Here is a 50513-nt window from a genome sequence, read left to right as displayed (position 1 = left end):
CCCATGGAACAGTGCTCTGACCTGCCCCACCTTGCCAGGTCGTGCTGAGACCTTGAAAAGCTCAAGAAGGCTTTTTCCCCAGGGAGCTTCTGGGCTCTGGCACTGGCCCGGGGCCCCTCCTCAGTGTCCCCACAATCGCTCCTGTTCCCTGTGCACAGAGCATCTAGTGCGGGAGTGGCTGAGCGTGGCCATCTGGATCTTTCTTCTTGGGCACACTGGCAGCCGCCGAGGACTAGGGCCTCCCAGAGGATCATCAGGGGTTCAACCGTGGAACCCACAGCATGCTGGACATGAAGAAATTGAAATATAATTCAAGGATTTCAGTTGTGTGAATCAGGATGAAAGGTGGAATTTAATGTTGCTACACAAGAAATTAGGGGAACTGTGCTTCTTCCAAAGCATTTTCTTCTCAGATTCCATGCAGGAAACAGGTCTCCCCATCACGGAATTCCCCATAAACACTGAGAGGGTCAATGATCCCCACAGACTGCACCCTCAGCGCTCAGATGAGAGCTAGGGGCCCGCATGTTGTATTGGAACGGCCAGCCTATCACAGAATTGGAGGGCTGCACAGTCTCCATAGACACCAACAGGAACAGACTTTCTTGAAGCAAGGCATGGACGGCCCAGTTCAGAGAAGATGGTGTTGAACAAGAGTGCTCAGGGCAAGAATTGGCCAACCTGGTTTTGCAAAGGCCCCTGGTATGGACGGGGTGGGAGTAGAGAGTGGGCTGAGCCCACTGCCCATCCTTCAATGTAAGTAAGGTCAATGACAGCCATGGTCCTTACTAGAGAAGGGCCTTGCTCAGTCATTCTCAGGGAATCTTCCGAGGCCCCCAATAAACCCTGAGTAGGGGCCCAGGGCAGATTTACACAAGACAGGTTCAGGGCCTGAGGGCTCAGCCCTGGGTTCCCAAGGCCCTTTTTAAGATCCAATTTCCCTAGTGCTTTGAGGAGGGTGGGGGACATCATAAGGCCCTCTTGCTGGGAAGATCCACTTCCCGTTGGCTCCTCCTTTGACGTCGTGAGCCACAGGCCACCAAGCAGGTTCTGCGGCAGCAACTCAGAAGAGGCCTCTGGAGTAGGAGAGCCGGATCCTGGTGCTCAGGGTGGGCACAGCCTGCAAGCAGCTCTGCTCGAAGTCCCGCTTCCTAGGACTCATTTCAACTGTGCACGTGACACTTTCGAGAGTAGGTCAAGAGCCCCAGGGGTCATTTGAACAGGAAGTTCACAGGTCACATCAAATGTTCCATGTTGCAAACCCTCCATGTAACCCCTTTTCAGGAAGTCATCAGTCTCACTGGCAGGTGGGGGGAGGGCCTGGCTGTGTAACTGTCATGAGTCCCGTCTGCAGTGTCCCTCTGTTCAGTGCATTTGGCTAAACCCCCAGCTGTATGCACTGGGCCCCCAGGGCTGCCTCCCCCCACATCCCCCACAGCAGCCCAGCATGGGGAGAAAACATCCTAAAATCACCAGGGGCTCCAGGGAAAAGCCAAGAGGGGGCACCTGGCTGGTATGAGAGCCAGGAATGCCCGTGTGTTCAGGATGGTGGAGGCAATGAGGAAAGAGTGGCCTGTTCTTCTCTCTGTCCCCTGCCTGTCCATGTTATCCCCACTGGGTTCTAACCCACCCTAGCATGTTCAGAGGTAGCTCGCTGCACCTGGAGACCCCATCAGGCAGATAAACTTCTTTGTCCCACAGACAGAATCCCTCAACCTAGTCCTGCCTTCTTCCCCCTGCTGTCGTCCTCACCCCACTTCCAGCTGTGCCTGGAGAGAATCTGAGGGTCAGAATGGAGGGCGGGGAAGGAGAGGCCAAGCTGCCCCATTGACAGCCTTCAGGACTGTCTCTGAGCCAGGTTTCCTGACTCCTGGAAGCTTCTGGAGTCCTAGACAGGTCCTCCTGGCACTTTAGGAACCAGCTCCGGGCCTGCCTCTTTCTGGAAGCCCTTCCTGTGGGTGCGGATGGTCTTGGAATCAAAGCGCAGCTGCTGAGGAAGTAACTGGGAAAAGCAAAGGCCAGAACTGCAGGATTGAGGAGGAGGAGGAGGAGGAAGAGACGGTGAGGAGAAGCCCACAGTTCATCTCCGGGGCTCCTCCAGGTGGCTGGCTGAGCGCGTGAGTGACCCGAGGACTTCCTTTCCCAGAAGGCTGCCTCACAGACTTGGAGCTGTGGGGTGGGGTGGCAGGTGACAGGGCAGGCTCTCTCCTGGACAGCACAAAGGAAGCGTCCAGGGGGCCCAAGACAGCTGTCTCACTGTGCTGTCTGAGCACCCCCAGCCGGGCATGTGAGCAGAGCTGACTAACTCTTGCAGGAAGTGGCCTCAAGCTGGGAGGGAATGGTGGGAAGGCCGCCTGGGAAGTAGGGCTCAGAGGGTGCTCCCCAGCCTGGCCCCTGACTCATGAGAGCCCACTGTGCCCTTTGAGGGTGGCCTGCTCTAGCCGTCTCTGTGGGTGCTGCAGGGGAACAGGGAAACGGGGAACCAGCATCTGCCCGCAGCCTCCCTTCTCCCACAGAGGCAGGCTCCAGGCCTCAGCTCCCACCCTCCCACCAACTCACTTCCCTGCCTGACCTGGTTTTCCTATTTTTTCTGTTCTCCAGACTTTTCCCATGGGAAAATCCCACCCACCCTTCCAGGCCAGCCAGAAAGCCTTTCCCTGACCCCTGACCAAGCGTTCCCCGCTGGCGCACAGGTAGCCAAGCCCCCGAGGTCTGATATGTGTCTTCCCGGCAGGATGCTGGGATCTCCAAGGGCGAGGTCCCTGGAGGGAGCTGGGGCTGTACAATGTTGGCGCTCAGCGGGGTCTCCAGGCAGGACTGTTTCCTCAGGACAGCCCGTGGTTCCTCCGCTCTGGCTCCCACTCTCCATCCCCCCTGGCTTCAGGGAGCTGACCAGGCCAGAGGCCCCTGAATTCCTGCCCGAGGGCTCACCCCTTGCCCTAGGTTTCACAGACCACCTTTGTGTAGGTCGCTGTTGCTGAGCTCTTTCTAGCCCAGCAAAAACCTGGGGCCCGGTCTTAGTGACTGACCCACCAGAGAGCTCCCAGTAACTCCCAGTAACTTCTCTCTGCCAGGCTGCTGCTCCTGTCCCTTTGAGGAACTAACGACTGTTCTGTGAGTCAGTAACTAGGGGCAGAGGGAGGGGGGACAGACTCATTGCAGATATCAGGTGATCAGTGCAGATATCATGTGATTGCTGCAGCCATGGAGCCAGAGGCGCCCCTGTTTCTGCTTCCCCAAGAGAACATTCTCCTCCCATAGGGAAGGCCCCCACTCACTATACATTTGTGACATCTAACCTAGATGGGCTGGAGAAAGCCACTCCGCACAGCAGAAAGAGCCCTGGCTGGGAGCAAGGGAGTCTGGGCTCCCCATGACTGGCAAGTGACTCCCCTTCTCTGAACCTCAACTTCAAGGGGATGGCCCTCAGAAACCTGAAGAATGCTCACAGCTTTGTGACCTCTTGAAGTCCAAGTACGTGAAGCAACTGCGGGCTCAGCCACATCCGAAGGATCCCATGAGGGATGAGTCCTCGTTAGCCTCTGTCTGTTCTGGCTCCTAGAGGAGCTTGTGATGCTGTGACGAAGCTTTGAAGTCAGGCAGTCCTGGGTTCAAGGACCAGCTCTGCCTCTTACCAGTACATTTTGCACCTTTCTGAACTTGATTTCCAGATGAGGAGATCTGAGGCCCCAGGAGGGAAGGAAAGCACCCAAGATACCAGGCGGGACCCTGGGCCTGCTGGTCTGCAGCTCTGCGCTGCTTCTCCAGAGGCTTGCCCTAGAGGGCCAGTGATCAGAAGAAGGGCCAGGGTGCTGGGAAGGCTGTTCCACGTTCAAGGGCTGAAATGAAGGTGGTTGTGTCTCACAGCCTGGCTGGCAAGGCCAGTTCCTCTACCCTGGAGCATCTGTAGATACACCACAGAAAGAGTGAGGGGAGCAGACAGGCTGGGACCACCTGGCTCTGGAGGGAAGCCCTGGGAAGGCTGGCTGGGCTGCCTCCTGGGTTGCCTCCCGGGGCTGCAGCGGGTCCTGTGCCTTTCCTCTGCAGATACCCGGCCTCGCTCCCCACATGGTGCCCAGAAGGCCTGTGGGGGCTTCCCCTGCTGAGAGCAGCTGTCAGCAGGGGCCACGCCTCCCATAGTCCTTGAAGTGTGAACATTTCTGCTTTCATAGCACACCCACCCCAGGTCCCAGTCCCTCACGTCCCTTTAAGAAATGTCCATTACCTGAAGGATGGGGAATGGAGTGGCCTGTGGGTGGAGGAAGGGCAGATAGGGTGTAGAAGCAACAGTTGTGTTTGTACAAATGGAGCCCTCCCCGCCAGTCACTGGAGGATGAGCTCGAGGGTACAGGTGCGTCTGTGCAGATTGGTCACTGCACCTGTGCTTTGTCTGCTTGAAGCTGTGTCCTCTTTTCTAACTTCAGTAAAGGCCATGCCCACTCACCAAGCCAGGTGCCTGCCCAGAGGGGATCTTCCCCAAGGGAGTGCTGTTTCTAACATGCACAGAGGTGCTCCCTGTGCCCCTGCCTGCCCGTTGACTGTGTCTGGGCAGAATTTAGGTGGGGAGGAGGGCTCGGAAGGTGCACAACAGGTGGGAACTGAGTTCACAAACGAGCATCTCCCCAGGACAGAACATTCTTTTTCTAATCCCAACCCAATTGTTTGATGACCGCTAGCACTTCCAGCCAAGAGCCTGAGTCCGATGCCAGCCAGCACAGCGCCCAGGACCCCCGTGACTGCCTCCAGGCCAGCCCTGAGCCATCTTGAGAAGCCAAAGAGCAATGCTGCCTGGCTAAGGCAGTTCCTGCCTCTTCAGTGCCTCCTTCCAGGGAAGGGTGGGGCAGAGGTCCTGGAGCCCAGCCCCCTCCCACAGCCACCCCAACTCTCCAGGCATCAAAGACTCACAGGTCATTTCTGACCCGGAGGCCAGCCTGGACTAGGCCAAGCCCCAGTGGGCTGTGGATCCGCCAACTCTCTTTTTTGGGATCTCACATGCTCCATCTGCAATATGTCTTGGGCAGGAAGGATGAAGGCTGAGTTCCACCACTCCAGCGGGTGGACCTCAGCCTCCACCCTTCCTGTATTCTCACTAATCAACACCCCCCTCACTACAATCCTGTGTGTGTACTTGTGCGCGCGCGCACACACACACACACACACACACACACACACAGAGAGAGAGAGAGAGAGAGGATTCTGCGGGGAAGACATGGGAGACCCAGGACCTAGCCCAGTTGTGACTCTGATGCACGGTGATCTGTCCTGGAAGCTTCCATAGAGTAAGCATCAGTCCATGAGGCAGGCACCGTGGCTCAGAGATCCCTCTGGCCCCTGTGCAGTGCTTCCATGGCTTCCTTAGCCCCTCTTTCTTCCGCTCCGCCTTCTCCCAGGGCCAGGCACAGGGAGCTGGGTGAAACAAGAGTTCATGAATGAACAAATGAATGGATGGAGCGGGGTCCCTCTCCACCCTCACTTCCGATCCCCTAATCCCCTTCCCATCCCCATCTCTAGGCCTGGCTCGGGGGCAGAGCCCCAGGTGTTTTTCATTAAGGGTTTTACTGGGATTCTCAGGCTCTAGCTGAGGAAGGCTGAAAGAGTCACCTAATCCTCTGCCCCACCCCCAGGCTGAGCCTGACACAGTGGGAGTCAGGTTACACAGCGGGAGGCAGGGGCCTATCCTCTCCCACTACCCAGACCCTTCTTGGGCAGCCTGTGGCCGTCTCCAGGAGGTCACCCAGGGCCCAGCTCCAGTCTCCAAGCCCATTCCCCTCCACCTGTTCTTTATACTGCAACAGTCAGGACACCCTTCTAAGGAACAAAGCTAATTATCCCATGCCCTTACTTTAGAATCCACCCAGGTTGTCCCCCCCCCCTTTTTTTTAACAACTGGCTCTGATTTGTGGCACTTGCCAATGTCCATGGTATAAATATTTCCATCATGGCCAATTTCAAACTACCTTGTGAGGTCACTGAACTCATGAGCACAGTCAGCTCTCAAAAGCCAGTAGAGCCGGCTCCCTCACCATCAGCCACACCCCTGTGCCTTTGACCTAGAAAACCATCCCTCCTTTACGGGCTCCAGTTGTCCCTCCAGCCTCACTTCTCACTGCTTTTCCACCCCCAATACAGATACTGCACACTGGGGCGATCCTGTGGGTCTCTCCTCCTCTTTGCCGGGCCAGCCCCTTGGACAAGACCCCATTCAGATGCCTCCTCTTCCAGGCAGTCTTCTCTAACTCCTCAAGCTGGATGGGGTGTCCTTCATCCGTTTCTACAGCCCTGCCCTTGGACATCTGTATTGTTTAATAAAGCGTGTGTATCCTTGCCACAAAACCGTGGGCTCTTCAAAGGCCAGGGCAGGGCTCCCGATATCTCTGGGTCCCCAGGCCCTGACCCGGAGGAGGCCTCAGTGACTGTGTTGAAGGAGTGAGACACACGTAGGGATGTGCTCAGGGCACAGGGCTCCAAGGGAAGAGCCACTTTGGGGGGCTGGAGCTATTCCCTTGGGCTTCCCCAGCAGAGGCCAGCGCCACCTACGTAGCCAGCTTCCTGGGAGACAGAGGGGCAGTGCCCATGCTCCTCCCACCATGGGAGAAGGGAGTTGCTCCCCAATTTCTGGATCTGACATATTCCAAGTGACATCCCACCACCTGCCCACTGGTTCATAGGGACACAGAGCTGCCCCTGGGGCTGGGCAGAAATGAGCTGCCATCTGCCCCCTAGTTGTTTGTGTACTCATGACCATGGTTCCCTGCAGGGCACATCATTATTAACTGTGGTGCCAGCACCCAGGCGTGTCAGGGAGGCCACCCTTTCCCATGCCTGGGAACCGCTCTGGGGCTTGCTGGGGCAGCTTCAGCCTGGAAGAGCCTCTCCCATGCCTGTCCAGGTGTCCTCTGGGACAGAACAGACGAACAGGAAGCAGCCGCGGCACAGGGGCAGCACAGACCTGGGGCTGCACGTCCGCTTGGCCACTAAGGAGTTGCATGAAGAATCAGTTTGGATCTCAGTTTCCTCATTTGCAAAAAGAGGGTGGTGATTCCTGCCTGTGAGGGATTTTGTGACCATCAGAGTCATAGCCACTATTTATGCAATGCTTGCAAAGTGCCCACACCAAAATGCTAAAGAGTTTACTCCCATTACTTTATTTAATGCCCGTAGGAGATGAGTTCATTTCACAGATGAGGGAGCTGAGGTTCTAAGGAGTTTATGGTCACACAGCCTGTAAAGTGGGGTCTAACCCCAAAGCCCCTGCTCCTGCCACTATATTACTCTGTGTCCCTGATATCGGAGGGTAGGCATGGATAGAGCCTGGCACATTCTAAGCACGTTGGAAATGGTAGTCCTTATTCATAATTAACCAGAATCTTGGTGCCTGACATTTAGTGGCAGCCTGCGTTTTCTTAAATCTCTTTCCAAGTCTCATCTGCATCTGAAGGTGGGCACTGGCCCTCCTGCTTTCCCTATAAGGAAACGGAGGGGTAAGGAGATGCAACAACTTCACGCAGCCCCTCAGCCAGGGCGGGCAGAGCCTGCTGAGCGCCAGCTCTGGGCTCCCAGCCTGGCCTCTGGCTCCTAGGAGAAACTTCCTTTGTCTGGGGTGCAGGCAAGGAGGGAGTTGAACAGACAGGGCTGGGAAGAAGGGCTGCCTGTCAGGTTTGGACGCAGAGTGTCTGAGTAGCAAGACCAGCCTCCTCAAGCAGTCTCCACTCAGTCTCCACCACCAGGGTCCACAAAATCAAGTCCAGCAGGTCCCGAAGATCCAGGCCTGCCACCTTGAGCAAACCCTTATCCTCTCCAGACCTGTTTCCTCGCATGCAAAACAAGAGTGGTAATAATGCCCGCACCACCACACAGCTCCAGAGTTTGTATGAGAATACGATGCGGGAAGGATGGTGATGACCCCGAGCACTGTGGGTGTGAGCGCTCTCTGGGGAGGGGCCGGCCCTGGCTGGTCAGCCTGTGTGGCACTATACCGGAGAGGCACATCTCAGGGACAGCTAAGCTCACCCTGGGGAGCAGGGACTGTGCCCCATTTCATGCACAAAGCATGCTTAAGTTCCCTCTGCGAGAAGCCCTACTGTGGGTCTGGATTCTTAGGCCTGAAAGGCCTTTCACACCAAGCGACCAGTCTTTTCTAATGGGTGCAAGTGGTAGCACATCTGATGGGGCAAAACAGCTTCATTTAAAAAGGGAAAAATAAATAAAAATGTTTTATAGCCTTGAGAATAAGGCCAGACAGTCAGCCCAAGTTCCCCGGAGCAAGACATAGAGAAAAGGAGTTGGTAAGAGTTTTTCTTCTTCTGTGGACTCTGTCCAGGCAGCCACGAGCTGGAACTCAGCCCAGCCCTCGTGCCGTGGGATCTTTTCCACCCTCAGGAGTAGCCGGGCTGGACCCAGAGGGGAGGCCAGGCTGCTCCTGCATTGGGGACCCAGAGGCCCAGGGTGGACCCTCGTCCCTGGTCGTCAGGCTGCAGGGAGCACCTCTCAGGAGGATGGGGCTGGGGCCTGCATCCTTGAGGTCCCCCAGCCTGGTTCTCACTAGACCTGGTCACCCTGGCCTGGCAGAATCCTGGGAAGTACATCTCACCTGGGGCCACATTTGATGGGTGAGGGGACGATGAGGATCAGAAGGAGGCAGCCCTGGTTAAGGGATGTCACCCTGGGGCTCCACACTGTCTCAGTCTGTGGCCCTGTCACTGGTCCAACAACAATATCTATCAGGTGCTGAGAGGCTGCAGTAGCCCACGTGCGGCCACGTCATACTTCTCCCAGGCTTGCAACAGACACCCTGTGCACTAGTCACGAGGCTGGAAAATGGCAGGACCAGGATTTTGAGCCCAGGCATCTGGCTACAGAGTCTTTCTCTGAACCACCATGCCTTCCTGCCTCCTCCATGAGTTCTGAAGGGGTGACCATGTCTCCTGCTCCCCAACAGCCACATTCACTTTAAGGGCTAACACGGGGGTTAAAAACCCCACAGAGGGAAGCCGTTCACCCTTAGAGTAGGTATCCCAGCCGACTGCCTGGGCTCTGTCCTAGAAAGGGCTCTGCAGATTTGGGATTGAAGATGCTGCCCTGTGCTAGGCTCGGTGGCTCTCACCTATAATCCCTATTTGGGAGGCTATTTGGGAGGCTAAGTCAGGACGATTGCTTGAGGCCAGGAGTTTGAGGCCAGCCTGGGCAACATAGAGACCGTTTCTAATTTAAAAAAGAAAGATGCTGCCCTGGAAAGGTCTTTCTGAGGTCCAGATTGCCCACAGGGGGCTCTGAGGCAGCCCAGGGGAACCCCAACAGGCTTCCCCTGAGGCTCTGAGGGCAGCCAGCCCATCTGCTACCTCCTGGGTCTACAGGTCTCAGAACTTTTCAGCCTTAAATCTAGTCCAAACTTAGACTGTCCACGTGACAGCGCAGGCTTTGCCGAGGTCAAGGAGCAAGTGGGGGGCTGAAATCCTGCTGTCCAGGTGCAAGGCTCACGGGCCTGGAGGACAGAGTGACTTTCTCTTACTGGTCAGATGCACCATCTGCTAACTGAGCTGCACCCCACCCGAATGCGGATGCACAGAGTCACCATGTGGACTGGGGCTAGGCCTGCCCAAAAAAAGGCCAGACAGTCAGCCCAAGGTCCCTGGAGCAAGTGTCCTCCTGCCCTCTGGCCCTGGGCCTGTTCACCTCTGCGGTTTCTCCAAGGTTACTTCTCAGCCTCAGGCAAACAGACCATGCTTTCTGGATTCTAAATCAAGATTTGTAGATGGACAAAGGAAGTGTTTTGATATATAAATCTAGAAATAAGGAAATGCTCATAGTTGAAGAGCACTTGCATTTTTCTAGTTTTGAGTGGTTACAAAGTCATCATTTCCACACCATGGAACACTACTCAGCCATGAAAAGGACACACAGCTTGGATGGAGCTCAGATGCAGTCTCCTACATGAAAGCAGCCAGACTCAAAAGGCTTCCTACTGTATGATTCCACTCATAGGACATCTGGAAAAGGCAACACTCACAGAGACAGAAAACAGATGACTGGCTGCCAGGAGCCAGGGGTGGGGAAGGGGTTGACTACAAAGGGCCAGGAAAGTTTTGGGGATGATTAAACTGTGCTAGATCCTAACTGTAGTGGTGGTTATACAATTGCATGCATTTGAAAAAACACTGTATAACAATAAGGGCAAATTTTACTGTGTGTAAAATATACCTTAGTTTTTTTTTTTTTTTTTTAAGAAAGGAAAAAATTACATTTCCTTTTTAACACTACATGCCCCCTTTTTTTCCACTCATTTTGATCATAACATAAATTTGAATTATTAAAAAATTTCAGACCAGGAACAGTGGCTCACACCTGTAATCCCAGTATGTTGGGAGGCCGAGGCAGGTGGATCACCTGAGATCAGGAGTTTGAGATCAGCCTAGCCAACATGGTGAAACCCCATCTCTACTGAAAATACAAAAAACTTAGCTGGGCATAGTGGCACATGCTTGTAATTCTAGCTACTCGGGAGGCTGAGGCAGGAGAATTGCTTGAACCCAGGAGGTGAAGGTTGCAGTGACCTGAGATCGTGCCATTGCACTCCAGCCTGAGCAAAAAGAGCAAAACTCCATCTCACACACACACACACAAAAAAAAAAAAAAAAAAAGAAAGAAAAGAAAAGTATTTCACCTAGTGGATATCTGTGAAGCACTCCCTGTAAATCTATGTGCTCTGCACGGAGCAGGGAGCTGGACCCAGAAAGCCCTCCTCACACCTCCTGACCCTGTGCACTCAGGCCCTGTATGCCCCTGTTTCCCTTCCCGGGGCATCTGTATGGCTTCTTGCCTAATGGTGACCCATGTGGCTCAGCCAGTTACTGTGTGCTAAAATACTGGAATTTCTGAGATGTTTCCATGGCTTGTGGGACCATAATATTTGAAGTGGGAACCTGGGAACCAGCCTCCTCCTTGTCACCCCACCCCTTCTCCAACAGGGAAGAGGAGAAGCAGGAGAGAAGCAGTGCAAGCTGTCAGGCCATGGTCCAGCGGGGACTGTGGCCCACTGTGTGACTTACCGAGAATCCTGTGTCAAGATATCTTAGCTGATGTGCCACTGCCGCGGAAGGGCCATTGGCAATGTCTCGCTTTATTTTTCTTTCATTGAACCAAAGTGCTCTGGACTATTGTGCATAAAATCAACCCACTGGTTGTTCCTTTCAGTCTTCTTTCCTGAGTATCTTCAGAATCAAGTCATGGCTCCCTTCCTGCAGCCACCTCTTGTTCCAGGCCACGGCCCCTCTCACAGGGACCCCTGCACAGGCCTCCCAGCTGACTTGCCCCCAAGCTCCTCCCACAGCAGCCAGCGGGATCATTTGGAGACCAAAGCCTGCCATGCTCCTCCCTCAAAGTCATGAGTACATGAGGAACCCACATCCATGAGCAAGAAAAAGAACAAAAACCCCTAAGGAAGAAGGGCCAGAAAACAGGACAATGCAATTCCTCTAAGAAAAAAGCAATACAAATGGCAAAACCATATGAAATGGGGTGATGCAGTGGCTCATGCCCGTCATCCCAACACGTCAGGTGGATCACCTGACGTCAGGAGTTCGAGACCAGCTTGGCCAACATGGCAAAACCCCACCTCTACTAAAACTACAAAACTAGCCGGGAATGGTGGTGTGCTCCTGTGGTCCCAGCTACTTAGGAGGCTGAGCACGAGTATTGCTTGAACCCATGAGGCGGAGGTTGCAGTGAGCTGAGATCGTGCCACTGCACTCCAGCCTGGGCAACAGAGCAAGACTCTGTCTCAAACCAAAACAAAATAAAACAAAAAAATATGAAATGATTCCTAATCTTATTTGCAATTAAATAAAAGAAAATCAGAACAACTGTGTGATATCATCTCTATCCCCTGCTCCAGTGGAAAGAAGGAAATGGAACCATTTGAAGGGGTGGTCTCTGGGACTCCCACCTGAAATTTGGGCATGGTGACAGGTGTGGCCAATGGGGGAAGTTTTTGGAGGTCAATTGTAAAGAGCACTCCTTTCCATCCAGAGCCCACTGCTAGAAAAGCCTCTGAGGTGTTTGCTGATAATGGTTTACTAAAATATCCGCCCAAGACCTTCAGTTCTGCACTGTGTACAATAGCAGAAGCCTGGAAATAAGGTGCTCACCAACAGGGAAGAACTGGGTCAGTTACAGTCGGTCCGCACAACTGAATGTTCCGCAGTCCTTATACGAATGGGGTAGAACTGTCTGCACGTGCCGAAATGAAACTAGGTCAGAAAAAGGAGCTGTCAGTCCCCGTGGATAGGCCCATCCCTTTGGTGTAACTTTTTAAAAGCATAGACTTATCCTCACAGGTATGTGCACGGAAAAAGTTTCTGGAAACAGCAACCCAAAACCTATTAAATGAAATTGCCTTTGGCAAGAGACAGGTGGGGAGAAGGAGGATTTCACTTTTCATTTTGGACTTTTCTGTTCTGCTTGGATTTCTAATCATGTGCACATGCATATTTTAATTTTTTAAAGGTCATCGGGAAATATCTAGGTGGTGAGATTTGAGGTCAACTTAATTTTCATTTTGTACTTCTCTATTTAAAAAAGAATCAAAATCAATGTGCTTAAATGTTTCAAAACAAATAAAAACCTCCACTGCTCTGGGGATAAAGTCCACAGTCCTGAGCATTACACCCAGGAGGGAGGTTCTTCCGGCATAACCTCCAACCTCCTCGTGCTGAACTCCTGGCACCAACCCCAGCCAACCCCTTCAACTCTCTACACCACAAAGCTCTGTGCTGTCTTACCTCTGGGTCTTTGCCTATGCTGTTCCATCTGCCTGGAATGCTCCTTCCCCTCTGGGTCATCCCTTCATTTGACCTTACGTTTCCTTTGGCTTGACGCTAGGTGCCTGCCAAGTGCTTGGTGGTATCGGCCTGCCTGGTGGCTCCCCCTGGCCTCACCTCCATACCCTCAATGCTCCTGCTATGCTGCCAGCCTCCCTCACTACCTTGCAACAGCCTTGAAGGTAAGGATGGGGCCTGCGTCACTGACAATGTCCAGGGCTCAGCACTGTGCCTGGCACATAATAGGTTTCATAAACATTTGTTGACGACACTGACAGATGACTGACTGAATGAATTAAATAGTGGCACCCCAGGCTTATCCCTAAGCAGGCCTGTTTGTGGGGTGGGGTTCCTGGCCAGGCCCCAGACGCCGGGCCTGGGCACCTGCAGAGGCAACCTGGAGGGGCAGCCACAGCCGCCGGCAGCAGAGCCGCCCGCTCGACTCCAAGGTGGCTTTTATTTCCTCTTATTCGGGTGCCAAGTCCCTGAACAAATATTTTCCTGGAGTGGAAGAACAGCTTAGCTCCCAGCCCTAAGTGCTGGAAACACCGGCTGGGTAGGGCAGGTTCCAGGAACCAGAGGAAGCTGGGGCCTGGCTGGAGCTGGGGGAAGGGGTCCCGAGGGCCACCCTCCAGGCAGTGCCCACCCTCCCGCTGTCTGAAGAGAGGGCCTGCCCCGCCTTCCCCATCAGGCTCAGGGAAGCCGCCACTTACTTGCTCTGCTCAGCACACAGCTGTGAGAGGCTTTTGCCCTGGGCCTCTCTGCCCATAAATCAGAATCCTCTGGGATTCTGAAGAAAACGTACACCATGTGGGCCTCCCTCGTTTTTGCTGAAAAAGCTGCAGTGAGATTTGAAGGAACTAATTAGAAACTCAGAAGCCCTTTTATAAGCATTTTTCTTCCCTTTAACTTTCTTATTGAGGAATAACATACACAGTGTGCACTCATCTAAGTGCATAGCTTGATGATTTATTTACATATATGTTCACCCTTCTAATCACCACCCACATCAATCCAGAAAACATTTCCACATCCCAGGTTTTTTGTGTCCATGCCTCGTCAATATCACACCCTCAGCCCGAGGAACCCACTGGCTTTCTATTATCGTCAATTAGTTTTGCCTGTTCCTGAACTTCCTACAAATGGAATCATGGATTGTTGGCTTCGTCGTGTCTGGCTTCTTGTGCTTCATATATATGCCCATGATGTTCATCTCTGTTATACCTGTGTCCGTAGCTCGTCCTTTTTTGTTGCTGAGTAGTGTTTCACTGTGTGAATATACCACACCACAATTCATTTACCTATTCTCACGGCGAAGGACATTCGGGCAGTTTCTGTGTTTGAGCTCTGATGAATAAAGCTGTTACATGCATTCTTATACACACCATTCAGCAGATATATGCTCTCATTCTCCTTGGATCATAGGGTAGGTAGATGTTTAGTGTTAGTAGGTATTTCCAAGTAAGTTTCCAAAGAGCTCCTATCAATTCTCACTCCCTCCAACAGCCTAGGGACATCTCTCCACAACACGACGTTGCCCATCCCTAAATGCAGCCGTTCTGGTGGTGGGAGGTGTGTGTAGTGGTGACTTGCACCGTTAAAAATCTTCTAAATGTTGCTTGACTTCCAGAGCAGGGTAGCAGTACTAGCCAGCCTCAATGAGCACCCCAAAAGCAGAGTCCTCCTACTTGCAGTGAGCCCCTGAATGCCATGCCTCCTGCCAGACTGCACAAGGAAACATCTGCCCTCCAGGAGCACCCAGGGTGGCAGGAAGCCAGACAGATACCTGCTGTCATGTGGCAGGAGGTGCCCGAGAGGCATGACCTGAAGTTATGAGAACACAACGGACTCAAGTGCCTCCCCCAGCCTTGAAGGAGAGCAGGTGTGGGGTGGACCTGCCGAGGACCTGTACTGGGGCAAATCCATCCTTGCACATGTGCACGCCACGAGTGGGCGTGACTAATGTACTGGGGAGGCGCAGTGGTGTTGGGGGTGGGAGGAAGGGAGAAAGCCAGGTGAGGGCTGGTCCCATGGCCAGGCAGAGTCTGCAGAATGGGAGCCTCCAGCTCCAACAGCTTTAGGGCCTGTGGGCCCAAAGCAGTTTCTAAGCCCCTCTAGGCTCCTCCCTCATTCAGCTCCAGGTGCCAGGGGCTCACCACCTCCTGAGGCAGCCCAGCCTCCGTTCTCTTCTGCCAGGCTGGAGAGAAGGGGCAGAGGATGAGGGTGATAGGGGTGAGGGAGAGGGCGCCTCAGCGGAGGGAGCATGGTCCTGGTCCCGGGGCTCCTCTGTGCGGTCGGTACCTGCAGACCCATTTAAAAAACCCTTTCTCCCAGATGCTGTAGGGCGCCTGTGCACCAGCAGTGCGTGACCTGGGAGGAAGCCTGAGATGGCCCACCTCAAGGCCCAACTCTGGGACTACTGTCCCTTCCGCCGTAGATGGCCCACCCAGAGTACAGCCTCATCCCCAGGCTCCCCTGTAGGAGAGCAAGGTGAGGCAGGGGCATGCCGCCCAGGTGCTGCTAGTTCTGCCTCTTACCAGCCCCTCCTCCCCACCCATCCTACACAGTCATCAACCCTCACCTCTGCTCCATGGTCAGACCTCAGGCCCCCAGCCCTCTGCATCTTCGTCTTTTCTGCAGTCCCTCAGAGGCACCCTCTCCCTTGTGGGCAGCCCTGCCGCTCCGCATTTCAGCCCCTCCCTCCTGCACCTGCTGGCACTTCACATCCTCTACTGACATCCCTTCCCCGCATGAGAGACTGACTTGAATTTGTCCTTCCAGACACAAATCGACCACCCTCCGGCACTTCCATGACCCAGACGCTGCGCAGGTTAGGTGCCGTGTTGCCGCACAGCCCACACAGTTCTCTGTCATTGATACCACTCTGTCATTTGTCTGCTCCCTCTGGCCACAACCTCCCTGAGAGCAGAGAGCAGAATAGAAGTCAGGGTCTTTATTCTGGCTATGAAAACATATCCCAAGCACAACCCCAAGGCAAGCGAGGCAAAAAATGCTATTTAAAACAGAAGCTGGCTGCACATTGAGAGTGCGGCACAATCTGAGAGAAGATGGCTCATACGTTTAGAAAATAACTTGGCAGAGGTCTTAGTAGGAGATGCAGTGAGTCGCGCATGCAATGTACACACACGCTCTCCCCACACCCAGGCCAGACCGTGGGCATGATGTAAAGGAGACGGAAAAAGGAAATAGTGCCCACTGCTCCCCTCCCAGGCAGGGCAAGTGGGAAAGTGAAGAGATGGATATAGGCTTTGCGACACAGGACAGCAGGCTGAGGCCCAAGGGGAGGTGGGCAGTCATTGCTTGAGGAAGGGGTGCCCAAAGACATTTAAACACCTCCACCTTTTTTACTGTTCTTCTCAAATATGCGGTGAAGTCTGTTTGATGGCACATCCCTGTCCTGGGGGTGCCCTGGGGTGGGGGACTCAGAATGGAAGTGCAGAATTGAGAGAGGGCATTAAGAACGAGCAGGGCCAAGAGGTGGGATGGGGTGCAGTTTAATTGATTTGGATATATGAGGACAGGCAGCCCAAGGAGCTGGGGTCTTGGAAACTTGCAGGTCCCATGTGGAGGGTTATTAATACATTATTAATAAAAGTATTACTATCTGATAGCCAGTTCTACAACTCGACCCTCCTTGTCCAGTCCAGGAACTGGCAGGAAACAGGCACTGGTGTTTTCAGTGTTTGTTGAATGAATAAATGACCTAGGGAACTTTATCTCAGCCTCCAAACCCTTTGGAACACAATGTGTCAGGGAAGAATAGAATTCTCCATCCTGCAAAGCCACTTGGAGCCGGCGGTCTCTGCTCCATCAGCAGGTGCAGGGGCGGGGAAGAAATGGTCCCTCCTGCTCTGCACGGCCCAGGCCCTGCCTGGAGTCTAGGGTCAGGGGCTGACCTGCACCAGGGACAGAGGGGACCAGCAGCCTGGACAAGACTGGGAAGCCAGCTATAATAGATGCTCTAGGACACTGAGGACCCCTGCAGTGCACTGTGCTGCCTCAACGTCCAGGTCTTTCACTGTCGTTTTTCCCTACTCTGCACATGATTTGTTCAGACCTCTGGCACTTAAGACTGTTGCTAGTAAGTGTACAGAAATCACAATGAGCAAACAATCAATAGCAAACTTTGAGAATCAGTAGGGAGCCCATCATGTCCTTGAGGAAGGAAATGATCCAGTTGGAGCCTTAAGGAACAAGGAGCGCTGGGCAGGAGGAGGACCGAGAGCCCCAGGAGAAGGAAGGCGGGATACTGAATGCCTGCACAGGGGTTTGGGGAAGGAGGGCAGAGATGGACTCTGTCTTCTGCGACAGGAGGGACCAGCATCAATTCTGCTGTTCTGTACCAAGCCAGAGCATTGCCCAGAACCAGGCTCCCACCCCTAGTAAGTGACACGGCAGGACATCGCCAGGCCAAGAGACTCAACCACCACCACAGCAGCTGTTGCCCGAAATGAGAAGTACCGTTTATTGCTGTTACACAAATGGACCCAGCCTCTGGCTTGGGCACCGTCCCATGGACCAGCAGACGAACATATCAGCTGGCCCCTTTCCCCACCCCCGAGTCGTGTGCAGTCATACACTCCAGGCAGAAAGTCGCAGTATCGAATACTGGGCACAGGTTCCCTTGGCTTAGCGGTGCATCTCTGATACACAGACTGGCCCACCTTTCAGAGTGGCCAACAGAGCCACTGAAATGTTGTCAAATAAGCAAGTGCAGGAGCCCTGGGCTGGAGGCCTCTGGCCTCTGCAACCAGGTGGGAGGAGGACGTCCTAGGTGTCTGCGGGGCAGGCCTCGGCTCCACACGTCCGCCGGGACCACAGCCTCAGGTCAAGCTGTGCTGGGGCCATCCACCTTCCTTTGCCATTTAGAAGATGGGGCTTGGAGCTTGGCAACACAGAAATTGACATCAGCCTTATAAAACCTTGGCTGAACCTACCGACCTCCACAAGAATTTCAGCCAAAACAAAAAAGTAAATACACAGAGGGACCCTGGAACCAGAATCCCTCCCCATGGGAAAGACAAAGGCACAGAGATTTGAGCCAAGTTTCCCAACATGTTGGTATTTGCAGAGAAGTCCGGTCACGTCACACACAGCACAGAGGCAAGAAGCGAAGGCAGTGGCATTCACAGGACTACTTTATATTAAAGTTTATTACATTTGGAAAATCTACTGTACAGGGAAAAACCCATTGGATTAAGTACAGTTTTGCCAAAAGCAAAAGACTATCACTCTTTGGAAAATATTCCTGATTCCAGCCCAGGGCCCAGGGCGGGGCCGCAGGAGCTAACAGAGAACCTGGCCTTGGATGGAGGCACTCAGAGCCAGCTCTGCCCAAGATGCCCCTTGTCAATTTCCAGGAGGAAGATGCCCCTTGTCAATTTCCAGGAGGATGCGCCCCTTGTCAATTTCCAGGAGGATGCCGCCCCTTGTCAATTTCCAGGAGGAAGCAGCTCCCGGAGACTGCGCCACAGGCGGGACAGGCCTGGTCTGCAGGAGGATCTCCAGGCCCCTGCCGCCCTCCCTACAGTCCTCTCTCAGTCTGAAGGCTGAGCCGCCAGCATTCACTTCTCACATGGGCTTCTCCAATGTGGCAGTGGCCCAGGCCTCAGCAAAGCCCTGAGCTCATGGACACAGGCACAACTGCTTGAAAGAGGCGGCGGCCCCACGGCAGCCTGGACTGGCCAGCCCGCCAACAGACCACCAGAAACGGGGCCACCAGACGGATAGTCCATACCCTGTTGCACACATGAGCGACAAACTCAGAGACAACACACAAACTAAGCCTACATTTTGGCTTCCAGATTTGGTTCTCCTAGTTTAAAAAAAAAAAAAAAAAAGGTCTTAACCCTGATGCTGTCTCCTGACCATAGATTAGGGAAGCAAGATGGGGAATACCGAATCAACTTACTTAACTTACCTCAGAAGTAACAAGGTCTACTGGGCTATGAACAAAGAACTAGAGGAAACATGTGCAAAAACAAGTCGATATCTAGATCAGACCTCCCCACGAAACAAAGTGGACCCCTGTCCCCTGCCACTCAGTGGCCACGCCCCCAAGATGCTTGGTCCTACCAGTAAGTGCTATAGATGTGTGAGCCCCAAGCCCCACCCGCATAATCTTCCAGCCACATGAGGCCACTTAGGTCCAAAGCAGTCAGATCCTCTCTCCCCTCCAGAGCTGGGCCTGGGGAGAGGCTGCTTCAGTTTGGAGAAACTGAGTCAGAATGGTATGATGACAGGTGCTGGCTGTGGTGGAAAGGTCCTATTCGAGAAAACCCTGGTGCCCCAAGTCTCCAGGCAGAAGTCAGAGAAGCAGAGTGGAGCTCCCAGCACGCCCCAGGACTCCGTGGGCAGGAGCGGCCAGAGGGGCTGGAGTGCTGGGGAGGTGGCCTGGTGGCAGGGGAGGCCAGGGCCTGCAGTTCTTCAAGGAAGAGGCAAGTGGGGGCCTAGTGAGTGGCAGGGCGGAGGGGGTGCATGGCTCCCGCGTCAGGCGTAGAATTCCTCCTGTTTGGTGGGCTTCTGGTAGGCCCCTCCGTTGGCTTGTTTCGGCTCCTCCAAGGAGTAGCTGCCTTCGTCCTTCTTCTTCATGCGGTACAGCATGAAACCCACCAGGCACACAGCAAAGATGAGCCCCACGAGGCCTCCAGCAATGATCCCTAGGGCAGGTAGACGGGGCCAGCTCAGTTCAGCGGCTCCCTGGGCTCCACTGCAGACCCTCCCCCAAGTGGTGGCCTTGGCTGTGGTCAGCCCCACCCCGACCCCATAGCAGCAGTTCACCCCGAACTACCCCCCTGAGAGAAAACTCACCTCCCAGCACCTCCTTCCTGTCCAGGAGACCCTGCGAGGCCCCTGTGGCCCCCGGATCCACTGGGGACTGGTTCCGGTGGTCAGGCTCCACAGCCACTATAGCTGTGTTCTCCCCAGAGGTTTCAAAGGTGAAGTCCTATGGGAGGGCAGGGGCAGATGGGGTTGGCTAGGTCACCGCCAGCAGCAGCAACCAGCTCCAGAAGCAGCTCCTGCCTCCCTGATCTTTGCCACCACCCACTCGGATGCACCCAAACCAGGATCGCAGGCGGCCCGAAAGCCAGGCCTTCTTGCCACATCAACTCTGGACCCTGGCTGGCCCATGGCATGGATGTCACAAAAAGTGATACAAAGCATACATTTCTGTATGGAAACAAGCAGGCTTATTTTAGTGTAAAGTGTAAAAATCCCACGAAGCTGCAAGATAAAAAATAGGAGGACTTGGTATAACGTTCACTCTTACAGCAGGGGCTGCAAGTTTGGATTGTAAGTTTGGGGAGCCCTCTCTTGGGTGATCTTTAAGGGCGCTTTTGCTCTGATCTCATAATTAGTCTGTCCTGCTCTGGGCGAGGCCCTGGGGGTAGGGGAAGGTGGGTCCCTGTGTCCTGTCCTCCTGGTGAGGAATACGAGACACCCGCAGGGCACAGGTGTAGGGCGTGCCGGGTGCCAGGCATTAGGGCTAACCCACCCAATGTCCCAAGGAATGCAGAGGCCACTCACCTGCTCCCCAGAGCCCTCTGCTGCTGGGAGCTGACTGGAGGCTCCATCCTCAGCAGCCCTCTCGGTGGCAGAAGGACCTCCATCCTCTGTGCGGGGAGTGTGAAGGTCAGCTTGGCCGGGTCCTGCAGGGGCTGAGGTCTCATGGTGGCCAGGCTGCATGTCCCTGTGGGGGTGGGAGGTGGCGGGCTCCTGGGCTGTGGTGGCTCTGGCCGTTGGGGCCTGATGAGTGGTTGGGAGCTGTGTGGTCTCCGTGGGTTGGGGGGTGGCCTCCTGCTCCCGGGCAGTGAGGTCAGGCTCCACTTCTAACAGGACTACAGCCTCTCCCTCCTTGGGCCCCTCTCCAGCCGGCAGGGTGGAGGTGGAGGCAGCTGTAGCCTCCAGGCCAGTGGGTTCCGGAGACGTGGGAGTAGCCGTCAGGAGCCACGTGTCCTTCCAAGTGGAGGGGGTCTGCTGTGACAAGGTGATATCTTGCAAAGCACCTGCAGGACCAGAAGCAGAGTGTGTTGTGGGGGGCGGGGGGAGGACCAGAAGCAGAGTATGTTGGGGGGGGTGGGGGAGAGGACCAGAAGCAGAGTGTGTTGGGGGGGCGCGGGGGAGGACCAGAAGCAGAGTATGTTGTGGGAGGCGGGGGAGGACCAGAAGCAGAGTGTGTTGTGGGAGGCGGGGGAGGACCAGAAGCAGAGTGTGTTGTGGGGGTCGGGGGAAGGACCAGAAGCAGAGTGTGTTGGGGGGGGTGGGGGAGAGGACCAGAAGCAGAGTGTGTTGGGGGGGCGGGGGGGAGGACCAGAAGCAGAGTATGTTGTGGGAGGCGGGGGAGGACCAGAAGCAGAGTGTGTTGTGGGAGGCGGGGGAGGACCAGAAGCAGAGTGTGTTGGGGGAGCGGGGGGGAGGACCAGAAGCAGAGTGTGTTGTGGGGGGTGGGGGGGAGGACCACAAGCAGAGTGTGTTGGGGGGGGTGGGGGAGAGGACCAGAAGCAGAGTGTGTTGGGGGGGCGGGGGAGAGGACCAGAAGCAGAGTGTGTTGTGGGGGGTGGGGGGGAGGACCACCAGCAGAGTGTGTTGTGGGGGGTGGGGGGGAGGACCAGAAGCAGAGTGTGTTGTGGGGGTCGGGGGGAGGACCAGAAGCAGAGTGTGTTGTGGGGGTCGGGGGAAGGACCAGAAGCAGAGTGTGTTGTGGGGGTGGGGGGAAGGACCAGAAGCAGAGTGTGTTGTGGGAAGAGGGGGGGAGGACCAGAAGCAGAGTGTGTTGTGGGAGTGGGGGGAGAGGACCAGAAGCAGAGTGTGTTGTGGGGGTGGGGGGAAGGACCAGAAGCAGAGTGTGTTGGGGGGGGTGGGGGGGAAGGACCAGAAGCAGAGTGTGTTGTGGGAAGAGGGGGGGAGGACCAGAAGCAGAGTGTGTTGTGGGAGTGGGGGGAGGACCAGAAGCAGAGTGTGTTGGGGGGGGTGGGGGGGAAGGACCAGAAGCAGAGTGTGTTGTGGGAAGAGGGGGGGAGGACCAGAAGCAGAGTGTGTTGTGGGAGTGGGGGAAGGACCAGAAGCAGAGTGTGTTGGGGGGGGTGGGGGGGGAAGGACCAGAAGCAGAGTGTGTTGGGGGGTGTGGGGGGGGAGGACCAGAAGCAGAGTGTGTTGTGGGAGTGGGGGGAGAGGACCAGAAGCAGAGTGTGGTGTGGGGGGGGGGAAAGGACCAGAAGCAGAGTGTGTTGTGGGAGGGAGGGGGAGGACCAGAAGCAGAGTGTGTTTTGGGGGGTGGGGGAAGGACCAGAAGCAGAGTGTGTTGGGGGGGGTGGGGGGGAAGGACCAGAAGCAGAGTGTGTTGGGGGGGTGGGGGGGAAGGACCAGAAGCAGAGTGTGTTGGGGGGTGTGGGGGGGGAGGACCAGAAGCAGAGTGTGTTGTGGGAGTGGGGGGAGAGGACCAGAAGCAGAGTGTGGTGTGAGCGGGGGGGAAAGGACCAGAAGCAGAGTGTGTTGTGGGAGGGAGGGGGAGGACCAGAAGCAGAGTGTGTTTTGGGGGGTGGGGGAAGGACCAGAAGCAGAGTGTGTTGGGGGGGGTGGGGGGGAAGGACCAGAAGCAGAGTGTGTTGGGGGGGTGGGGGGGAAGGACCAGAAGCAGAGTGTGTTATGGGGGGGGGGAGGACCAGAAGCAGAGTGTGTTGTGGGGGGCGGGGGGGAGGACCAGAAGCAGAGTGTGTTGTTGGGGGCAGAGGGAGGACCAGAAGCAGAGTGTGTTGGGGGAGCGGGGGGGAGGACCAGAAGCAGAGTGTGTTGGGAGGGGTGGGGGCAGGACCAGAAGCAGAGTGTGTTGGTGGGGGCTGGGGGGAGGACCAGAAGCAGGGTGTGTTGTGGGGGGCAGAGGGAGGGCCAGAAGCAGAGTGTGTTGTGGGGGGTGGGGGGAGGACCAGAAGCAGAGTGTGTTGGTGGGGGCTGGGGGAGGAGAACCAGAGGCAGAGTGTATTGGGGAGGGTGGGGAGGGAGGATCAGAAGCAGAGCGTGCTGGGTTGAGGGGGCAGGACCTGAACCAGTGTGCTGGGTGGGTCGGGGGAGGCCCCAGAGCACCTGGGCCGGCCAAGCTCAGGCTGAGGGAGGCTAGTACCTGGGCAAGGCAGCTGAGGCTAAGCTCCTTGGAAAATGGACAAGGAGAGCTGTCCCTTCTCATTGTGTGTCCAGGGGCAGCCTGGTCTCTGGAGCCACGAGACAGTTGCCTAGGCCACCTTGGAAAGCTTTCCTGTGACCACAGGTGTGGGGTGGGCATCCCTTAGGGACATAACTACTTCAGTTATCCTACCTATCCCAGGGTACACACCTCTGCGGCCCCACCCTCCCTGAAGGCCCCCGCTTCCAACAACAGATACTTCCAACTACAGATACCCGATACCCTACCTTGCAGCTCTCAGGCCTCTGCGGGGTCACTTCCCCAGGGATGACCTCAGCCTCCTTCCTTAGCTCTCACCCCTCTTCTGAGGTCCACTCAAGAGCCACCTCCTCTGAGAAGCCTCCCTGACCACCTCCAGCTCAGGGACTTCTCTCCCCCAGGGAAAGGGGAAGTAGGGAAGGGAGCTTGGATGGAAGAGCTACACCCCAGCAGGCTCTGTGCTGCCTTACAGCTCCACAAGCTTATCAGGTCAAGTTTATTCCCATTTTACAGATGAGAAAACAGAGGCTCAGGGGTCAAATAACCTTCTGAAGGGGGTTCCAGAGGTTTCCTAGTGAGTAAAGGTATTCCCAGTGAATATGAGCTTATGTGCAGCAGGCAGCCCTGCGGCCCTCTGGAGCTCACAGCCTTCACCTCACCTCCGAGCATGAGCTCTCCTTAACCAGGCAGCTCACGGACCCCATTCCTCTGCTCAGCATTGCCCTTTGGAGGCAGCTGGGTGGAGATGGGGCGGGCAGGGTGCACTCAGTACATGCTCAATAAACACAGGAGACTGTCTGACCACTGCCCCCAGGCATGACCTGTTGCTGTCTTGGGTGGGGGGCCCCCATGACAACCTCACCTGCACCCGAGCCGGAGAAGTTGTCAGAGTCATCCCCAGAGCCATCTTGATCTTCAGGGGGCAAATTAGTAGCCACAATTTGCTGGAAAAGGATCAGAACATGGTATGAGTAGAGGCTTGGCCAGGGCTCTGCTGCTCCTGGGTCCTCTCCTAGACAGCTGAGCGGACTCGCCCCACCCTGTGCTGCACAGGTACCCAGGGAGACGCCTCTCATGTGGCTCCAGGCTCCTCAGCTCTGGGCAGCACTTTGGTTCCCATGCCCGAACCCCTGATGCTACAACACAGCCTGGTGCCGGGCACGGGGCACAGGGGCACAAGAGAGTGGGCAGGGCCCTCACCCTGAGAAGCTCAGTCTGGTGAGGGAGCTCCAGACCTCTCAGAAGGGCAGACAGGGAGTTGCTATTGGGAATATAGGCTGTGGCCCCCATGGGACCCCATCAGCCCACCCTACCCTACTCTTGGGGGTCATCAGCCAGGGAGCTTTGGGGCTGAAGATTGCCGACCCAGCCCCACTGGTGGGCTTTCGAAAACCCCCAAGAACAATCTCAGGACAACCTGGATGCAGAGGCAGCCTCCAGGCATGCTGGCCCCCAGGTGTGGACACCGAGGGCGGCACAAGGGGCAGGGGCACCGCTGGGCACAGGGAACTGTCTGTTCTGAGGCAGGTCTGCCCAGGCAGGGCAACCCCAGTCCTGGCCCCGACACACCTTCCCACACTCAGCCCAGTTCCCATCTACAGTAAAGACTGGGTTCAGGCTCTCTGGTCAGAGTATCGTCCTCCTTGGGGAAGGAAGGACAGGGTGCCCATCGGGCTGGGGACATATAAGGCTAATCTGGAAGGGGCCCTGCACGGAGAAGGCTCCTGCTGGCAAAGAGCAGCCCCAGGAATGCTGCCCGCCTGCCCAGCTCCAAAAGGCAAAGGGGCCAGAGGGCAAACATATACACATCTCTGCAGTTCCTGAGGCCGGGGCTGACGGGCAGGACCGGGGGTGGGGGCGGGGAGGCAGGATCACACCACACACAGTCAGCAGGCCCGTGCAGAACCCTGGTCGGCAGCGAGAGCAGAAAGTCAGGACTGCCTTTGCCCTTCACAGTGGCCCCAGGACCTCAGGTAAAGAACGGAGAACCCAGCAGCCAGGTGGCAAGAAGTGTGGCTTTGAGAGCCCTATTCAGCTTCGAGGCTCAGACCCAAGGACCTCACTCACTACACAGTCTATCTTGAGAGGGCCCCAATGTCTGGGACCAGAACAAAGAATGAAAAAATATGCAGAACAGCACAGTCCAGTGCACTAGCTTTAGGAACTCCGGACCCTGCCGCTCACTAGATGCGTGGTCCTGGGATATCATTAAACCGCTTATGGCTTCAGTCTCTCCATCTGTAAAATGGGGAAATAATAACATCTACATTCCAGGACTGCTGCCAAAATTCAATGAAGCTATGCCTAACACAGGCTGGCACGCAGTGGGCACCCACAAACAGTGACCATTGTCTAACTAGGGGAGCCTCAAATGCCAGCAGGCCTGTTTAGAAAGAGGGTAAAAGGGAGGCAGATAAAGTTTCATGAGAAGAGGGGGACAGGAAGAAGTCAGTTCACCAGAAGCCTCTGCACTGACTTGTCACCCACCTGAGGCTGGGCTCCAAAGGGAAAGGGCCTTATCAGGCCCTGGCCATAGGCCCATGGGTCTCACTCCTGGGAGTGCAAAGCAGAGAGGGACAGACACCTCCTGCCTCCTGAGGCAGCCCTGGGGCAGAGCCGGACCAGGTGGAGGCTCTACATCCAGGGGCCTGGGTTAGAGGAAAGCATCAGACACGTGTAAAAACCACAAGGTCAGAAATAACACTGAACTTCCTTTGAAAGGACAAAAGCAAAACTGTACCTTCCTTCCCCCAAAAGAAAGGTTTTGACCCTATAAGGGCCATCCATAGCCCATCTACAGTAAACAGCCACATTCCACCAAGGCTCACCTACAGTGAACAGTCACTGTCCACCATGGCCCATCTACAATCAATAGCCATTGGCTGGCGCAGTGGCTCACGCCTGTAATCCCAGCACTGTGGGAGGATCACTTGAGCTCAGGAGTTCGAGACCAGCCTGGCCAACATGGTGAAACCCCCATCTCTACTAAAAACACAAAAATTAGCCAGGCATGGTTGCGCACGCCTATAGTCCCAGCTACTTGGGAGGCTGAGGCAGGAGAATCCCTGGAATCCGGGAGGCAGAGGTTGCAGTGAGCCAAGATTGCACCACTGCCCTCCAGCCTGGGTGACACAGCAAGACTCCGTCTCAAGCAATCAATAAAAACCAACAGTCATAGTTCATGCTCCCCCTGCCTCCACACAAGGCCACATCTGATCTATACCACCTCTATGTGGTGCTTCAAACACCTGTGCTGCCTCCACAGAGCTCTGAAGCTTCCCTGGCCTCCCTCAAGCCTGTCCCCTTCACCAACAAAGAATACTGCCCACCGGGGGGAGGGCACAGAGTGGGCACCCCCACCCATACTCACTGAAATCATGGCTTCACTCTCACCCAAGGACTCTGCCCTGCCCTCTCCTGCTGCACTGCCTCCCTGAAGAGAAAGCTCGAGATGGGGCAAGGACAGAGCAAGGCATTGACACTTCGACCCCACAAGCCTCCGCTGCATTGTGGAGTGCCCAACCGTTGAGCAGAAGCCAGAGCCATTAGATCCATGCTCCACTCAACAGATGAGGCCACCAAAGCCCACACGAAAGACACACACACTGGGGCCCATGTATAGCCCGGGAGGCACCGCCCAGTGGGACCCAGGAACGCCAGGGAGGCCCCAGCAGGTTAGCAGTTTCCCAAGAGCAGGGCTTTCCTCCTGACTAGATAGGCATTTCAGTCTGCCCGGTCCCTAAAACAATTTGTTCCCTCAGCTCTGCTGGCTTATCCCTCTGCAATCTTGTTTACACAACAAGCTCTTAAGCAAATGTTTTCTCCACTGAAACCAGCTCCCTGCCCTCAGGGGCTTCTCCCCTCCCTGGGTCTAAGGGGATGGGCTAGAGAGACCTCCCAAATCTCCTCCAGCTTGAACCTTCTGTGACAGCCCCTCAAATGAGGAGAAGGTGAGATTTCAGCCTCCTGGGGAGGAAATTAGCAGAAACTGCTGAGTTTGAACTTGGATTACCAAGGTGCCGGCCGACTCCCAGAAAGGAGTTTCCGGTGAGACTTCCGATTTCCTTTAGCAGGCCTGCCGTGCTGATGGCCTGCAGCACACTGCCTCTAGGCCTCCTGGGCAGCTCTCCTCAGCATCATCTCCAACCTGGGTGCTTCCGAGGCTGCTTGGCCACTGTTCAAGGTTGCTCAGGAACAGGTCGCCTCAGCTTGGAGCCCACCTCATGCCCTGCCCAGGAAGGCAACAGGCCAACCAGCCTTTAACCTCTGTAAGTCCCAGGAAAACCAACTGTTCAGAGAACGAATCAACAACTTTGTGCTAGGTAAGATCTAGGCTTCCACTCATTCTGTTTGTTCAAAGCAAGGGATGCCTTGCCCCTTCCCCACCCACAGTGCAGACACTAGAAGCTCACTGAATAGGAAGCCCAAGGTTTGGCTCGCCTGGGGGCTGGGCGATCAAGAGGCAGCTACCAGGAGTCTGGGGACAGGGAGTTAGGGAGTAATGGTCAGGTCAGCCCATCTCCGTCTCAGCCATGCTGGTTTCCTGGCCATACCCTGGGGACCCTGGAGAGAATCCTGGGGTCAGGGCTCTGACCCAGCAAGAAAGAAGGTGTGAAGGAGTGTGGCCTTCTCTAAGGCTGGAAACACTTTCCACCCATTCCTCTTTCACCCCTACAACTCCCCTGCAGATGAGGCAGCAGGGCTGAGAAGGATCTCTCTCCCTAGCAGATAAGGACTAGAGCCTCTAAAAGGCAAGGGACTTGCCCGGGGCTGCCCAGACACTACAACTTCCTGTGCAGCAGCACTGCTCTCCTCACCTGCCATCCCCTTCTCTCTCCCCAGCCCCACCAGCTGAGCCCATCAGTTTTAAGGAAAACCTGTCTAAGGCTCCTCAATGGGACAGAGTTTCACTGAGTTGGAATTGCTGAGCCTGCCCCAGCAGTGAAGCTACCCAGGGACCAGCCCACATTTGAGAGGTGGAGAGGAAACGGCGTGGACCGGAAGGGGACCTGTGCCATGAGGGACGGGGAGTCATCATCACCCGCTGCCAGCCACTACAGAGCACATCTGAAGTCTGTGGGCAGAGAGCTGGCAGAGAAGCTTCTAGAAAGCAGCCTCAAGCCAACTGCCAGCTTTTGCTCCCATACCAGAGGTAAAGAGGGCCACTCTCCTTGGCAACCTCTGTCTCAGCAGAGCCCCTTGCCCTGGCCAGCCCTGGGGCTAAGGGGCAGCTGTGCTGCAGCTCCTCTACAAGACAGCTCAAAAGTGCCTTGGCGGCCTCAGAAGCTAGGATGTCCAGTGGGCATCTCGGACAGGTTCGAGGGAGGGCCGCAGGCCCAGTGGCTAACCTGAGAGGTTGCCCATCTAACCCTACCCCATCAGCCTGAGGCTATCAGGTCAGAAGGCCTTTGGTTTCCAGCCCGCACCCTCAATCACTAACATTGGTCACTTGCTGCTTGAAGTGAGTGATGGGTAAAACACAAACCCCTTAAAAATCATTACTGACAGCCAGGCGCAGTGGCTCACGCCTGTAATCCCAGCGCTTTGGGAGGCCGAGGTAGGCGGATCACCTGAGGTCAGGAATTCAAAACCAGCCTGACCAACATGGTGAAACCCCGTCTCTACTAAAAGTATAAAATTAGCTGGGCGTGGTGGTGTGCGCCTATAGTCCCAGCTACTTGGGAGGCTGAGGCAGGAGAACCACTTGAACCCAGGAGGTGGAGGTTGCAGTGAGCCAAGATCACGCCAGGAGCTTTGGAAGAAAAGAGGGAAGAAATAGTCTGGTCCTGGCCCGGCAGAGCTCCCAGCCCCCCAGAACGTATGGCCAGGTGTCCAGCTCCAGGGGGATTTAAAAACAGGGAGCTTCAGAGGCTGGAGTACAGAGGGCTGCCCTAAGGGGACTACTAGGGCCAGGCCTTGAAGCCCGCAACCCAACCCCGGAGAGGATAAGACAATGCTCACCCCAGGCACTAACTTGGGCAGCGCAGGGGGCCTCTGATTCGCAGTCATCCATGGTGGAGCAGGAAAGGGAAGCTGATCTGTCAGCTGTACCTGCCCCGTGTGGCCACGAAATCCCCGGCTTCTGTAGGAGCCGAGTCACTAAATCAACAAGCCCCAACAAACCAGGGATAAAGAGCTGCCTCTTATCAAAGGAGCTAGGTCATTGCCTTTCTCAAGCAGCCTGGACCAGGGGCCATGGTGCTGGTTCTGGGGCCAGTGGACAGGAGAGACCCAGACCTGTTCCAGGAGCCCAGGTTGCAAGGTCAAGAGGCAGGAGGGCCCATGGTCATGGCAGGCTGGACACCCACCCTCCCCATCCCGAGATTCCACACAATGGCAGATGTCCTCGGGAGGCTTGAAATAGGGTCACAGTTGTTTGGAAATCTTTTTTACCCCCTCGGTTTCTCAGTCAGATCTGCAAATATAAGGAAAACAGGCTGACCCTCGCCTCCCCTAGACTTCAGGACTCCCGGGGGCTGAGGTCTCTGAGCCGCAGAGCCCCAGCCTTTACCCCCACTTCTGCATCAAGACACCACACTGGCTGAGAGTGATATCCAAACCATCACCTGCATCCAGACTGGGGACTCTCAGCTTCAGGGTCCCCAAGAATCACCAGGAGACCACTACAAATGAAGTCTTCCGAGCTCCCCGTCCAGAGGCTGAGTCTGTCATTCACAAGCCCCAGGTCCTGTAGGGGGTCTTCAGACTGCACTTTGAGAACAATGAGGAGAGGAAAAGGCATCCCCCAGAGTGGCCCAGCCTGGAGGAGGCAAGAGCTCACTTCACTTGAGTCCAGTGTTCAAAGTCAAGGCACTGAGTAGCAACAGAGCCCTGTGAACAAGTTCTAGTGGCAAAGGGACCAGGGAAAGCTCAGCAATGTCCTATACCTTTCCGACACGTCCACTCGCACAGATAGCACACCATAGTGGCGGCCCAGCCTCCCTCCCCCAGGGGCTGAAGACCCACTGAACATCCAGAAGCACCTACATGACTGGGAAAGTGTCTACTTGAAGCTGGGCTGAGGCTCCTTCGTGCCTGGGGCTGAGCCCACTGGCTTCCTACCAGCCAGCTTGGCTGGACCCAGCAGGGATAAGCAGAAGACAGCTGCTGGAGCTGAGAGGCAGGTGGGCCCCAGGGACGAAGGCTGGGCCTGGAGGGCAGCACGGGCTGCAGGGCTTGGTCCTGCTCTTCCAGGAGTATCAGTGGGAGGGCGGGGGAGAAAAAGCTGCAACACCCTCTCCCAGTCCCACCGCCTTCCGAATGCCTCAGTGCCCTGCAGAGTGGATGTGCAGCTGCCTTCCCTCTGTGGGGAGCCCTGTGACCCTCTCCTTCAGCCTGGACTGAAATGGCCTAAGCACTGAGCAGGCAGGTCAGACCCGAGCACCCAGGAGCAAGGGTCTCTGGGAAAGGGCTGGAATCCACCACGCGGCTCCCACGTTGGGGACCTAGGCAGCTTTCAGCCTCTCTCTAGACCTGTTCCCCACCTAGACGCCAGAAGGGGCTTGGTGGATAATGCTAAAGTGCTTTATGGCTGACAGGCTGGCCCCGCTGACTTTAGCGCCTGGTGCTGCTCTGGGAACTAGACAGGGGTTCTGTCCCCTAAGACTCTCCAAATGCCCCCTCCTCAGGGACCCACAGCACTGACGACAAAAGGGTGGCCCAGGGAAAATGATCAGGTCCAATATGGGGACAGTTTGGTGATAGTCTGGCCTCTGTCCCTAAATTACTGGGTGCTGCTAGAAATATCGTACCTCAGGTTGCCCGTCTGTACAATGGGGGTTTGGCCAAAATGGTGGGACCTGTGGGAGTAGGCAGCAGGGCAGGGCTACAGGCCAGGAGACATTGGGCTCCCCCAGCCTCAGGGTTGTGGAGGAAGTGCTAGACACATCACTCCTGTCCTAAGGCTGGTTTCCAAACCCAGGAGCCGGGAAAACACCGCCCGCCCGGGAGGCAGGCTGAGGCCGCAGATGGGGTCTGGGCCTCCAGACCCGAAATCTCCCCCACTGAAGCCATTCCCAGGAGGAAGGGCCTCACCGGTGCCTCAAGGCAGCATGAGCATTTCCGGTGACAGGCACAGTAATTTATCAGCTCACTGGCTCTCTACTGAGAACAAGGCAAGCCGGGGCCTGCTGAGATATGACAGGCAGGGAGTGATGGGCCCGGTCCAGGGCAGGAGGGAGACAGAAATGGGCAGGAAGAGGAGGCTGTCCCCAGCAGCACTTCCAAGGGGAGGAGCGCATTTAGGGGACACTCTGGACGGCACCCCCACACACAGCCCCACCCTGCCACTCGAGACGGACCCCTCATTGTCCTGGGGGCTTCAGGACAGGGCCAGGGTGGAGGGACGGCATTCACACTTGGCCTTCAAGACCACTTTCGGGTAATATTTTCCATTTAGTGTGAGGTCAGGGCTTTACAGATGGGAAGCCTGAGGTCAAGGTCACAGAGCCGAGCCTCCCAGCCCTGGGCCCTTTGCCCTGCACCGCATTGCATTGCCTGCTCACAGTACACCGGGGGCATTTATTGAAAGAGGAGGGATCTTGGCAACCTCATGCCAGCTCCGATGCCCAAGCCAAGCCAGTGCTGCCCCCAGCACCCCCATACCTACCCTTTCACAGAGCTGGCGCCTGCCTCGGCAGCTCACATGCCAGGACTGGTCTCAGAACAGGCTCAGCTGAGGGCTGGGTGTGGAGCCTCAGAGCTGGAAGACCAGTTCCTCTGCTTTCCCCACCTGGCAAAACCCAGGCCAGGCCAGGCAGGGCAAGGTTTCACCCAGGCAGGCGTTGAGCAAAGCAGCCCAGCCCAGGCCCTGCAGCCTCAGTGCCTGGTACTGCTCTGGGAGCCAGACAGGGGATCTGTCTCCCAAGACTCACCGAACACCCCCCACTTAGGGACCCACAAGGACACTTGATCACACTGACTTGATATCATCACCCTCAGCTTCCCAAGGGGAGTCATGGCTTAGGCAGGATGCCAGAGATATCCTAAATCAAGGTGACTGTGGGGCAACTGCCACCCTATGGAGACAGACGGGGCAGCCAAGCCTCCAAAGCGCTGTCCCTCCCCCAGCCCTGACTGCCCTAAAGAGCCCACCAAGGCCAGAATCTCAGCCAAGATTTCCCCAGTCGGCCCCTACTGAGAAGCCCAGCTCTGTCAGTCCCGACAGGGTCCCCTGGAACGGGTATCCACCAGACCTGGGGACCAGGGCACCTCTGCCATATGGACTTCTAGGAACATCCTCCCCTTGTACTTGCTAAATAAAGTATCCTCAAGTTTCACAGAGGCAGAAACTGTGCTTTTGACACACCTGCAGCCAGCCAGGGCTCCAGCTGTGTGTGAAGGTGGGGGAGGGGAACAAGCTCCAAGGTATTACCAAAATCTCTATCAGTGTCCCTGTCATTGCACAATATCCCCTTGAAAACAAGTCCTCTGGGAGGGCTAAAGGGTGCCAGCACTCCCACTACAGCATAAATCACTTCCAGGTGGGGAGGGGCTAACTCCGGAACTAGGGCACTGAGGGTAGGTAGATGGGAGCTCTGGGAGACGGAACAGGATTACAAAAGAGCGGCTGGAAGATGTCAAGGGCAAATTTTTTAACCTTTCTGAAAATGTGCATGCCAGCAACGCCATGCCCAGGAAAGGAGGAAGGAATTCTCTTTGCTCTTCCTGGAGTCACAGATGTACATGGTTTCTCCTCCTGTGTACAGAACAATGGGCTAGCCTGGGAACCTGCCTTTCAGATAAAGAACAATTCAGACTGAGTAGGCACTGAGGCTGCTGGGAAGCCCAGAGACACGGGAAGGCAGAGTGTCCTTGAAGGAGTCCCAGGAGAGGGTGGGGCTGGTACCTTCTGGTTTGGGTGACGGAAGACAGAATTTTCTGTGAAGGCTCTCTCTGAAGGGGCTGGGTGGATCCTCCAGATTACTGGTGGGTCCCCAGGTCAAGCAGCTTGCCCTGCCTCTGATGGGCTGGCAGATCTGCAAAGCCTCGAACCCCCAGCACAGAGCTCCGAGCCCTCGCAGCTTCTGCACACAGTTAGTGCTGAGATGGCTGAAAGGGAGGCTGTGAATACAGCTCCAGTCTGAAAAGCTCAGCGTGACCCTGGGAAAGGGAAGTAGCCATATGCCTTGCCCAGAGCTCAGGGACCACCAGGGCGGTCGGGGGGCGGGGCGTGTGGTAGAAAAGGAGTCTAAGCCTATGACCTGGGCTGGAGATTACTTGAAGAATAGAAACAACTGAATTAGGCTCTGGGGGGAAAAAGTGATCACAGCTGATGTTTATTGAGCCCCCTGGGCCAGAGGAGCTGGCAATCAGTTTTTTTTAATCTGAATTAATTAATTTGATCTTCACAATCACCTTAGGTTCTAGTACCATGCACATTTTACAGATGAGAAAATTGAGGCAAAGGAGCTATGTCATCTGTCCCAAGGCACACAGCCACTGAAGCCAGCAGTCTTGCTCTGGTAGGCATGCCATGAACCGCCCATCACAGTGAAGCCCACTCTCTCTCAGGAAGACAACAGCCCTCGTTTCCACTGGCGGCACCCTGCAATCTGGCCCAGCATTGTCAGCCTCCATAGAGAACCCAGCTCCCTCTCCAGGACAGCCACCAGTCTGAAGTTCTGGGGATAGGCCACTGTGCCCCACTGCTGGGGACCCTGCCCAGCAGCCCTGAGCCCCTACGAGGGTGCCCCAATGTCTGGCTTTGCTTGGCGTCCTCTCCCACCTGCCAGCCCAGCCCGTACCTTCTCAGGTCAGGAGGCAGCCCCTGGCAGAGGCTCAGGTGGAAGAGAGCAAAGTCTGGCCTGCTAGTGAAGGCTCGTGTTTCTGAGAAGGGCAAAAGCCGTGTTTGCAGGCCCTGTTAACGTCAGCAGCGCTGGGGTCAGACCAGCAGGCCATTCACACAGAGTGACTCCAGGCTTAGGCTGGGTCAGACTGCACCCCTTCCCACAGGTCAGCCTCAGTGCTCCCCTAGACTTGCTTCTCTGTGCTCCAGGCAAGGAAGGGGCCCCAATCACATCACATATGGTATTTCATGGAATCTCTGCAAAAGCCCTCTGGGACAGGATATGAGAAACTCCATTTCACAGACGGGGAAACTGAGGTGGGGGTAGGTGAAGAATCGTGCTCACGATGACACAGGGAGGAAGCGATGAAGTCCGGATGTGATCCAGGTGGGCTAGACTTGTGTCCTGTGCTCCTCCTGGCCTCCACAACACCTCTCGGCTCCAGCCCGAGCAGGGACTAACCAAGCCAGCTAGTTCTCGGTCCCACCTCGCCTGTCAAGCCCCAAGGTCTCAGGACTCAATATTGGGCCCCCCCAAAGGTAGGAAGGCCCAGGCCTTCAGGCTTAGGTGACTGCCTGACACAGGGAAGACAGGCAGGCCAGAGTGCCCACTGCACGCCCAGCCTCCACAAGATCTGTAAGAATGAACCTCATTCACCGGGGGTGGGGAGGAAGGCAGGGGGCTCTATGTCCTTCCTACAATTCCCTGAGCCCAAGACAACCAGTCACTGCTGCAGATTCACCCAAGGAGACTCAGGGGTGAGCTTCCTGGACTTTCCAGGCCTGACCCCAGGGAAACTTATCCTGTGCTCTTTCCCCAGGCCCCAGGTCCCTTTCAGGGAGGGAGGTGGGGGGCAGGGCCTGAAGATCTCATGCAGCCCAAGCGGGGCACATGCTTCTAGCCTGGCCCTCAGCCCCACAGGCCCTGGCCAGCCTTGAGGTCTGCTGCCCAGACCCTCCCCAACACCCCATCCTGGAAGAGATATGGTCACCACCACAGCAGCACTGCACCCTGTGGTTTTCTCTGGGAGAAGCTAGAGTGACGTCAGCCTCTAGGAAAGTCTCAGAGGTTCCTGAAACGTCCCACAGCCTCGGGCCCTACAGGCCCAAACCTGACCACCATATTCATCTGGAACACTCCAGAGAGATGGGCCCTCCAAGGCCTCGGACAGTTTCCTGGGCAGCAGGGATGACAGGAAGCTACAGGAGGCAGAGTCAATGCCACTCTGACACAATCAAGTCCCCAGCCAGGTAAGGCCTCTGGAGGATCAGCAGCCACCACTAGTATTGGTAGCATGGGAACAGCAGGGTCAGGGCCCAAGTCCTAAAGGGCTTTCTGGGACCCAGCTTGTGACAAATGCCATAGGTGGCCACGAGCTCCTCGGCCCTCCAGAAGTTCCTCCAACTTCCCCACATCCCACCCTGGCAGACATGCAATGCTCACAATACGCATCCCAGGCCAGGAGCCAGAGTTCTGTCTCCCAGCCTGCTGAGTAGCACAGAAGAACCACAGAGAGAGCCAGGCAGCCCCACGTGGAAATGACCATGAACTCAAGTTCACGCCACTGTGGGGAAGTTCCCTGAACACCTTTGGAGATCCATGGTGCACACGAGTGGTCCTGGAGCAGGGCTGACAGCCTCTGCAGCTCCCTCAGGGAGACCCCGTGCCCTGACACTTCCCATGGCCAGAAGGCAGCCCCGCAGGTTTGGAGCTCCATAAAACATCCCGCCTTGCCGCCCAGGCTCCTAGTTCGATACTGCTGTATCATGGGACTCTGGGACAAAACCCTTCCTGTGGGGAGACGTGACAGGTGCTGAATCGCGAACCCCGTTCATTGTCACTGCGGAGACCACCTCTCTCATCTGGTTCCAGCAGCAGCCACCCTCACTTACAGGAATCCCCTGGACCAGATACGGAACTCTCAGCACTGCACCAGGCTACGCACACAGCAGGTGCCCAGACTCCGGGCTTTAGATCTGATCAAGCCAGATAGGGCTCATGAAGCCCTCAGAACTTGAGGCAGCAGAGCACAGGCAGGCCCCCAGATACCCACCAGTCACACGACACAGCCACAAGAGGCCACGCACACCCAAAAGCATTGCCTCACCTCTGCTTCTCAGCCCCTTCCCCCCATGTCACAGATGGGTTCACTGAGGCCAAGAGAGGCCTCTGGACACAGCCACTCGAGAGTAAGGAGGCAGGGCCAAGACAGAAAGCCAGGCCCCTGAGCTCCGGCCTGTGTCTTGCTGTACTCCCCGCCTCGTCCCGGCCCCCAGAGGGCTTGCAGTGGATCAAGGTTGGTTGGGTGAGTCTCAGGGGAGGACCCGTGGGCCTGGCACCATGACTCAGCTGATGAGTGGACTGATCAACATGCCCGCCTTCCCCACTGCCCCAACCTGCCCGCCATGGCTTTCATTCCTGCTGCTGAGCGGACCTCGGGCAGGTGCCAGGACTCTTGGGTGTGTGTGCAGAGCACATCATGCAGCCCCAGCCCCGGCCCAACCTCACCCAGACGCCTTTGTCCACTCCAGCTCCCACAAGGAGCTCGAATCCACCCCTCAAGCAGCCTGCCCTGCCCTCCACTGGCCCAGCCCATCCCACCATTGAACCCTTGGGCAACCAACTCTCCTTCGAGTTCCCAGAAGGAACACTGGCAGAGGGAGGTGAGCCCCCAACAAGTCCTTCAGTGTCACCTCCGCCCTTCCCAGGATAAGGTGTCTCTGTAACCATGTGGCTCTCAGAACTGAGGACGGGAAAAAGGACCCTTTGGCAGAGGAGGAAACTGGGGCCCAGAAGGGCAATGGCCTGCCACAGCCACATAGTCGGGGCTCAGCTGAACCAGAAAGGCCAGCTGACCTGACTGCCTGCCTCTGCAGGAATAACTTCCACAGACTTCCAAGGACAAGGCCATGATGAATGTCAGAGCCACAGAAAAAAAGAGAAAAGGCCACTAGCAGAGGTGGGAGGCAGAAAGGAAGCTGGTGTCTGAAAAGGAAGCTGCAGCCAGGTAGTGACAGGGCCCCCAAAACTGAGACAGCAGCCTGACAGGGAAGGCAAGTGAAGAGTGCCCAGGCAAGGCCCAAATGCAGTGGCAAGCTGTGCAGTAGGCACCCCCCCACACACACGGACACACGTACACACACGTACACACACGAACACACACACACAGATACACATATACACGGACACAGACACACATAGACACAAACACACACACACAGAGACACACATACACACGGACACACACAGACACACACAAACACACACGACGCACACAAACACACAGAGACAGACACACAGAGGGGCATACGCAGACACATGGACGTGGACAGAGACACACACAGACACACGGACACACACATGTACACATGGAGACACGCAGACACACATACACACACGGCATCTCACAGGGCTACAACTGTCAGGTGAATCACTAGGCAGAGAGTTTTTCCCAGGGCTGATGGCCAGAGGAGGCACATCCTCTACATAGAATTAGGCAGCCACGAAGCCATAAAAGCCAGGAGGTCAGAGACCTTTGAGGGGCTCCCAGTGGGGAGCGGAACCGGTGGCAGCCTCGGGAAGCCTCAAGCACAGCAGGAGAGGTCACTCGGCAAGTCCAGCCGCCGCCTGTTCTGCTCTCCTGACTCAATGGCCCCAAGACCCAAGATTTCCCATGACACGCCCCCCTTGCCCCATAAGCTTGCCCCCACCCTTACAGGCCCTGCCAAAAAGCAGGACACTTTCCAGGGGAGGCTCAGACCACCCCTCCCCGAGATCCCCACAGTTCTGACCACAGGCAAGCTGACCCAGTGCACCTGTCTCAGGAATGCCAGGGACCTTCTCATACTGTCTTTCCACCCAAATGAAAGCTTCCTGAGGGCGGGCAGAAGCAGTAACACCAACCTGCAGCTGGCCATGACAGTTGCTGAAGTCGCCCCAAACCCAGGGTCTCGCCCCTGTGACCTCACCTCTACAACCTGCACCCCAAACATACCTCTTTGTGCTGAGGGGCATACACCTATCAGCCCTCCCGTGGAGCCTGTCGGGGTACTCATGTCCCACTCAGTGGAAGGTTCCAGAATGCATGCTCCCATCCAAAACTCAACCTCTGCTGGAACAGCTGAGAGAGAAGTGACAGGGTACAGGATCCCGGCACCAAAAGCCCTCTCTCCACAAACTCCCTGAATCCCATTCTTCTCTAGACACACTTAGGCAGGGCCGCAGGGCCCCTTTCAACCCAAAACTCCAAAACTGGTTGGTGAAAAGAAGGCAATCGGGCAAGAGGCGAAGCATAGCAATCACTTAATGACCATTTCCTCACCAGCTGTCCCCGCCCCCGGCGGGACCTGCTGTTGAAGGGGACCAGGAGGTGACTGACTATGGCACCAGAGCTAGGAGTCCTGGGTTCTGGCCACCACCTGCGTCATGCTGCCCACCTCCCAGGCTTACAAAAGAACCTGCTAATTCCACGAATGTTTCCCCAGAGCCCAAGGTAAAAGATGGTGCAAGCTAGGTACCACCTGGGGTCCGGCCTGAGGGCATCATCCAAACAGGCCCCTCCACACCCAGTTCACACGGTTCCCACCCTGCTCTCTCAGGTCCCTGTTTACTTCCTGTGAGGAGCTCTCGCCTGTCCCTGAGCGGCTATCAGTTGAACCCAACACAACTCCTGAATGTTACCTGGTGCTCAGTTTGCCTGATGGCACTGTTCAGGCCAGCTCAGTCCGGCCTGGGCCCCTCACACCCATGATTCTTCAGGATGGACCAGCAAATGCCCAGCAGAGCCTTGCAGGGTTCAGCCAGCCCCCAAATGCCAGGCTTCTCAGGGGAGACGTGACAGCCTTGTGATGTATTCACACCATATCCATACACATGCGCGCACACACACACTGCACACACACACACACACAAATCCTGGCTCAGCCATTGGAGGGGCCCGCCACCCTAGGTCTCAGCTTCCTCATCTACAAAATGGGGCAATGATATATATTGTAAAGGTTTGGGGTAAAGTTCAAATAAGAATGAAGGAAAAGTACTGAGCACTGAACAGCAGGCGCTCAAAAAAAAGGTATCGACAGCTTACTTTCTTCACGCAGTTTCATCACAGAGTACTTTCACATATCCATTATGAAATGAATACGCAAATGACAGAATGAGGACAGGGAGAACAGGTATCGTGATGTCCGCTTTACAGATGAGGACAACAAGACTTAGAAGGAAAGTGACTCACCCCAGATTACGGAGTAAATTAGTGGCAGAGCTGAGACTCAGTCCTGGGGCTCTACTTAATCCAAAGTCACTTCTGGTCTGTCACACAGTATGGATGCATATTATATAGAAACAGGAACTAAAATCCAAATCAAATGTGGTAAAGAGATGGGGGCATGACCAAGGCTGAGAGTAGCAGTCAAGGCTAAAGAATAATGGCCCTCAGCTGGTCAGTCCAGCTACCTGTGACCAGCAAGTCACTTACATGTAAAACCAGGTCGAGGAACTTGAAACATGGGGGTCAGCAAGCACTTCCCCCCAAGAGATGACTCATTTTTCTCCATTGAGAGAAGTCGCTAAAGACCTCACCTGGGCAGCACCTCTTTGTTACTCTAGGTGGGGTGCAGGGAGGTAGAAGGGAGACTGCAACAGGTCCCAGCTGAAGTTCATAAATGGCACAAAATCCACGTATCACAGATCATTAGTCTCACTCACAGGCAAGGCCCTTACCCAGAGCCTAAAACTCTCAGCTTAGAAATAAGCCTAACCCGGCTGGGCGCGGTGGCTCACGCCTGTAATCCCAGCACTTTGGGAGGCCGAGACGGGCGGATCACAAGGTCAGGAGATCGAGACCATCCTGGCTAGCACAGTGAAACCCTGTCACTACTAAAAAATACAAAAAAATTAGCCGGGCGAGGTGGCGGGCGCCTGTAGTCCCAGCTACTCGGGAGGCTGAGGCAGGAGAATGGCGTGAACCTGGGAGGCGGAGCTTGCAGTGAGCTGAGATCCGGCCACTGTACTCCAGCCTGGGCGACAGAGCGAGACTCCGTCTCAAAAAAAAAAAAAAAAAAAAAAAAAAGAAATAAGCCTAACCCATCTGATTCGTTTCTTAGTGCCACTGGAGAAAAGTAACAAATTAGAACTGATCAGAAAGGCTGCTGGCAACACTCAGGCACATAAATGTCACTTCTGGCTGTTCTCTGGAAAAAGAAGAAAGACCAGAATTCAAAACAGAGCAACCTGAGGCACCAGGCAGAGGGGCAAAGTGCTCTTCAGAGCACAGTAAATCCAGGAGACAATGTCCTAACCCAGCACAATGATGAGGACGACGACCCTGGCATGCAAAGATTAAATCATGCCTAGCATTTTTTGGTTGATAAAGGAAGGGAAATAAATATTTCAGAGTCCTGCCCAGAGTAAGAATACTTGAGGGTAACAGGGATTCTTAGCTTGATGAAAAAACACGAATACACAGGACACCTCATTCCCAAGGGATTTCAGGAATCCAAAATTCTGCTGCAGCAGAAAAGATTCCTCTAAAAAACTGTAGAAGTCAAGCTTTTCATTAATTCTTTCCAGGCTCTCTCCTTTCTTACTACCAATGTGTGTTAATGAGGTTTTACTGGAACCCATCAGGAGCCACAGGTAGAGACTTAAACAGGCTCCACCCTCCCTGTGGAGCTGAAGCCAGGGGTGACATCACTTCTAGAAGGCTCTGAGCCTGAGCGGAGGCAGCTAGTGCCTCCCCCCATACCCTCTCTGCCAGGCTGTGGGAAAATGTCCCTGCTAGCCCCCGTAATTAGGGCAAAAGGGATTTTATGCCTTTCAAGAAAGAGAAGACAGAAAGAAAGAAAAACAGCAAATAACTATTCCAGAACAAGCCATTTTTTTTACACGGCAGAAACAAAAGACCACAGGAAACACACACACACAGAGGCAGAGAGAGAGAGAGAGACAGAGAGAGTGAGAAAGAAAGAGAGAGAGAAACCTTTTTAGACAAACCTGTTTTAGTCTCTTGGGAGTGGTTTTGAGCAACCTCCTCTCCTAGCAGCCTCCCCTCACCCATTCAGTCACTCCCTGCCTCCCTGGTCCCCAGGGCGTTTCTGACCTGCTTCCCACTGGGGCCACAGTTAACTTTCAGAGAGGGTCAGATCTCTGCCACTTGCGGATATCTTCTCCCATCTTAAGCAAATCCCAGCTGCCTGATTTATTTTAGCAAAGGGGTATCAGAGCTCTGGGAAGGCACCGCATGTCCCCACCTTTAACCTAACATGGACACTCACTGTAAGAGGGAGAGGGCAGAACTGGGAAAGAGAAAACAAACTAAACTTTGTAAGATCAGAAAAAGCAGAAAGAACACCTAAGCTTCAAGCCAGAGTCTGACCCCAAAGCAGGTGAGGCTCTCAGGCTCAGCTCAAGCACCTCCTCCAGGAAGCCTTCCTTCCCTGTAGCTCCAGGGAGTCTCCCTCCTTTCCCCTTTTGAGACTCTCCTGCCTACTGGGCCCGATGTCCAAGTTTCTGGGCAAGAAATAATGTCTCACACTGCAGCATCTGCCCCAGCCCACAGAAAACTCCAGGAAAGGTAGTCCACAGGGAATCCCAAACTCCACCTGCCTCCCCAGCGTTAACGGGTGCGGTGGGATCCCAGGGTTCTGGAATGTCTGCTTTACCCCAGGCAGGCAAGGGAACCAGCAGCCCTCCTAAATCCAGCCGGAAATAGGTGGAGGACCCAACTTCAGCCGCCCCTGCTGAGGCCCCATCATGTGCGAGAATGGGGCAGTGAGGTGATGCCCGGCGGTCCAGGGAGGTAAGCTACGCAGCTCCATTCTCTTCTCCAAAGTCAGAGCGAAGACTCCAAGCACAGTCTCAGCTCCACAGAAACCACCACCCTAGAGAGCACCTTCTTGGACCTGAAAGCCAGGAGTGCATGAGACCCAGCTTGGAAATCACGGCTCTCCTCGTGCTCCCAAATACCCCTCACAGTCCAGCCCATTCACAGTTCAATAGGCACAGGGACCTCTCCTGGACCGGAAAATATTTGGAAGCACGAGTCACCTGGGAAGCAGGGAGGTCGCTTTACACATCAGCCTCAAAAACGACTGTCCCTACCTCATCTCCCATGAGACAGACTCTTTAAAAAAAAAAAAAAAAAAAAAAACCAAAGCGCTCAATAACTGGCAGCTATTACAAGAGGAAACGCTTACAGAGGGTCAGCGCTGCTGAGACTTATCCAGATGTCACATTAGCAGGGGAGGACCCGAGTGCCCACCCCGCCCCCGCCCCTTGCCTGCCCACGTGCCTCCCTTTGCCAGAGCTGGGGAAGTCGAGCTGTCCAGATGTGGTGGCGAGAGACCGCCACTTCCGGAAGGGGAAGTGCCCCTGGCTCCGCACCTCCCCTCTGCAGCCCGGGGGATGGCCGAGCCGGCCCGCAGGAGGGACCCCGGGACGCCAGCACCGGGCGCGGGGGCTGGGGTGGCGGACTCGGGCACCAGGCGGCCCGCGCTGACACCTGGCTGCGGCCCAGGTCCCAGCCCCCGTCAAGGCCGGCGTTACGGGGCGGTTCCCAGGAAAGGGTTACAGGGGCCGAGAACAAAGCGCCCCCATTGGGGAAGGCGGGCTAGCGGCCGGCGGCTGGGACGGGAAAGCCACTTTCTGGGGACCCTCAGGCTGCTCTTTGTCGGTCACGTCCCTCTTTGGTGGAGCCTCAGCCTCGCTGAAGGTGGATGCTGCATCCCACCCAAAGGCCTCTTCCAGCCTTGAGCTCCACATCTGCCCCTCTTTTCCCCCAGCTGCACTGGGCGGGCCAAGGGACCCGCCTTCCCTCCGCGCGGCTTCAGCACAAAGCCGAGCCGGGAAGCGGGAGGCCATTCCCGGGTCCCCTCGCGTGGAAGGCGACCGCGCCTCGGCCGTGCCCGGCACGGGGACGCGCCCTCCGGGGCCAGCTCAACTTCAGCAGCCCAGAAGTTGGGCTCTTCCAGGTCTCCAGCGTTCCGAGGCCAACTTCCCGGAACCTCCCGCTGCCGGGCCGGCTCGACTCTCCTCGAGCCGCCCACTGCAAGCCCGAGGGCCCTGCAGACGCTCGCCCGCGCCCCCCACGCAGCCCTGGCCCGGCTCCCCGGGCCAACGCGGCCGCCCGCCCGCCCGCCCGCTCCTGCGCCGGCTGCGCTGCGCCCAAACTTGCCGCGGCGCAAGGGGCCGGGCGCCCGGGCTCGGCGGCGCTGGGGCGCAAGCCCGCGGGTCTGGCTTGAATTAGGGCCTGCGGGAGGGGCGTTGTGGCCGCGGTCACTGCATCCCCCCGGGTCACCGACGGGGACCCACCCGCCGCGGTGGCCGGGGTGAGGGGGCTGGGAGCGGGCGACCCCCGGGCGCCCCTGTGGGCTGGCGGGCTCCGACGCATGTGGAGACGTTTCACAAAATTGAGCGCGGGGCCCCGGCCCCCCACCCTCCCCAGCGCGGGACCGGTGAGGCGCCCACCGACAGCGGAGGAAACTAGGGCTGGAGCCCTCGTCTCGGGGCTCACCGTCCCGGGACCCGCTGGGCTAGCGCGGGAAGAAGGGAAGTCCCCGCTCCCCCTCCCCCTCCACGTGCACCCGCCGGCATCAGCGGGTGACCAGTCCCGGCTTCCCGCCGCCTCCCTGCCTGGCCGCCGGCCGCACTCACCGGCATGGCCGGCTGCAGGCTCAGCGCCAGCGCGCACAGCCAGAGCCAGAGCGCCGCGCGCCTCATGCTGCCCGGACCGGCGGCTAGAGCGCGGCAGGCTGCGCGGGTCGCGGCTGCGGGCCGGCTTCGCGGGTTGCGCTGCTCGATGCTCTCTTGGGCGCCTGCCCAGCGCGCCACTGTCCCAGGCGAGGGCTGCAGGGTCCGCCGGCTGGAGTCCGCTCCCTACTGCCGGATTCCTCTCTGCTCGGCTCGGATTCGACCCGCACCTCTCCCGCCGAGCTCCGCCTTATAATAAACCCACAGGCCCTTCCTTAGCCGTTGCAAAAACTAGCCCCCCACCCCCAGCTCCGCCAGGTCTCCCGGCCAGCCCCAGTCCACACCCCCCAGGACCCCGCCCCCCGAGCCACCCCTCTCGGCCCCTTCGGAACCACCCACCCCCGGCCCTAGCCCCGCCCCCGCCCCGCCCACTAGGGTCCTTGCCCGCCCGGCTCCTGCTTCTCTGGTGGCCGAACCTCGCCTTCGGGAGCTGTGGTTCCCGCAAGTCGTGGTTCCCGGCCTTTCAGCTCGGCTGATCCCTGGGTAGTGGGGCCGAGGCGCACCCCTTCTGCCCGGGCCCTGGGTGCGGAGGCGCTGCCCGGGAGAGGGACTGAAGGGGCCGCAGTCAGTCCTCGAGCGCGAGTTTGCAGCGCCCTCTGGGCGTGGACGCGGAGCGCGCTCCAGGTGCGCAGGACTCCCAGCTCTCTTGGGGAACGCTTTCTGGGGCAGGGCGGCGGCCCGGGGGCGATGGGGCCTTCAACCGACGGGCAAACACACACAGACACACCCCGGGTCTCCTCCAGTTGCGATGGGGCTCGCTGCGCCCCGCCGGCCCAGATTGTCCCGTACGCTCACGTTCTTCCAGCACTCCACAAAGTGCTGGAAACTTGGGGCCTTAAACAGCTGCACCCGCACGGAAGGGCTGTAAGAAAACGGGGGACGGGGGCGGAGTTCGCAGCGTCTTTCTGTGGAAGACAACGCCCTCTCTCTTCAGCTGAGCTAAAAGGAAAAATAAGTAACTTCTTTGTTCCCCGGTGACCTCGGGCACGCGGATCTGAAGCCACCGTGCAGTTTCTGCTCCTTCGTGATTCCCTGCGAGGCCCTGGGCCTCAGTCCAAAAAGCTATGGAAGGCCTGCGGGTGGAGGGGAAAAGGCCGAGAGAGCAAAGGGGAAGAACCGGACGGCCCCTGCCCACATCTGGCAGGCAGGAGAGATGGTGCCAAACGACCTTCGCACCTGGGCCCGGAGACCAAAGATGGCGTCCTCCTCACCTGTCTTCCCGAGGCGGAAGGCAAGAACTTGGGTCGGCCTGAGCTGGCGACCACGAAAATATCAGGAAGTGTCCAGTGTTTCTCCTTAAAAGAATTAAACCTTCCTGGGCCATGCAGGGACTGACCATGGGACCCTGGACTCTCCTCCACCTTCCACCATGGAGCAGGCTCTGGAGCCGAGCAGCCTCCTGCGTCTCCATCTCATCCCTCTGCTCCACCTCACACCAAAAGATGATGGCCTGCTTGTGTCCCTGCTCCTGAACACCTGTTTGACCTCAAGGAGCTCTCGCTTTTGGGGTCTCCGTCTCCCAAAGTCTGTCTGTGGAGCAGGAAAACCTTCATCAGGGTTCTTGGGGGCCGATGTGGGCTCGCTGAGTGCCTGAGTGATAGATGGTCTCACCGCACGGCACCACGGAGGTCCAGCCAAGCTCGAGAAGTCCCCGTGGATTAAAAATGCCCTTTTCAAAGGCTCTGACTGCCTCTACCAGAGGGTGGCTCCACAGGTCCCTTCAACCCAGTATGGTGGAAAAATAGGAATTTTGGAATCTTACTTTTCTCGACTGCTCAAAACAGAGAAAACTGGGGTCAGGGAGGATTTGATGGAGTCTTTTCATTTTTTAAAAGTCATTCATGGCCAGGCGCGATGGCTCACGCCTGTAACTCCAGCACTTTGGGAGGCCGAAGCGGGCAGATCACCTGAGGTCAGGAGTTCACAACCAGCCTGACCAACATGCTGAAACCCTATCTCTACTAAAAATACAAAAATTAGGGCCGGGCGCGGTGGCTCAAGCCTGTAATCCCAGCACTTTGGGAGGCCGAGGCGGGCGGATCCCGAGGTTAGGAGATCGAGACCATCCTGGCTAACACGGTGAAACCCTGTCTCTACTAAAAAATACAAAAAACTAGCCGGGCGAGGTGGCGGGCGCCTGTAGTCCCAGCTACTCGGGAGGCTGAGGCAGGAGAATGGCGTAAACCCGGGAGGCGGAGCTTGCAGTGAGCTGAGATCTGGCCACTGCACTCCAGCCTGGGCGGCAGAGCGAGACTCCGTCTCAAAAAAAACACACACAAAAAACACAAAAATTAGCCGGACATGGTGGCGGGTGCCTATAATCCCAGCTACTCGGGAGGCTGAGGCAGGGAGAATCGCCTTGACCTCTCGGAATCAAGCGATTCTCCCGCCTCAGCCTCCTAAGTAGCTGGGATTACAGTCCCACGCCACCACAGGCCGGCTATTTATTTATTTTATATTTTTAGTAGAGACGAGGTTTCACCATATATGTCAGGCTAGTCTTGAACTCCCAACCTCAGGTGATCCACCTGCCTCAGCCTCCCAAAGTGCTGGGATTACAGGCGTGAGCCACCGCGCCTGGCCCTTATACTTGTCTTCTTGAGTGTATGTGTGAGGCTTTCTCTAGAAGTAGAGCTCTGGATTATAGGTATGAATATCTTCAACTTTCTCAGGAATTGTTGTAAGCAATTGCTCCAAGCAAATTGCTCTCTAAAGGGCTCATAGTAATTTACACTCCCAACAGCAGTTAAGAGCATTTCCATTTTTCTACATCCTCCTATGACTTGATGATGTTGGACCTTTTATACTTTGCCAGCCGATGCAAGTAAAATTATATCTTATTGCTGTTTGATTTTGAACATCCCTCCCATTAGGAAATGTTTTGCTGAAGCCTTTAGTTGCCGACTGGGCAGACACTTCTGTTATCACATCTGTTTTCCTCTTTCTCAGTAAGAGATTCCTTAAATTTCAGTTGGGCTTATGGCTATTTAAAATAAAGATTACCTTTCCCTGCCTCCCTTACAGCCAGTGCATAGCCACATGATTAGGGTTTTGCCAGTGGCACATGAGCAGAAGTGGTACATGTACTTTCAGAAAGGTGTCAAGAGAAGGAGGCATGCTCTCCTTCCCTTTTGTGTTTTCTCCTGGCTGGAATACAGATCTGATGGCTGCCTCTGGAGCAGCCTTCTTGGACCATGAAGTGAACATGGGAACAGAAGCCATCCACAGCAGAGGAACGAGTTAAAGGAAGCATGGGTCCCTGCCCCATGGAGTATAGCGTCGTCCCTGGACTGCCCAGGCAGACTTATACATTATGGAAAAATGTCTTTGTTTGTTTAGGACAGTGTTTCTCTGAATTTTCTCTCACTTGCCAGCAATTCTAAGCCTAAAAGTACACTGTTGAATTCATTCTTCTGTATAGGACTAAGTGGATCATCCCAAGAGAGTATGGGGAGGACAACTGGAAAAGGGAGGAAGAGGTGACTGAGGAGGAGGGTGAGAGGAATAGCTTTGAAGATGCTGCTACAAAGAGCCTCTAGGAGGCAGCCCAGCCAGTTTCCCAGCCCCACACTGTATGTTAAGTCTGGGGACAATTCCTGCCCAAAAAGAGGTGTAGGCTAGAAGGAGCTGTGTTGGAGATGTGTTTTCAGAGAACTGTCTGAAGGCCACACCAGTGTATGTCTCCTCTGATGCACCGTGGGATGGCTCTCGCTGGGTCCCAGTGCAGAGGCACGACCCTGAGTGCCATCGGGGGCCTCCAGAGGAAGCCCCTCACCCACCACTACTGCAGAGCTGTCCTTGAGTCTGTTGTGAGACATGAAGACCTAGAGGCAGTGGAAAGTTTTGGTTTCTTCTAAGGAACGAATGTGTTCATTCTTTTTTTTTTTTTTTTTTTTGAGATGGAGTCTCACTCTGTACCCCAGGTTGGAGTGCAATGGCACAATCTCAGCTCACTGCAACCTCCACCTCCTGGGTTCAAGTGACTCTCCCGCCTCAACCTCCCAAGTAGCTGGGATTACAGGCACCTGCCACCACGCCTGGGTAACTTCTGTATTTTCAGTGGAGATGGGTTTCACCATGTTGGCCAGGCTGGTCTCGAACTCCTGACCTCAGGTGATCCACCCTCCTCTGCGTCCAAAAGTGCTGGTATTACCAGCGTGAGCCACCGTGCCTGGCCATATGTTCATTCTTAGATATTGAGAAATATGTAACCAAGCGTGTCTGCACTTTCTTGCTTGGGTAGCTCCAAATCATCTGGGGATTCGGTGTGCAGCAAGTGGATTGGACTTTATGTCCTGCTTCTCTGTTCTCAACCTCAAACCTGCCTCACCCCTGTGTGACTCTCACTTTCTAACTTATAATCTCCCTTGCCTTCTAAGTTGCCTCTAATATTTGGTAGCAAGAAAGAGAGAGAATAATACACCTTTTGTAGATATCATTGGAATTTACATGTCCAAATCAGAGTATCTACTTCCCCAAATCGATCCCCTCAAGGGACCACCTTTATCACCTCATGGTGCCCATCATCCTAGGGAGGCCTAGGAGCCCTTTGTCTATGGGAATAACTTTTTTTTTTTTTTGGAGGAGGAGAGTGGAGTATAGTTTATTTCTTTGATAAATATGTCTAGAGATGGAGCGTTACCCAGTTCCAGGAAGCATGATTCAGTGTCTTCCATGAAAATGGTATCCTGGCCAGGTGCGGTGGCTCATGCATGTAATCCCAGCACTTTGGGAAGCCGAAGTGGATGGATCACTTGAGGCCAGGAGTTCGAGACCAGCCTGGCCAACATGGTGAAACCCTGCCTCTACTAAAAATACAAAATTAGCCTGGTGTGGTGGCACATATCCAAACTCCCAGCTACTCGGGAGGCTGAGTCACAAGAATCGCTTGAACCTGGGAGACAGAGGTTGCAGTTAGCTGAGATTGCACCACTGCACTCGAGAGAAAGAGAGAAAGAGACAAAGAGAGAGAAAGAGAAGAGAAAGAAAGGAAGGAAGGGAAGGAAGGAGAGAATGAGAGAAAGAAGGGAGGGAGGGAGGGAAAGAGAGAGAGAGAAAGAAAGAGAAGGAAGGAAGGGAAAGAGAAAGAAGAGAAAAGAAAGGAAGGAAAGAAAGGAAGAAAGAAGGAAGGAAGGGAAAGAGAAAGAAAGGAAAGAAAGAAAAGAAAGAGAGAAAAAGAGAAAAAGAAAAGAAAGGGAAACAAAGAAAAAGGGAAGGAAGAAAGAGAAAAAGAGAGGGAAGGAAGGGAGAGAGGGAGGGAAGGAAGGAAGGGTGGGTCCTGTGGAATTGTGCTCTAGGGATTCACAGTCCATAGCATCGGGCATGAATGGTGCCCGTGGAGTAGTTGTGCAATGCAGCAGTGCTATGCTGCAGAGACCCTACTGGGAGCCAGGCCCGGGGCTGAGTGCCGGAGATACCAAAGTGAAAACATAAGGTTTTCATTTTCTGAGAGTTCACAGTCTTAGGGGGAAAACTGAACTAAACAATCATTATGAAACAAAGAAGTGTGTGCAATACTAACCTGTTCATCAGCACCAGTAAGGAAATGATGGATTCCGGATGCAGGGATAAAGTTTCCAAAGGTTTCAATGATGAGGGAAGGTTGAGGGTGGGTGGGAAGCCATTAGAGCCTGTCCTTGGATCAAGAAACAGGATTTGGGCAGTGTATTAGATTCCTGTGGCTGCTGTAATAAATTTCTACAAATTTGGTGGCTTAAAATAGCACCCACTGAGGCTGGGCGAGGTGGCTCATACCTGTAATCCCAGCACTTTGGGATGCCAAGGTGGGTCAATTTCTTGAGCTCGGGAGTTTGAGACCAGGCTGGGCAATATAATGAGCAATATTGGGCAATATAAAATCATCTCTGCAAAAAAATAAACAAAAAAATTAGCTGGATGTGGTGGCATGCACCTGTAGTCCCAGCTACTTGGGAGGCTAAGGTGAAAGGTTTGCTTGAGCCTGGGAGGTTAAGGCTGCAGTGAGCCAAGATCATGCAACTGCACCCCAGCCTGGGCAACAGAGCAAGACCCTGTCTCTAAATAAATAAATAAACACTCACTGATTCTTTTACAGTTCTGGAAGCCAGAAGTCCAAAATCAGTTTCGCTGGGCTGAAAGCAAGGTGCGGGCAGGTTTGTGCTCCCTCCCGAGGCTCTAGGGAGAATCCATCTCTTGCCCCTTTCAGCGTCTGGTGGCTGCTGGTATTCATTGGCTTGTGGTTCCATCACTCCAGTCATCAAAGCTGGCATCTTCAAAGCTCTCTCTTCTCCATCTTCACATTGCCGCCTTCTCTGTGTATGGTGAAATCTCCCTCTGCCTGTCTCTTGTAAGAATACAGGACTGCATGCAGGGCCCACTGGAATAATTCCCAATAATCACCCGCATCTCAAAATTCTTCATTTAATCACATCTGCACATCTGCGAAGACCCACCACCACCACCACCTTGTATTGGTTGTTGTGCTATAAGTTAACATTCACAGGCTCCAGGGGCTGGGATATAGCTATCTTTTAAGGGTAATTATTCAGCCTACCGCAGGCAGATAGAGCAGGGAAAGGACATTCCGAACAGGAAACCCAGCAAACAGCAGGGAAAGAAGCAAGACAGAGCTTCAGGATGTTCAGGAACTGGAAGGAGTCTGAGGTGGGCTGGACTGGCCGGGGCACAGGACCTCTGGCAAGGGCTGGGTCCGGCGCGGAGAGCCTGAGCAGCCTGTGCCAGTAACAGGCCATGCCTAGGCTGGAGGAGCCAGTGGATCAGATTTGCATTTTGGAAAGATCTTCTGGCCACTGTGCAAAGGGCAGGCTGCAGGGAGGGAGACTGTGGGCTGGGACACCGTATGCAGGGGCCATGAAGGTACAATGTGGGGAGCCAGGATTGAATAATATGGAGGAGGCAGGATGCAATGAGGCTTGGAGATGGATGAAGGAGAGGAACAGTGCAATATGGAAAATTCTTGGTGAGGGCACATTTCCACCTGGTTTATGTAAA

The 50513-nt window shown here is 55.5% G+C and overlaps 1 protein-coding gene across 1 annotated transcript; it reads right to left on the bottom strand.

The window, feature by feature from the left end:
* Positions 1 to 17275: 17275 nt before the first annotated feature.
* SDC1 (syndecan 1) lies at positions 17276 to 43756 on the bottom strand. Its single transcript, XM_005576476.5, has 5 exons — positions 43428 to 43756; positions 23855 to 23936; positions 20364 to 20842; positions 19647 to 19782; positions 17276 to 19495 (listed from the first exon to the last, which is right to left on the bottom strand). Exons 1-5 carry the CDS (start codon positions 43491 to 43493, stop codon positions 19326 to 19328), a joined length of 933 nt encoding a protein of 310 aa, XP_005576533.2. The 5' UTR covers positions 43494 to 43756; the 3' UTR covers positions 17276 to 19325.
* Between the last annotated feature and the right edge of the window lie 6757 nt (positions 43757 to 50513).

This window comes from Macaca fascicularis, chromosome 13, assembly GCF_037993035.2.
Source record: "Macaca fascicularis isolate 582-1 chromosome 13, T2T-MFA8v1.1".
NCBI classification, from domain to species: Eukaryota; Metazoa; Chordata; class Mammalia; order Primates; family Cercopithecidae; genus Macaca; species Macaca fascicularis.
This window is presented reverse-complemented; position numbering and strand designations above follow the sequence as displayed.

What these genes read in the sequence shown, in the direction of transcription:
- SDC1 (XM_005576476.5), bottom strand. Translation starts at nt 43,493, where the DNA reads ATGAGGCGCGCGGCGCTCTGGCTCTGGCTGTGCGCGCTGGCGCTGAGC. An exon ending in CTTCTCCGGCTCGGGTGCAG is followed by an intron (nt 20,843 to 23,854) that starts GTGAGGTTGTCA and finishes CTGGTCCTGCAG; the next exon opens with GTGCTTTGCAAGATATCACC. An exon ending in CAGAGGGCTCTGGGGAGCAG is followed by an intron (nt 19,783 to 20,363) that starts GTGAGTGGCCTC and finishes GCCCTCCCATAG; the next exon opens with GACTTCACCTTTGAAACCTC.